At 38.5% G+C, this 69,888-nt stretch overlaps 7 protein-coding genes across 20 annotated transcripts; 4 read left to right on the plus strand and 3 right to left on the minus strand.

Moving 5' to 3' along the window:
• Window positions 1–7,459: 7,459 nt before the first annotated feature.
• LOC121973573 (transcription factor bHLH123-like) lies at window positions 7,460–9,321 on the plus strand. 4 transcript variants are annotated; one of them, XR_006109667.1, is made up of 7 exons: window positions 7,462–7,746; window positions 7,844–8,165; window positions 8,246–8,356; window positions 8,465–8,530; window positions 8,602–8,667; window positions 8,748–9,053; window positions 9,157–9,321. XR_006109667.1 is itself a non-coding variant. In XM_042524975.1 (6 exons), exons 1-6 carry the CDS (start codon window positions 7,553–7,555, stop codon window positions 8,982–8,984), a joined length of 996 nt encoding a protein of 331 aa, XP_042380909.1. In that variant the 5' UTR covers window positions 7,463–7,552; the 3' UTR covers window positions 8,985–9,321. The 4 variants fall into 4 exon arrangements, 2 of the variants coding, with proteins under 2 accessions (XP_042380908.1, XP_042380909.1); XR_006109668.1 differs by having other exon boundaries at window positions 8,748–9,044; window positions 9,159–9,321; XM_042524975.1 differs by having other exon boundaries at window positions 7,463–7,746; window positions 8,748–9,321.
• Window positions 9,322–13,052: 3,731 nt separating this feature from the next.
• LOC121970643 (WD repeat-containing protein 48-like) lies at window positions 13,053–22,094 on the plus strand. Of its 3 annotated transcripts, none has more exons than XM_042521473.1 (18): window positions 13,053–13,210; window positions 15,287–15,411; window positions 15,539–15,697; window positions 16,528–16,590; window positions 16,669–16,758; window positions 16,890–17,183; window positions 17,291–17,388; window positions 17,909–17,944; window positions 18,100–18,220; window positions 18,308–18,547; window positions 18,843–18,938; window positions 19,056–19,121; window positions 19,256–19,294; window positions 19,391–19,525; window positions 19,727–20,088; window positions 20,814–20,907; window positions 21,376–21,567; window positions 21,679–22,094. In XM_042521473.1, exons 2-18 carry the CDS (start codon window positions 15,313–15,315, stop codon window positions 21,775–21,777), a joined length of 2,283 nt encoding a protein of 760 aa, XP_042377407.1. In that variant the 5' UTR covers window positions 13,053–13,210; window positions 15,287–15,312; the 3' UTR covers window positions 21,778–22,094. The 3 variants fall into 3 exon arrangements, with proteins under 3 accessions (XP_042377407.1, XP_042377406.1, XP_042377409.1); XM_042521472.1 differs by having other exon boundaries at window positions 13,055–13,210; window positions 15,296–15,411; XM_042521475.1 differs by having other exon boundaries at window positions 13,055–13,206; window positions 15,296–15,411.
• A 594-nt stretch (window positions 22,095–22,688) lies between these two features.
• LOC121970645 (5' exonuclease Apollo-like) lies at window positions 22,689–26,013 on the plus strand. 3 transcript variants are annotated; one of them, XM_042521478.1, is made up of 5 exons: window positions 22,689–23,172; window positions 23,722–23,930; window positions 24,796–24,903; window positions 25,133–25,492; window positions 25,567–25,665. In XM_042521478.1, exons 1-5 carry the CDS (start codon window positions 22,881–22,883, stop codon window positions 25,588–25,590), a joined length of 993 nt encoding a protein of 330 aa, XP_042377412.1. In that variant the 5' UTR covers window positions 22,689–22,880; the 3' UTR covers window positions 25,591–25,665. The 3 variants fall into 3 exon arrangements, with proteins under 3 accessions (XP_042377412.1, XP_042377411.1, XP_042377413.1); XM_042521477.1 differs by having other exon boundaries at window positions 25,133–26,012; XM_042521479.1 differs by lacking the exon at window positions 22,689–23,172 and adding an exon at window positions 23,194–23,347 and having other exon boundaries at window positions 25,133–26,013.
• A 1,513-nt stretch (window positions 26,014–27,526) lies between these two features.
• Window positions 27,527–30,778, plus strand: LOC121970644 (lysine-specific demethylase JMJ25-like). Its single transcript, XM_042521476.1, has 7 exons — window positions 27,527–28,099; window positions 28,238–28,356; window positions 29,466–29,571; window positions 29,654–29,725; window positions 29,825–29,957; window positions 30,034–30,094; window positions 30,270–30,778. Exons 1-7 carry the CDS (start codon window positions 27,590–27,592, stop codon window positions 30,703–30,705), a joined length of 1,437 nt encoding a protein of 478 aa, XP_042377410.1. The 5' UTR covers window positions 27,527–27,589; the 3' UTR covers window positions 30,706–30,778.
• Window positions 30,779–31,776: 998 nt separating this feature from the next.
• LOC121970646 (transcription factor MYB41-like) lies at window positions 31,777–40,223 on the minus strand. Of its 7 annotated transcripts, none has more exons than XM_042521481.1 (10): window positions 39,653–40,220; window positions 39,323–39,534; window positions 39,051–39,244; window positions 34,741–34,782; window positions 34,182–34,659; window positions 33,936–34,108; window positions 33,229–33,847; window positions 32,994–33,156; window positions 32,782–32,911; window positions 31,777–32,709 (listed from the first exon to the last, which is right to left on the minus strand). In XM_042521481.1, the coding sequence occupies exons 8-10, from the start codon at window positions 33,124–33,126 to the stop codon at window positions 31,986–31,988; spliced, it is 987 nt and encodes a 328-aa protein (XP_042377415.1). In that variant the 5' UTR covers window positions 33,127–33,156; window positions 33,229–33,847; window positions 33,936–34,108; window positions 34,182–34,659; window positions 34,741–34,782; window positions 39,051–39,244; window positions 39,323–39,534; window positions 39,653–40,220; the 3' UTR covers window positions 31,777–31,985. The 7 variants fall into 7 exon arrangements, with proteins under 7 accessions (XP_042377415.1, XP_042377416.1, XP_042377419.1 ...); XM_042521482.1 differs by having other exon boundaries at window positions 33,936–34,123; XM_042521485.1 differs by having other exon boundaries at window positions 32,994–33,160; window positions 33,286–33,847; window positions 33,936–34,659; window positions 39,653–40,223.
• On the minus strand, window positions 37,401–40,018 carry LOC121972645 (sugar transport protein MST6-like). Its single transcript, XM_042524295.1, has 3 exons — window positions 39,653–40,018; window positions 39,108–39,534; window positions 37,401–37,756 (listed from the first exon to the last, which is right to left on the minus strand). Exons 1-3 carry the CDS (start codon window positions 40,016–40,018, stop codon window positions 37,401–37,403), a joined length of 1,149 nt encoding a protein of 382 aa, XP_042380229.1.
• Window positions 40,224–52,023: 11,800 nt separating the features above from the next.
• On the minus strand, window positions 52,024–53,676 carry LOC121972646 (zinc finger MYM-type protein 1-like). Its single transcript, XM_042524296.1, has 2 exons — window positions 53,025–53,676; window positions 52,024–52,553 (listed from the first exon to the last, which is right to left on the minus strand). Exons 1-2 carry the CDS (start codon window positions 53,674–53,676, stop codon window positions 52,024–52,026), a joined length of 1,182 nt encoding a protein of 393 aa, XP_042380230.1.
• Window positions 53,677–69,888: the final 16,212 nt, after the last annotated feature.

The following is a 69,888-nucleotide window of genomic DNA, read 5'->3' on the forward strand; positions in this document are numbered from 1 at the left end:
GGATTTCCAAGATACTGCTCCCCCACCGATCGTGAATACATATCCACTAGTGGATTTGGAGTCTTTTGTATCTGATATCCAATTAGCATCACAATATCCCTCCAACACAGCGGGATATTTTCCATAATGTAATCCATAGTTCATAGTATATTTCAAATATCTAAGAACTCGCATCAATGCCTTCCAATGGGCGTCGTTTGGATTACTGGTGAAACGACTCAGCTTGTTGACCGTACAGGCAATATCCGGACGTGTGCAGTTTGTAAGATACATCAAACTGCCTATTATCCGAGAGTATTCCAACTGCGATATGGTCTCACCATGATTTTTCGCTAAGTGTTGACTTAGATCCATAGGTGTTTTTACAGTAGAAAGATCGTACGCATTGAATCTTTTCAATACTGATTCTACATAATGGGATTGTGTTAGAACTATCCCCTCTGATGTCCTGAGAATTTTAATTCCCAATATAACATCTGCTTGACCCATATCTTTCATATCGAAATTTTTTGTCAACATTTTCTTTGTAGTCATGATTACATCATGATTACTGCCCATTATTAGCATGTCGTCTACGTACAGACAAACGATTATATAACCTTTGGGTGTGTCTTTGACATAAATGCATTTGTCACATTCATTTATTCTGAATTCGTTTGATAGCATTACTTTGTCAAATTTTTCGTGCCATTGTTTAGGCGCTTGCTTAAGTCCGTATAACGACTTAACAAGTCGACACACCTTTTTCTCATTTCTTGGAGCTATGAACCCTTCGGGTTGCTCCATATAAATTTCTTCTTCCAACTCACCATTTAAGAACGCAGTCTTAACATCCATTTGATGTATTTCAAGGTCATACAGTGCTGCAATGACTATTAGCACTCGTATGGACGTAATCCTTGTCACTGGTGAGTAGGTGTCGAAGTAATTAAGGCCTTCCTCTTGCTTGTACCCTTTGGCTACAAGTCTGGCCTTATACTTGTCAATTGATCCATCAGCTTTATACTTGCGTTTTAGTATCCACTTACAACCTAATGGTTTATTACCAGAAGGAAGGTCTACTAATTCCCAAGTATGATTATTCATGATAGACTCAATCTCACTATTGACAGCTTCTTTCCACATTGGAGCATCGGGACTAGAGAGAGCCTCACTTAATGTTCTTGGTTCCATTTCGACATGAAAGTCATGTAATCTGGCCCGAACGATTTCTCAACTCTAGCCCGTTTGCTACGACGTGGCTCTTTGTTTTGATCGTCAATAGTTCTTTTATAACAGCTAAGTTCGGTAACGACATTCTCGTTTGAACTTCCGTTGTTATCATTTTCAACATTTCCCTTCTTATTTGAGAATACGTTTTCAAAGAATATTGCATTCCGAGATTCTATAGTTGTTCCCACATGAATATCGTGAATGTCTGATTTGTGAACTAGGAAACGATATGCACTACTATTATGGGCATATCCGACAAATACCGCATCGAACGTTTTAGGTCCGATCTTTACTTGCTTTGGTTTAGGTACTTCGACCTTTGCCAAGCACCCCCACACTTTCAGGTATTTGTACGATGGCTCGCGGCCTTTCCATAGTTCATAAGGAGTTTTATCACTTTTCTTATGAGGGATTTTGTTGAGAATGTGATTTGCCGATAATATTGCTTCCCCCCACAAGTTTTGAGGTAAGCCTGAATTTATCAACAAGGCATTCTTCATCTCTTTTAGTGTCCGATTTTTACGTTCGGCAACACCGTTCGATTGAGGTGAGTAAGGTGCCGTTGTTTGATGAATAATGCCCGATTCTGAACAAAATTCATTAAACGGTGCACCATATTCTCCACCTCTATCGCTACGAATTATTTTAATTCGTTTGTCAAGTTGATTTTCAACTTCTGTTTTATAAGTTCTAAATGCCTCTAGGGTTTCGTCTTTACTTCTTAAAAGAAAGACATAACAGAACTTTGTGCAGTCATCGATAAAAGTAATAAAATACTTTTTACCTCCTCTAGTTTGCACAAATTTCAAGTCGCATAGATCACTATGTATTAACTCTAGAGGAGTCGTTGACCTTTCCACCGAATGAAAAGGTAGTTTCGTCATTTTTGCTTCCACGCACACTTCACATTTGTGTGTTCCGTCAACATTGACGTTTGGTAATAAATTTAATTTGACGAGACGCGTTTAAGAGTATTATTATGCACATGTCCGAGTCGATCATGCCACAAATTAAAACACTCAACAACATAGTTGGAAGCATTTATTTTATTACCATCAATATTTCGGAATGCATTACAACCATTTTGAATAGACCCTTTTCTAGGTACCCCTTTCCTACGAAGATATTATTCTTCGTAAGTACAAAGTTGTCTGACTGGAACACTAGCCTAAATCCGGCCTTAACTAGTGCCGCTCCAGAAACTAGGTTCTTACTGATGTCGGGAACATGGAGTACATCAATGAGTGTTAGCTCCTTTCCGGACGTCATCTTCAGAACAACTTTTCCGAGTCCGACAATTGGCGACGTCGTGGAATTACCCATATAGAGCTTCCTGCCATTTATCGGAGTATACTTAGATAACATCGCCTTATCGGAACAGATATGACGAGTTGCTCCAGTATCAATGAACCACTGCTTCGGGTTGGTATCCACCAAGTTGGCTTCAAATACAACCGCAGTGAGATCCAAGTCCTCAAGAGAGGTTGCGACGTGGTTCGCAGCATCCTTTGGCCCCTTGGTTGGCTTCTTCGAGCGTCTGCAGTCCTTGGACAGGTGTCCTGCCTTTCCACAGTTGTAGCAGGATCCCTTGAACTTCTTCGCTTGTGCCTTCTTCTTGAACTGTTTCGGCTTTTTAGCGTTCGGCTCGACCAGGTTGGACATATCGTCTATAGTCCGCTTGGTTCCTCTGCAGTCGGATAACTTTCGATTATCCTCCTCTATTCGTAGCCTCAGGATCAGGTCTTGCAGCCCTATCTCCTTTTGCTTGTGCTTTAGGTAATTCTTGAAATCCTTCCATGACGGAGGGAGCTTCTCAATTACCGCAGCAACTGCGAATGACTCGTTCAGCTTCATTCCTTCGGCGTCCAGATCATGCAGTATTAATTGCATATCTTGGACTTGAGATGAGACGCTCTTTGAGTCCACCATCTTGAAATCCAGAAACCGGCCGACGATGAATTTCTTCAGTCCGGCATTTTCGGTCTTGTATTTCTTCTCAAGCGATTCCCACAAAGATTTCGCTGTCTCCAATGAACAATATACGTTATACAACGTGTTGTCCAAGGCGTTGAGAATGTAGTTGCGACACAGAAAATCTCCGTGCATCCACGTATCGCAAGCAGCCTTGCTACCGTCCGTAGCGACTGGCGGGTCTTCACGCAAAAACCGTACAAGGTTTAGCGTTGTTAAGTAGAACAGCATCTTCTGCTGCCATTTTTGAAGTCGGCTCCGGTGAATTTCTCCGGCTTTTCTCCGTGCGGAATGGATGTCGGAACGGCCATTGGAACAGCGGTCGGAATGGCGGTTGGAACGTCGTTGGTATCCATATCAGTTTGTACGGAATATCGTTTACGACTGTTGGACTGTTGGATCCGGTAAATTCCGGAGTATGCAAACTGATCGTCGAGGCTAGTGTTCGACACTATATCCGTAAACGATATTGCTCCGCTACGGTGCTTAACGGATTGTTGCAATTCGTTCCCAAGATACAACGACGACAATCGTCTCAGAATCGTAGCACTCCGACTTCCGAGACCAGCGAACCTTCTCGTAGGCTTCTTGGACTCTTGAATGCACAAGATGAGTGAGTGAATACTTGAGGAAGAGAAGATTAAGTTGAGTGATTTGATTCCAATCTGGAGGGTTCTATTTATACAGAAGGAAGAGGCTTTAGGGAGGGGTGTGACCTTTGGGTGGATTAATCTGGGCCGTCCGGACTGAAGAGTTATAACCCTTCACATAGCCCCTTTAATCTCATCCATCAGATCTAAGAGTTGTGACCCTCAGATCTATCAGCCATCGGATCTGGATCCATTGATCCGATGCTTCAGATCATGTCTCATCCCAAGCCGTCAGATCGTGACTCATTGTGATCCAACGCTCTAGATCGCATCACAAGCGATCCACCATACTTCTTTGATCAACGTTGATCAACCCATCCGTTCGCCCAACCAACTGTCCAATCATCTCCCTTTGCCCACGAGGATGCCACATAGGCACTGCCATGTCAGGTACTAGCCTGACACGTCACCCGAGTGCCATGTAGGCACTGCAATGTCACCTGGAGCATAAATTTAAGCTCCTCAAAGTGCGCCTACAAAGCGCCCATTGCGCACGTGGCGGGTGGCGGGCTCACAGGTGCGAGCACCTGCTCGCCCCTGAGCAGAGAGTACCTGGTACTTTTCTGAGTTAACTCCAATAACTCAACATCATTAATAAGTAAGAAATGCACATCGGAAATTTCCGATGTGGGACTATTCTCCCTTGCATTTCCTTAATGAATAACCAACGTTATTTTGGGCCGACTTTGAACATTAATTTCTCATTCACCCTTAATCGGTTTTGAGCAAATTAATAGTCTAAATCTATCTACACGAAACGTAGATTTCAATTTTGAAGTCAATTACGACTTTCAACAATTGATGGCTTCTGATTTTTCCTCCTCAAAATCGTATTGGTCCATTTAGGCCCCAATATCCAACATATGCTTAGGACACTTTTGAAGGAAAACCTCAAACAAAAGATGAGACTATATATATTATGTATAGTCAGCCATGATTACATATCTTCAAATTTAATAACATCTAAAACAGTGGTATTCCAATTCTTCCCACATGTCTACATGATAGTAAAAGATGAATACGTTTGTCCCCAACACCCCCGTCTCAAGATCAATACAGAGGAGATAAATCACGGACGGCTACATGTCCTTAGTCTACCAGGAGCATCAAATTTTAATAATCCTTTTGTAACTTTAGCATAAAGATAACCCTTTTTAGAAATTTTAATTAGAAGTGTGACGAAAGTGTATTTTAGAAGTGCAAAAAAACCTCGAGAATATTATTACGGTATGGGTTCTCTCGCGTATGATATCATGCTCCAAAGAAATTGTGGCAAAAGATAAATATGCTCGCCCCTAGTGTCCCCGCCAATCCGTCCCAAGGCCAACACGAAGGAGGTAAATCACGGACGGCTACTAACCTTTGGAATAGTGACTAACACATAAGGAAGACATTTATCTCGACTTTATCGAGATTTGAACCTTAGACTTAATTATGACAACACTTCATAAGTTAGCCATTAGACTCATTTGAGAAAATTGAAATGCCTCCAAGATATCCAATTAAAAAGTGATAAAATTATTATAATAAAATAAGGGAATAATTTTCAATAGACATTTGTCTCGAGAAAAAAAATCTTTTCCACACTTTAATCGGTCAACTATAAATTGATAAAATAGGGGCATACTTTATCTTCCGCTTGTAGAAGGAAATTGAAAAGATGCAAAAGGACAAGAGCCGAGATCACGGCAACAAAATCAGAGATGACCAATGTTTACAAAAGTCAAACCTTTTCTCACAATACGGCATTTTGTCAACAAGTCCACACCACAAGTCAACCTACTTTGAATCATATTATATTATCATATCATGAATGAATTATATCATGTGTGTTGATATAAAATTATATTATATATTAAAAAAAATAAATCAATTTTTATTTCAGACTTTAAGTAATCAGGAAGTAAGGGGGTAAGTTGAAAATACTCATCAGGTAGGGAGGCAAGTGCAAAATGCTCCCGATTTTTGACTTGTCGAAGCTGAGGTGGGCCCCCGTGTTTTAGTGGGCACTTCGCACGCCTAGCCGGGCCCACGTTGACTGACGGCATCATGGTCCATGCATGACGTCGCCTTTTTTTTGGTTGCGGTGCCTTCTAGATTTTGTTCTCCATTATTGATGATAATTAAAAGATGATTTACTTAAAACACTCAGCGTTTTTTTAATATTTGACACAAAAGTGTCTGTATTTTCAATATTATCAGATCTTATTGCTGATTCTTTAGTATCCGAAATAAGTTTTTATTTAAAGTAACCTTAACCAACTTCAATAATTAAAAAAATAAATAAAGTCACTATAAAATCAATAGAATCTTAAATAAAATTTAATGAAACAAGGATTGTTAGTAGAATTAATGTTGCGCCTATTGATCAACTGAAGATTTTTTCTTGCATGCTCTATGTTAGTCATGTGATAAAAAAGATGAATATGTTCGTCCTAATACCTCTGTTAATTTATCTCAGAGTTAATACAGAGGAAGTAAATTATGATGACTGAGAAAATAAATAGTAGGTGGAGAAAGTTTACACAGAGTGGAATATTTACGCTCTATTAGTCCTGAGAATCGATCCCAAAATCTTATGTAGCAATCAACCTGTCATTTACCAACTCAAGCTAATTAGTCATGAACTATACCAAGACGACAATAATTGCTTGTTGCTCAACAAAGAATGAGAAAAAGAACATTTTTTTATAAAGATCTCTATTAAGGAGTTGCCCCTTCTATCCATAATTATTTTGACAGTCGTCTATAAGTTAATTTTATAATTTATTTTCTTTCATATAATCTGAGAACAGACTATGATAGATACTTAGGTAAGCATAATCACCTCTTATTAAGGAGTCATCCACCCTTCTAGGGTAATCAGTAGATAATTATATGGCAAATTTTAAAAATTAAGCAAAGATCAAATTCTAACGATGAAAATATCCTTCCAAATGGAGGTATGTATACTCATTACTTAATTTACTTCCTTAATAATATGAGATAGTCATGAAAAAACTACTGATAAATCTCATCTTTTACAGTAGAATTACTTAATTTACTTAATTTACTGAGTTATCAGTAGAATTACTTTAGTATCACATTGAATGCACTATTTTTCTCATGGAAAATATATCTAACATCCTTTATCTAGCTTAACTTTCTTTTCGGGATCATGGGTACGTACACTACTTGTTACTAATTATGAAAAATTAAAAAAATAAATTTAAAGGCTAAGATTTACTCTCACTCTCAAAGTATCTCATTTTTTTTTTTTTTTTTTTTGTGAGTGACTATTCTCTGGTCTACTCTACGTGGAATTCATTAAAGTAAACGAAAGGGCGTCAATATTCCTTTGTGCCCAAGTAAATAAAAATATGTAAAATTTCACTTTTCTATTTCCTTCATCCCTGTGAATATTCTAGTAGATTATATATTATCCTCAGGTTTTTGAAGCAAAAGTATTTCTAAAACTTTGAAGCGTAGACTATAATTAACTGAATCCTAGAGAGGAAAACTCAAAGAACATAAACTTAGGGAGGCAAAGTGAAATTCCCTCGAATTAAAAAGTCCATTAATGATAGTTTACAACAAGTTCCAAAGACTTATAATTATTTCATAGAAATAAAATGCTCCTCCATCTCTTCCACTTCAGCTTCCTCTTGAAGCTCCAATATATATAAATATATCAAGCCCTCAATCCATCTTCCAATCTTCTTTCCATCAAAGCAACCAAAATGATGAGCAATGGAGGCAGATGCAGCTGGTGGAGTTCTGCTGATGCAACAGAGTTGGGTGGTGAGGCTAAACCTCATCCCCAATCTTATGACGAGTCCTCAGGCTCAGCTTCCGGCAGCTCCATCACCTTCCAAGAACTCACCCCTCATTCTTTCATCGATTCCTCCTCCATCTCCTGGACTCAAGCCTTACTGTACGCGATCTTTGTCAGCTTTTCTCGCATGGTTTCTGATTGATTAATATTTCATGCGTGTATATGATGCAGTTTCATGAAATGTATGTACATGCAGGAATGGGACTGAAAGGCCTGAGACTTTTCTCTCCATGTTGCAAGATCAAGAGCTCGGTTCGAGAACCTGCACCGACAAGCAAGATCATGCATTGGTTTCTGCCATGGATCAGGATTTTTTGTTTCAGCAGTACGGTTTCAGCCACGGTGATGAATCCATCAACCGCAGCAGTGTTAATCCAAGTTCGTATTGTTCATGGCCCAAACCTCTTCTAAACCAAGAGGTGAACAACCAGTTGCAGTTCATCACCGGCACCAGTACTGATGCCAATTCAATCTTCCATCCTCCTTCTCGAGCCTCCAAAACTACTGGTGGCAGAAAGGTAGAATTTTATTTCTGATATAATGAATTAATACATTAGTATTTTGGCGCCTTTAATGATTTTGTTCTTTGTGTTCACAGATGAGTTCAGTAACTCATGACGCATGCTCTTCTTCCTCCACCAAGAAAACAGGAGGTGATCAGAAAAGGCCCCGGATGGAGATGGCTTCTTCCCCATCACCGGCCTTTAAGGTACGGCCTATCGATCGATGACATTTCCTTAGATTATGATCCATCATGTATCTTTAGATCTCTTGCTTTTGTACTATCTTGCCTTTTGTTTTTTTTTTTAACATGTAGGTCAGGAAAGAGAAGCTAGGGGACAGAGTCACTGCCCTTCAGCAACTAGTTTCACCTTTCGGAAAGGTATATATTCCCTTTAATTAACTTAAGAACGATCAACATCTGCATTAAATCATTGATTCCATTGATATTAGACTGATACCGCATCAGTTCTCCAAGAAGCCATTGATTACATCAAATTCCTTCATGACCAAATTGGTGTAAGCACTGCATACATTTTAGCTTTTCAGTATCTATAGCGATCACTAGCTTTATATGCGTTTGTCTGATTGAGCTTTAGGTTCTAAGTAGTCCCTACTTCAAAGATGGGCTTTCAAGGAATCAAAAACAGGTGCCAAACCTAATGCAGATGATCAACAATCCGTTGAGGGAGGACTACGATGCCGCGAAGCAGTTAGGACTGAGAAGGCGAGGACTATGCCTGGTCCCGATAACCGTTTTGTGCCCAGTGACCGGGGAGACGGCCGGTGATTTCTGGCACCCTACTGCAGCTTTGTTTGGAGGAAGCTTCAGATAGAGCATGCAAGAGCCAAAGTAGAAGAAACTGATTATTGAATAAGCTAGCATTAATTAACCATGTTTGAGACCTGAAAGAGCAGGAACAGATGCTAAATTGGCTGGAAAGTTGAGTGATTGCTGAATTTAGCAGAAAGGGGGATGAGGAAGAAGGAAATGGGTGGGTTTCTGTTCCTGTTCTTTGAATTGATGCAGTGTTTGGAGCGTAAGTGGAAGGCACAAGCCACTCAGCACTTCACCATCATCCTTCTTGATTGAAAATGCAATTCAATAATGTGAAGAAGTCATAATTAATCGAGTACAATTTTTTCATAAATTTACTTATTTATTTGCTTTGAGATCTTGACTTTTGAGTTGTGTATATGGAATGATGATAGTGTCTCAGTCTTCCTTTTTTGGGGGGCAGAATTCTGAGTGGAGGACCCCTTCAGCGTTCTTAGTTTCTGGATGATAATCTTTTGACTTTAAGGCTTAGTCATGACAGAGAAAACAAAAATGGAAAGAGAAACAACATTTTTATTTCCTGTTTTTAGTTTCTTGGGAATTTTTTTAATATAAAAAGAACAATTAGGAAATTTTTTAAAGATATTTCTATATCATATTTCATATAAACTTAGAATTGTGTTGCGACTCAATTGATCTCATTACTTTGGAAATCACCATCTCTCTTATTATATGAAATTATACTAAAAAAAATATCTAGCATTTTTTAGAATTAATTTATTATGATATGGGACCAATGAGAACTAACACATTTATGATTGTATTTCTTCGACTCTGCAAATATTTCAATAAAATTACTTTAAAGATAACAACAACCATTAATCTTATTATCTAGGTTGATATTGCTCAATCAGGCCAAAAACTATAATCAAATAATTAAAATAACTTAATTGTCAGATTTGATGCTAGTATATTATGGTTATTAAATGTAGATTTGTTATATTAACAGTCTTCCTAGTGCCGGTCCTATGGATATAGAAGGAGCTACATACAGGTACATAGACGTCAGATACATGGTAGGGTAAATCCCATGTCATCAGTTCATGGTTATTAAAGCTCTAATGAATTTTCAATGATATCAAATTATATGCACTCCTCGCGGATTGGATAACTGGATTGGATAACAATATGAATAATTTCTTCAATACGTTTTGACATCAATTCTCAGTAGGTGTAAAATGTTCAATTGAATATCTAATCTTTTTTATATAAAGGTCGTTGTGCTATGACAAAATATCCCTTGTGATTTACCTACGTATATTTAACTAGGGGGTCGGAGATACTGTTGGTACAGTTAGCACCAATGATCAAACTTAGATTTTGATAAATGACAAATGTATTAAAGTTAGATATTGTGTTTATCTAATTACTTGCTTACCAAGTGCACAGGACTTGACAAGTCTAAAGGACTTGACGAGTCTAAAGGACTTGACACCAGGCTAAAATCTAGATAGGTTTGTTGGACCTGATGAATGATGGGGAAGTACAAATAAGTTAAGAAGTGACATGATATCTGGTGGGAAGTCCAACTGGGTCTGTGGGGTCTGACAGCTGACCAAAGTCCATTTGGATTTGTGGATCTGACAACTGACCAGAAGACTTAGGGGGTCAGAATTAAGCGATTCTACATGGTAAGTGAGGTAAGTCACTGAATGAGAGTGATCCTGTGAGGATGAGTCCCAGTTAGAGACGTTAGGTGTTGGTCCAACTTAGATCCATTTTATAAGTCTAAGCTGAGACCATAACTAGATCTTGGCCTTTGATAGACGTGATTTAAATAATAACTACTTTATTTTAATTATGCTAACTCTGTTTTGCAAGATATATTTTATTTTATGGTTTAACTCTTTTTACAGGATTAAATGGTAAAAATCAGTCTCGGATGAACAGTATATGAGGAGCCTTAGATCGGCTCTTGGAGGTGCCCTCAAAGAGATAAAATTGGCGGATAAAACTTTGTGGCACTGAGGTACCTTGGAGCCGCCTCGGACAGCTTGGAGGCACCCTCGCGCAAATAAAGACCGAAGTTGGCGAAGGTGATTGAGTCTAAGACTTTGGGGATCATTTTTAAGCTTGGAGATGCCTCGGATGAGCTTGGAGACACCTTTAACACTCTTTAAAAGTAGTGTTCGACCAGTAGAAGATGCACAACTTCCATACTAGCTTCTACGATTAGTCTGCTATCTCGTCTTCACGCTGCGGCCATACTACTGCTCTACTACGTCGTATTTCTATCGAAAGACTGACACCGATCTTAGTGCATCCATATCTTCATCCTTTGAGTCGGTAATGAATTTCATTATTGTATATCGTTGTTCTTTCTATAAAAGGGAAGTGTAGGATTGTTACATTTTTCCATTGTTATTTCTATACTCGATTTCTTCTTTCGGCGGTCTCGGAAGAGGTTTATAATGAATTATTCATCGATAGATCTGAGAGACCTGTGTCTTGGAGTAGGAGTCACCGAAGACTTATAACTAAGTAAAAAAACTACTTGTTGTTGGATCATGAATTCGCTAGAGGGGGAGGGGGGGTGAATAGCGATTAAAATCGTTTATCGAGTTAGAGTGCACAGCGGAAGAATAAAATCAGAGCAAAGCTAACAAGAACCGATTTTACTTGGTTCGGAGCCTTCGTCGACTCTTACTCCAAGGCCCGCACTCGTTGAGTGCTTTCGATGGACAATCCACTAATAATTCGTTAAAATATTACAAGTAAAAGTACAAAATTTTTTAAAGAAAAGATACCGACAACAATAAGGAAAAAGAAAAGTAGCGCGTTGTCGGAGAAGTTTCGCAGCGTCGCAGGAGCACAACACAACAGAGCAAACGTTGGAAGATGTTGTAGTGAATTGTTCTTTGCTCCAGGGCTTACCCTCTTTATATAGGAGGCTCCGGCGCTCGGATCCCTTTCGGGCGCCTAGAGTGTGACGTAGTCCAGCCAACCGTAGAGCTCCACGTGGCGACGCAAAGAGGAGATAGAATTTGCACTCCTGGCGCCCGACCCCCATTTTTCAACAGCTTCAATTCTCTGCAAGAAATTGTTAGTCCGAAGCACAAAATATATCACCTTGCAAGACAAAGTGTTAGCATAGTTATGATAATCAAACATAGTATTAATTAGATTCCGTCTACCGAGACCGGAATCTAGTCAAGATCTCAACTTAGAGTTCCGAAATAGTTCTAAGTTGGAACGACGCCTAAGTCCCCTTCCTGGGAGCCCGTCCTCACAGCCACTCTCCTCCAGTGACTTACCTTAATTTACCTGCCAGACGTCCGGTTAGCTCTTCGACTCGTCTGGACTTTGTGCCAGACGTCCAGTCAGCCCTTCGACCCGTCTAAACTTCGTGCCAGCTATTCGGTCAGCCCGTCGACCTAGCTGGGCTTCCTACTAGACATCTGGTCAGTCCGTCGACCTGTCTGGACTTCGTGTCAGCTATCCGGTCGACCGTCGACCTAGCTGAGCTTCTCCTGCATACTTGGTCACAGTGTTAGATCACAATAAAACTAACTTAACTTATTTTTATCATTTATCAAAACTTAAATTAAATCGTTAATATTAACTGCGCTAACACTTATGTTCCTTTTCTTTTATTCGTTATTCTGAGTCTATTTTTCTATAGTACTTTCTTAAGTTTTAAAATAACAAAAAGTTTTTTTTTTTAAATGCACGCAATTCACTACTAATCCTTTATATACTAGGCCACCTGGAATGAGCTTGCACACCTGGGATATAATGAAATGATAAAACCTAAGACGTGCACTCTAAATAATAAGGGTTCAAATATCACCCATAACACATTAAGTTTGAAAAAAACTCATGACACTGGACCATTTATTAGATTCATCTGTGCTTTTGATTTACGCCGTGATAGAAATTTTTGTAAAATCAAACTAGTGTAAGAGTTGATATCTAAATTAAAAAAATGATATCAAATTGTGTTGATAATTCTCGCTGGATCTGGGCTTATATGGGACAGGATTTTGATTCGAATTGGGCCTGAACCGGCTCGATTGGAGAAGGACTGGCGAACCAGGTGAACCCGGTTCATCTCGTGTCAGTCTCAGAATCTCTTTCGCTCCGACGGATCGTCTCTCCCGGCGCTCTTTCTTTCTTCGTTCGGTAGTAGACGAGGAGGGCTTTCTGCGGCAGAGCGGCAGCGAGCCCATCGCGCGAGCTCGGAGACGAGCAGAAAATCATCAATATCAATCCTTTTCGGTGTAGGTAAGAGCTTCCCCTCTTCGTGCTGTTTGGACTTCATGTGCCCGTCATGTTTTTCGACGTGAGTGTGCGTTTGGGTTTAGATGATCCGTGGGATCCTTTTCTACTAAAACATGATTTTTTTTATAAGAAGATGAGATTTTGACCTATTGGTGTTATCGTGGTCTGTAAATCAGAATTGAGAGTCAATTTATAGATAGGATCATCCTTCCCTAGATCCTAGAATATTGTCAGGGAGTTCTGAAGAAGATTAAGGAAGCAGTGGAGCTCCATTGGATTCTATTTCTGCAGATCGTGGCGTTGATTCTATTCCTAGTTTTGTTTAAGCTTATTTTCAAGGATAAATCCGTGTTGGATATTTCTCCTCCTCGACTAATGTCAAAACCAACATTTTATAACTATCGGTTGAGATGTGATGCTAAATGTACACTAGGAGAAAAGAGGGAGGTTCTTTACAATAGTTCAATCATCCTTTTGAAACCAGAAAATTGTAAACGATATATTCCTAAAATCCTTACGTTGAATGCAACCTCTGACTTTCCATGCCTAAGAAGTGTGAGTCAGAGTTAGTATCATTTTTAAAGACGTGCCAACTAGTAATACATTCAGACTGTATACGCCTGTTTTCTTTCATTTTATCATCTATAGGAGTTATACCTAATTTCACTTGAATAATAGTATTTTCATTTTTTAAAGTAATACACACATTATTTTTTTTTGTAAATTTTTTTTATCAATCCCTCATGTTGAGGAGATTTTTATACTGTGGCATTGGTAGTGGAGTATTGTATAACTAGATGTGAAATGAGTGTATTTAAGGAGTATGCATGGCATTTATGACTACTGTGATAGAGTTAACATCATCTGTAATTAGCCAATATAATTTATGGTCTGTGGTATGCCATTCATGAACACAGGTAAGTTGTCTGGTATTGGTAGATGAAAATTACAGAAGCTGAGCTAGGTTGTAGGATCATGTTCAAAGAAGACAAATCTGTTGACAAAACGAATCAATTTAATACTAGTGGTGCAAGGAGAAGTAGACTGAGGACAAAGGACTTGCAGCTACATACGAGAGCTTGATGTATACAAAAGGTTCACGCAGCTAATGCCAAGTATTTAGGATTGTTGGAATGTTGTATTGTTCATGTCACACTTTTATGTTTTAATTTAATTTATAGTTCTTTAGGGCACTAAAAAAAAACATAAACTTTCATTTGAATATATGAGAGCATTTATGTGTAGTTCTAATAGATGACAAAATTAGAAAAAAATAGTTTGAGATAGTATGGACATACTTAAATGTTACTGATACATAGTAGAGTTTAATGTATTAGAATAAAAGGTAAAGGGAGGTTGATGCAAACATTAGCCATGTAATAAAAAAATGTGATTTGAATATTACTAGTGATATAACTGTGAATAGAGTTCAATGGATGGATAAGCTTTATATAATTGACCCCCAAACAGTTGGGGCACAACTTGATGAAGATCATTATATATATATAGTCTTGATGCCCTATTTACCTTATGGTGATCACAAAAATAAATAAAAAAAATATACTTGGCACCATAAGATAAGGAGAGTAGCATTCTTGTTATATATATATAGAGAGAGAGAGAGGGAGGGAGGGAGGTTATGCCACATACCTTGTGAGCATCTAATGTATTTTTTTTTTGAAATTTTTTTAGACTTAATATTATATCCTAAGCCTTAAACCCTAAAGACAAAACCCTAAATGGCTAAACCCCAAGCTTAAAAGAAAAAAATACTGCACACTGTACAGTGCACAGCATAACAATAGCATATATATATATATATATATACTTGCAGAAAATTGCAGTATATATTTTCTCTGGAATAATGACCCAAAATTTCCATTTTTTATTTTAAAAATTAATATCATGGTTGATGTAAGATATTAGTGTGACATGCCATATCTTAACCAAAGACAATATATGGTTTCACAATTTAATATTATCAGCATTCCTGAACATTTTCTAGTTGATGCAAGCATGTTCATGCTATATTTTTTTGCAATTCTGTTAAGTGTGATAATCTGATCGTACTTTCAAAAGATATTACAGGAAAGCCTGAAGCTGCAATGCACCGTGTGGCCAGTGCAGGTAACACCTCCAATTCAACACGCCCTCGGAAGGAGAAACGCTTGACATATGTTCTGAATGATGCAGATAACACAAAGGTCTCCTTTAGATTCTTATTGTCCTTCCAGCTAGAGTATATTATGTTCCTGATCTGCTGTTCCAAGATATATTCTGTATCTTGACATCAAAAATATTGTTTCATTCAAATTATTGCCTTTTTTGCAGCATTGTGCAGGTGTTAATTGTTTGGCTGTCCTAAATTCTAGTACTCCTGGTAGTTGTGATTATCTTTTCACGGGGAGCAGAGATGGGACATTGAAAAGATGGTCATTAAGTAAAAATGATGCTACCTATTCAGCTACATTTGAGTCCCATGTAGATTGGGTATTTCTCCATTAAACTTGAGTATATTTCCATTTAACTTAGTTGGTCTTTCTTCAGTTTCTTTTTCCTTGTAATGTATGTATCCCATCTTCATTTCATGTGGAAAACCGGCTAGCTTAGTAACAATAAAAACAGTACTGATTTTGTTGGTTTTTAAGATTGCTTTTACTGGCATTGAACAATGAACCGACTAAACAGTCCAAGATAATCTCATAAAAATGCAAATACCAATGATTTGACTACATCTCCGGGGTATTTGTTCCCTTAGGAAACCGAGTAGATAATCTTGTATTTTGAAGGGAAGCCTTGGCGTAACAGTAAATTTGCTTCCATGTGACCTTGTAATCACTAGTTCAAGTAGTGGAAAATAACCTCTTGCAATGCAGGGGTCCAACTCTTACCCGGGACCACACATTGGCGAGAGCTTCATGCACGGGCTGCCTTATGTTCTGAACATTTTTCATGTGTTAGTTTATCTTATAACTTGCATAATTTTTCTAATACATCAAATGTATTTGGGGTTGATTATGTTGTAGTAATTAATGTACTAGTAAGGGCATTAGTTTGCTTTTGGGGGTATATAAGGTCAATTCATTTAGAGTGGTATATCATTGAAATATTTTGTCACCATTGAAATCTGCAATGAGGCGGTTGGAGGAATAGCCTAGTAGATCTGTAATTTAAAACCTGTTTAGAAGTGTCCACTTTCCATTTGCATTAGAAGTATTATGCAATTATCAACTTAATCACAATACAATATTCACTATCTAATTAAAATCTCTCAATGTTATTTTTTAGTTTACTTTATTTAATCTGCAACTGTAATACAGGTCAATGATGCAGTTATGGCTGGTAGCAACCTTGTTTCCTGTTCTTCAGACACCAACCTGAAGGTTCTTCATTTAAATTTGGTTATTGTTGATGTAAAGAAATTAATCTAAGTTAAATCGTCCTTATTCTTTTTTCCACAGATATGGAATCCCTTGTCTGATGGTGTTTGCACAAGAACTCTTCGTCAACATTCTGACTATATCATTTGTCTTGCTGCGGCTGAGAAAAATGTATTCAATTTAACTTTTTAACTGCAAAAGTAGCTTTGTTCATATGCTGTGGTTGGATACTATGTGTGTAGTTTTTTTTTTTTCTTTGGTATTGAAATTTCTGATTCCTTTTCTACTGTTAACTGTGTTAGAGCAATATAGTTGCCTCTGCGGGGCTTGGTGGTGAGGTTTTCATATGGGACATTGATGCAGCTCTCCATCCAATTGCAAAGTTTGTTGATCCGAAAGAAGACGAACATTCTAATGGGACAGTGGGACCTCCTATTTCAAGCCTACGGGGTATTAGTGCGGGAAACAACATATCTTTTCATAACAATCAATCTGGTGGATATTGTCCAATTGCTGCCAAAGGCCATAAGGAGTCAGTTTATGCCTTGGCAATGAATACCAGTGGAACCTTGCTTGTTTCTGGTGGAACTGAGAAGGTGGTCAAATTCTGAATAAACATGTTCTACATTTGAATTATGGAAAAGAAACTCTTCTGAATGTGGATATTTTGATATTTATTAGCATAACTATTGACTTTCTATAGGTTATACGGGTTTGGGATCCAAGAACTGGTTCAAAAGTTCTAAAGCTTAGAGGGCATACCGACAATATCAGGGCTTTGCTTCTTGATTCCACAGGAAGGTGTGTACTTTTTTTGTATCCTAAGACCAATGCGATTATGTTTCTTAGCTTTCTACTTTTTGGTGTTATTGATCTATTTATTCATTTCAATTGGATTCATGTGAATGTATCATGCAATACAGGATATCATTGGCACTGTCTACTTCAAGACTAATAATAGTAACTACTAAACTGTGTATTAATATGTCTCTGCAGGTTTTTTTTTCTTGATTTTTTGGAACTTTACAAATGCAAGTTATCTCTATGATTTTTGGCTTCTACTCAAGGATCCAATGATTAGTGCTATTGCAAAGCAAAAACTCTCCTTTTATGGGATTTCAAAAAGTTCTGAATTTATATTAATTAATCTTACACTTTTTTTTTTTTGCTGATTGGACTCATTTGATGTTACTTTCTTATTTTGGAATTATTGTTTGACATAAAAGGGCAACCCGGTGCACGAAGCTCCCGCCATGTGGGGTCCCGGGGAATTATTGTTTGACATCATGATGAAAATTTTGTTTGTTAATCTATGTTGCAGATTCTGCCTATCAGGTTCATCTGATTCAATGATCCGGTAAGACATACCCTTATTACTAAATTCTCTTCAATTTGGTTTGGATTTCAGGCATCAATTTTTTTCCCCTCCATTTCATGGATTATCTATCAATAAGCTTTTGCTTTATCCTTAAATTGGTAGTTATTTTTTTTGGTCGTCATTGTTTTCTGTAGTCTATGGGATCTTGGTCAGCAACGCTGTGTGCATTCTTATGCTGTCCATACTGATTCTGTATGGGCTCTTGCCAGCAACCCAGCATTCACACATGTTTACAGTGGTGGGAGAGACCAATCTGTAAGTATAAGAATTCTCACACCTGCCCTTTCTAAAAAATGTTATTTGTTCCCTAATCTGCACACTGTATGATTCTGTTTTTGTTAGTTGTACCTGACAGACTTGTCTACAAGAGAAAGCCTTTTGCTCTACACAAAAGAAGAACACCCTATTTTACAGATGGCCTTACAGGATGACAGTATATGGATTGCGACTACAGCTTCGTCTGTACATAGGTTGCCAGCTGAAGGACAAAATCCACAAAAAGTTTTAGAAAGAGGCGGTTGCTTTTTAGCGGGAAATTTGTCTTTCACAAGGGCAAGAGCTTCTTTGGAAGGATCAGCCCCCGTAAGTCATAGTTTCCACTGAACTCTATGAATATTGCTCCTACAAAGTGCTTTTGGCTATTAATTTAAGTAATCTCTTAAATTTGTCTCATTGGAACAACAACCCATATGATAGCCTATATATGGGTAAGAGGTGCATGGCAGTCTAATAGTTTCTAGTAGTGATTGTGTTACAATATTTTGACCCTGCTTCTATTTTTTGGAACTAGTCCCTAGGAATCGTTATTTACTTTCAGTCCTATTCATTTGAGTTTAATTATCTTATGAAGGATCTGAATAAACCCTTCCTTTTGTAGGTTCCTTTATACAAAGAACCATCTTTCACCATTTCTGGAATACAAGGAATTGTAAAATATGAAATCTTGAACAACAAAAGACATGTGCTGACCAAGGTGAATATGATGTTCTGTCTTATAAATTTTCAATGCACTTTTAGTTTTAATCATTTTGATAGTTGGTTAACTTCTATGCCTCTATTTTGACCTTGCAAACTAGTGACATTTTTACAGGATACAGCAGGTTCAGTTAAACTGTGGGAGATTACCAAGGGTGTTGTGATTGAGGACTATGGCAAGGTTCTTGCATACTTAGGATTACTTTACCATATGTCATAATTAAACATGGTTCGAGAATATATTGGGTGTTTGTGCATTAATACACTGACAGGAAATCCATCTAACTATTCTGCATTTCTTTTCGCACTTGGCAGGTTTCTTTTGATGAAAAGAAAGAAGAGCTATTTGAAATGGTACATTTTCATGCATGAATCATGTTTGATGTCAATGCTCATTTTCTCATGTTATCTTCAACATCTAAGAAACCTTTTGATGTTTATTATTTGTAGGTGAGTGTACCTGTATGGTTTACAATGGACACACGACTTGGAAGTTTGTCTGTCCATTTGGATACTCCTCAAAGCTTTTCTGCTGAGATGTATGCCATGGACTTGAATATGTCAGGAGCACCAGAAGATCTCAAGGTAAAACATTTAACCATTTTTTGTACTATTTGAAACTGACTTTAGTTTCGTAAAGCAACCATCTCTTGGCGATTGAGAATTACTGCTTAATGAAAATAGGGTCACTAAACTAGATGTGTATATGCTATATGACGGACCCAAGTTTTTTTCTTTTTTTTTTTTCGAACATTATTGAGGTGATCTCACATTTGAATTCTCCAGATAAACCTAGCTCAGGAGACACTCCGTGGTTTGTTGGTTTATTGGATGGCTAAAAGAAGGCATAAAGCTGGGTCACATGCTTCATCTAATGGAGATGTTACATCTACAAATGATGTTGTCAAAAATCACCCACACTCAAAAATTGTAGTGGATGATGGTTCAGACAACTACAATTTTGGTATTCTCCCTTCTTTTGAATTTTCTACAGTTTCACCTCCATCAATAGTTACAGAGGGTTCACATGGAGGTCCATGGAGAAAGAAGATCACAGATTTAGATGGAACAGAAGATGAGAAGGATCTTCCTTGGTGGTGTATGGAATGTGTTTTAAATGGCCGATTGCCTCCAAGAGAAAATACAAAGTAACACATCAACTTTTATTGTGTTTTCTGCTCACAAAATTTTCTTTCTTTTCACTTTTCTGCCCCCATTATATTTGTTATATTTGCTTAAACACATAAACGTATGTCTTGCATAGTGAGTTTGACTCTCTTCTTTCCTTCATTTGTAGTTAAATATATTCCTCCAAAGTTAATTATTATTATGTTCATTTTTTTTTTCTTAGTTGACGAACTAAAGGAGGCTTGGCTTTGTTCTCTAAACCACTTTGTTATAGAAGTTTCAACTGCATGTCTGAAGAACACAGGTTAAAGTGACTATCAAAGTTGCTGGTTCTCCTATATGACTGACTACTTACAATTAGCAAACTATAGTCGAAGTTCTCATTATAGATGAATAAACTATTTTTCTCAATAAAAGAGGCTACATTTTAACTACTACCTTTGCCTCATCTTTTTCCATACATTTCTTTTACTTCACTTGTTAGCTGGATCCCTGTGGATTCATGCTTAAATTTCATTATGGAATAAGTTTCTATTTGTTTTACCTCCAAACTTCCATAAGACTATACTTATTCTTTTTCAGATCAGTTTCGTTACTCAGCTATTATTTGTAGAGATGATTTATATGTCATGTTGTTAAGAATGAGAAATCAGATTATTTACATGTGTGCATGAGATAATTTGTAGGTTGTTTTACTTTTCTCAATAACCTTTTTGCCTATATGTCTTTTATTCTTCATTATTAGGTGTAGTTTTCATTTGCAAGCTTGCGAAGGTTCCAATATGCAAATAATAACACAAGGCAAATTGAGTGCTCCACGGATACTGAGGATTAACAAAGTAAGTAATAATGTTTAGTAGTTAATCTTTGTCATACTTCAAAAATACATGATTGTTGTACGAGTTATGTAGGAATCTTTTCTGCACCAAGTTTTTGTAATCCAATCTTGTAGATTCTGAACTGGTTCTTGCGTGCATGGCAGTCCTCATTCCTGTATTCACCGATATCATAAACATCCACTTGGATCCATTTTTGCCTGAAACTTTCTTTCAAGTTAAAATGCAGCGAATCATTATATTACATATTAAAAAAAGTAATTTGTTGCAAAAATTAGGTTAACTATTTGATCGGTGCTATGTTAATTGCAATTTTGAAACACTAAAGCTAGCCATTAAGTTTTAACTACTTAATTGTGTATCCTTTCCTCTAATAAAGTGATCCTAAATTTGTCATACAAAACATCCATGAGATACATGGATGCATGTTGATATTCCTTAATAACTTCTCTTCAATATTACATTTTACAGGTGATAAATTATGTACTGGAAAAGATGGTTCTCGACAAACCATTGGAAGGTGGAAGCTCTGATGGCTCATCTGGTTTGGGATTGAGTACAAGACAGTCTCAGGTTTCTTCAATCGGAGATGTCTCCCTCCGATCAGGGATGAAACCTTGGCAAAAGACAAAGCCAAGCATGGAAATCTTGTGCAATAACCAGGTAATCTCCACGAAGGCCACATTTTTTTTATTTTTAAATTCATATATCAACATACAAATATCATCGGGTTCACTCTTCTTCAATAACTTTCTACTCTTTCGGTGCGGGCAGGTGCTGTCACCCGAAATGAGTTTGGCCACAGTTCGAGCATATATATGGAAGAAGCCAGAAGACTTGATCTTGAACTACAGAGTGGCGCAGAACAAATAGGAAACTTGTAAATTAGATTTAAAAATACACAGCCGATGCCACTCAGTTGTTGTTTGTCTGTCCATTAACATGAATAAACAAACTATTTTGAAACTATAAATGTTGTATTAATAGGTGAATGCCCGGGTCTTATAAATTGTCATATATTTTTGGAACAATTGTGTAATTAAAGGAGTGCTGAATCAACTGACAAGATAGCTAACATTGTATCAAGGAATAAGATTTTTTCCTGCCTCCCGGGGCATGGTGTGGTGGTGAGAGATGTAGTGTTCTTCCATGTAATAAGGGTTTAATTTTTACACTCAACATTCTACGTCTGCATTGTTCGAATTATTTGTGATATTGGAATGTTATGTTAGGAGCTACTTGCACTTTCTGGATTTAACTTAGTGGTTGATGGGGGTTTTCGTGGAATAAGATCTATCGTCTTTAGGATTAATTGGATCACAAGAATTGAATACTAGATTATTAAAAGATAAAAATAAGGTTGTTCCCAATCATCATCACAACTAAAATATGATAAGATAAACACATACTCTTTTAATTTGAATATAACAATTTATGTCTCCATAAAATGTCTATCTAGAGGGTAGCAGACTTATTATAATAGAACAAAATAATAGAACAAAATCAATTCTTGACGGACATGTCTTCAAGGAAAAAATTTTCCCACCTCTTAATTAACTTGATGGTCGAGTTTAAGTTGACCCATAATTTATTTTCTTTCACAATTGTGACTAACATGAACACCTTCTACTACGATTCATATAATGATTTATAAGTAATTATTTTAAGGATACGACTAACAGCCATAAATATCACCTGATGGTTTTATTTTTAATTTTCATTTTTTTAAAAAGAAATGTATATATGCTTCGGCCATCACGTATTTGTGGGCTGGCCCTCGGCTGCCAAATCACCCTTCACGGAGAGGAGCGAAGGCGAAGCGATTTAACGGGCCAAATCCCTCCAAGTCACCCTCCACTGAGAGTGAATTGATTTCACGGAACAGGAGAGAGGTCGCCCTCGCTCTCCGGCCAAAATTTGAAACCGGGCACCTCCATGGGAGGGACGGGAGCTCCTCACTGATTAGGGCGAGCGAGATGGAGAAGGGTATCGTCTCAATCGACCGGTGGAACGAGGGGAGCCAGGCGTACTTCCTCACGCACCTCCACGATGACCACACCGCGGGCCTCTCCGCCTCCTGGCGCCGCGGCCCGCTCTTCTGCTCCCCCATCACGGCCAGCCTCCTCCCCTTCAGGTTTCGCGGGTTCGACGTTTCCTTGCTTAGGGTTATCGAAGTCGGCGCCACCCGAGCCCTCGACCTCGTCTCCCCCACCTCTGGAGCACCGGTGCGGGTTCTCGTCACTCCCATCGATGCCCACCACTGCCCCGGTACTCTATCTCTCGTTCCTCAACTTATCACCTCCCAGTTACAGTTTACGATGGAGCTTGGTGGAAAAGATGGTAGAATTTCTTAATGGTGTTTACGCTTTATCAACTCAGTTTTGGATGAATCAGTTAGTCAGAATTGTGGCGTGAAAGATAAGATTGGGTCTCTTATTATCTGGTGCGAATTAGCTATATAAAGATTCTCATTGCAGTAAAATCAATGACATATTTAATATATGTAGTGTTATCCTAGTGGTGCTTCGACAGCATTTCAAACTTTTGATTTTTTTTTTTTTTTACCATCCCATCTTTTATAGTAGTTATATTGATGGTTACTCAAAACTTCTTCACTCTAGATTCAGTTATGAATGAGTAATTGGATGGTTACTCAAAATTTTGATGCTAAAAATTGGATGGTTAGACTATATAGTACTATGATGGTCGTGATCTTCAATATCATTCCAAACTTTGGATTTTGGTACTGTTCGATCATTGTTGGACATTGATTTCTAGGAAGGACGGCTTGTGTTAACAATGTATGTGATTTATTAGGTGCTCTGATGTACTTGTTTCATGGAACATTTGGATGGGTGCTGTATACTGGAGATTTTAGGTGGGAACTTTCATCTGAAAGGTCACAATTGGCAAAGAGGATGCTTCTTGATGTTCTCCAAGGCAATGCAATTGATGTCCTTTATATGGATAACACCTACTGCAATCCATCTTTTTCTTTTCCTCCTCGAGAAGTAGCTACTAAGCAAGTATGTTTTCTGTTCTATGTTTTATAGAATGTCAACAAGTGTGTAGAACCTGAACTACTGTATTGCCTGGTACATGAGCGCAGAGAACTAGTAGAATTCTGCACTATTAAGCTGGTCAGATAATATATATTCATAAAAATTGACATATTGTGCACATTTACTTTATCTATTAACATGTATCATTGTAGGTTCATTGAACCATCAAGAAACTCCGAGTAAAAGCTTGCCGAATTGTTCTGTGTCTTAGCGTCTGTAGCTACAAGTATAGTTTGTAATGGTTATTTTGTCAGATAAGTTACTAGATTTGTTACAACTCTAGCCAGATATGACTTTATTAATTTTTAGAAAGAAGCTCTAATTTTCCTTTTTTTTCTTTCCAGTTTCAAGATAAGGATTGACTTAATAGATCAGCCCTTTATTTTCTGTATTAGGAGTGTGTGTGCGCGCTTCATGACAGTGGAAGTCTTCAGCTAACCAAGTGTCTGCTTCTCTGGTTGCCTATTAAGTTTTTATTTAATATTATTGTGTAACAGTTATAGATTATGGAAGTAATTGAATATAAAAATGTTAGTATTACAGAACAGATTAAGCAGGTAAAAAAACTGAAAGATCAAGTACTGGATTCTTTTACTCGTCCAGGGAAATGATTCTCTTACTCTATCAAAGAAATGATTGTTCACTCTTTGCATATTGGAATATTACTTGTTAGAAGAGTCAATGAAACTCAAAACATGAAAAAGACAATTTCTTTGAGAGCATCTTTTATTCTGATTTCACTTAAATCAATTCCTTCTTTTTTTTTACTTGCTTACTGCTCAGGTGTGGCTATTAAGTTCCTAGTTAATTTGGGGTGTGATATTGGCAGGTAATTGATATAATTGTTACGCATCCTGACCATGACATCGTCATTGGTATCGATAATCTTGGAAAAGAAGAGCTACTGGTCAATATATCCAAAGCTCTGAATATAAAGGTTTGCTAATTTATTTTCTGCAATCAAGACCATTTTTATGTTATTGTCTAAGGTTCATGTGAAGTTTCTGTATTCTTGCATTCCCGTCTTGCTCTTGAACGTTTGTATACAAGTTTGATTCATGTGAAGTTGCTGCATTTCCTCTGTGATTATACATATAGATGCACACAAACATATATATTAGATAAGTTGCAACTGATTGCTATTAGCTTTGGTGTTTCCTCTTCAGATTCGTGTCTGGCCTGAACGTTTGCGAACCATGCACCTTCTTGGATACAAGGACGTATTCACAACAAACACTTCTCTCACAAGAGTACGAGCTATTCCTAGATATAGTTTTACCTTTGAAACAATTGATGGATTGAATCAGTTGCATCCCACCATTGGAATTATGCCTTCTGGTTTACCATGGTTGTTAGACGCCTCAAAAAACACCACTCTTTACGCATCTCCTCTAAAGAGTCATCAGTCCGAAGCTTCCCCAGACCTGCTACAAGACATGCCACATGCTAGAAAGTTGAAGCATAATGCCTACTGTGTTCCATATTCTGAGCACTCATGCTTCTCTGAGATTGCAGAATTCATCAAGGTATTGCAGCCATCCAATATTTCTGGGATTGTCTCTTCAACCTATATTTATATCAACCCTCGTTACTACTTCAGTCATGTAGACCGATATCTCTCTGACAAATCATGTGAGAGCTCTAAATCTGAAGTCAACCAAATGGGATCATCCAGTGGATGCCAACCTTCTTTGAAAGTGAGAAAAGAATGGAAGATCAAATATGTTAGTCCGAGGCCAAGTGTGCTTGTAAGACGAGTCTCTAGATTGCCAAGGGCAAGGCGTGGTGCAAAGATTCAGGAAAGTGACTCGCGTTCGGGTTCTTAAGAATCTATGATTGTTCATGCTTTCGATAGAGCTGCCTACAAACAATTTATCGACACTTTTTTTTTTTTTTTTTTGCTTCTTGTTGGTAAACAATGTGCAAGACAGTATGAAATGCGGATGAAGGATTGGAATGCTTGTTGTAGTTGAATTCAAAAAAGGAATTGAATGTTATGTGGTCCGGTCGAGCATGACTAGAATTGTGTGGGGGCTGTTTGTGAGGTTGAGTCAGCCTTGTCTGTGCCGGGATTGGGTATGGTTTGGTTTGATTTGTATTTTTTTTTGTTGTTGTGCTTAGTCTGGTGCGACTTAAAATGTGCTGTGCCAGGATAAGTTAGGATATGATAATTTAGATTTTAAAATAAAAAAAATTATTTTAAAAATTAAAATCTTATACTAAATTTTATGTTATTTGATGCAGCGATATAGGGAGGTTTACTTGGTACAGGGTCAACCATCAAGGTGGAGGTCAAAGTCAGGATGTCAAAGGACCGAACGGAGGACGATTGCAACGGCCGGTCGCGCAATGCTCGACTGGCGGGAGACATATCCGAGCGGGCCAAGCGTCTAGCTCGGATATTATAGTAAGACAGTCAGACGCTCAATGTGGAGTCGCAGACTAAGGAGATCGGAGAGCTTGTCCAAACGGGAGGACACGCTATTACACTTAGTCACCGTATGGAAGAGCAGTTAAGGTCAGCAGAGCGGAAGAGTCCCGGCAAAGTGACTACCTCGCTCGACCAAGCAGTAGGACCATTGTCGTATCTTTTGATATTCTTTAGGGAGATAGTACCACTGACACGAGGCATGGTTGACAGACGAATCGTATGATGGAAGTTTCTACTGTCTTGTCAGATATATGCATGCTCTGTTAAGATATAGTGTCAGAGGTACTTTTCTACTAGGCCCCTTCATAGGATATATTGGAAAACATATCACACCTCGAGGAGCGTGCACATCGCCCACCAGGGTTCTATATAAAGGGGTCCATCATAGGAGGAGGTACGCGTGATTCACTGTTTGCGCTAAGGTTACTGTCGCTCCACTTTCTTCCACTATTTCGATGATTGCCCCTTTCCCTGTCTCGACACTGACGTTATTTATTTTGCAGAGCGGAGCGAGATTTATAGTCGATAACCGTCACATCCTCAACTTGTCACCTTCTCACTTTCCAACAAGATTATTATTTATTAAAATTATAAAAAATGTATATTATTATTTAAATTATCATTTTGATCACAACCCATGTAGTGTCATGTGGAGCGGGCTTATAGTTATTTCTCTCATTATTTCTTATGTTTTATTTTTTTCTTAAAAGATTATTTCTTAAAATTTTATTTAAAATTAAATCAAAGAGAGCCCAAATTAATCTTAATAATTTAGAATCTGTTCTAATTTTATTTATTAATTAAAGTTGGAAGCTAATTTCCAAATCAACTAGTGGAATGACTTGTAGATTAAATTTAAAATTAAGATAATTTGGAGGAAAAATAGATTACTATTAAAAAGTAATGAGTTAGTTTTGATTTAAAAAAACTACAAAACACATGTATTTTAGTAAAATACACAACACATGAATATATATATATTACATTCGATTCTGCGAACTCTGGATACGAAGAGGATCTTTGGCGTATTCGTGTACCTTTTAGTTATCGTATCTCCATGGGCAATCACGTAATTTCATTTGGTAGAATCTAATATACAAATACGTAAATCGGTCGAATCCTTCCCCTCTGTTGTGTTGAAGCAGCAGGCTCTCCTTTTCTGCCGCCGAAAAGGGCTTCCGATCCTACTGCAATGCCGCAGCCGCGCCGCCTCTACGACGACTCCGACGCCGTTCCCGGAGAAGGAGATGCATTCCGATGCCGTCGGAGCGACGGCAAAAAATGGCGCTGCCGCAAGCGCGTCATGGACGGCCTTAGCTTCTGCGAGTACCACTACGTCCAGATCCGGGCCAACCTCGAGAGGCACAAGGCCTCCGCCGCAAATCCGCGAAATCGCGCGAGGAAGGCGGAAGCACCGGCGGAGGAGGATCCGATCGCGGCCGCGCCGAAGCGGCGGCGGGTGAAACGGGCGGCGGAGAAAGAGAGGCAGAAGGGGGAGGAGGAGGACAAGGAGGCCGGGACGACGAGGGTTCTTCCTAATGGATTGATGACCATCGTCGCCACCACGTCTCCTTCTGGTGGTCACGGGGGCTACGAGAGCGGCTCCGTAGGCCCCAAGGTAGGGGTTGAGGAAGGCCGCTTGCTCACCAGGCGGCGCATTCGTTCCAAGAACGCGGAGCCGATTCCGGTGGCGACGATCAAGGTTTGACCTTTTCGATTTAGCTCCATTTCCTTTTTTTTTTTTCTGCTGATTCTTTAATCCTTTCTTCTCTTGTTGGTTCTCAAATCGTTCTTGTCTATGGTTCTTTGATTGATGGATAGTGTTTGAACTCTGTTTCAGAAAATTCCTTGTGGAAAGAAGAGGATCTGCCACAGTTGTAGAGAGAAGAACGTATTGGGCATGGTCCGGTGTTTAAGCTGCAGGAAGAGGTCATTTTGCTCTCGTTGCTTAAAGAAGAGGTATCACACTCCTCCTGCGCTTCGCTTTGTCGATTGTTGAATGCAACATTAGTTTAAATGTTCATCGAACACCATTTCACTTGTCAATTTCCCTTTGTTGACTTGTGCCTAATGGAACAAGGTTCTTCTCATTTGTTATAGTAGTTCATTGTGATTAAGATGTGGGGAAGTTCAATAGGGAAAACAGTCTCTTTGATTGTTACTTGTTATCGAAATGTATCTAGGGCTTTGTTGTAGTTAGGAACACAGGAGACATTTCATTGGCAATGACTTCAGCCATCACTCTTTATTAATAATGACTTGGATCATCCCCTATAGCAACCAATAACTGCACCAAGTCGGCAGCCACATCGTCTTCCTTGGACACAATACTACACGCAACAACATAACACATCGCTTCACTTCTTCAATTTCTCTCGTAAATGCATTTTTGATAAAAAAAAAGATTAGTAGCATCACGATTCGACATACTTTATGGATTAAGAATGCTGATCTTGTAGGAAGCAGCACATACAAGGAAAAAAAACATTGACTTGAGTATGTTAAGATGGGTGTGTGGAATCACTAGGAAGTGAGAAATTAAATTTGGATTTGTGTGTCAATTTTGATGTGCTTTAATTTTGGGCCGTAAACGGTATGATTATATGTGTACAAATTGGTAATTCGAAGAACCTTCTTCTTTGTTGACCTGTCTTGAGATCCATTTACTTCAAATGCTTATGTATAGCTAGAAATGCAGATAACTTTAGTAACATGTAAATTTGAAGAAACTAAACTATTGTGTCACAAACTAAATCTATTATCATACTGTCACCTCCACCTAAGGCACTGTTTACTGATCAAATGTTTTTTAAATATTGTTAACTTGATAGATTTCTATACGAAAAGAGAGTATTACCTGAGAATCATTAGATCGATACACTTCAGGAACACTTGGTCAACAGAATGCTTGGTCAGTTCAACTGACTTTGTAATTTGCAAAACACCTAAATACATAGTAGATTGCATATTGTGTCAATAAGGCTCAACACCCTGCACAAAATATTGATCAATGATCTATGTGTCCAGTCACATGCTGGAACTTTAGTTTGATACTTGATTTCATCAAGGTACTCTGGTATGCTCGAAAAGGAAGCGAAGACTGCCTGCCCGGTTTGCCGGGGTTGCTGTGATTGCAAAGCATGTTCAAGTATTCGACCTAATGATGACCGTAAGGTTGGCTTGCCTTTAACATGCCAATTTTCGTGAAAAGTACTTTCCCTCTGAGAATAGTTTGTTATTGACATGTGATCTTCAGGAACTTGTGAACGGTCAGATGAAATTTAAGAAGAGGGAGCACACCAACTGCCATGAGATTTCTCAAATACAAGTAAAGAAGATTGCTAACTATTACATTTATATTATAGATGATTTTATAACTCAGCTTCCCGAACAGCTTTTTTTTATTCACGAACGCAATCTGCTTCAGGAACCTACAAACGATCGGAACAAATATAAGAACACTGAGCACGCATATAACCTGATCTCTCAACTGCTTCCCTTGCTGAAGAACATATATCTAAACCAGTTAAATGAGCTGGAGATGATAGAACCACATCGAGGTAAGCTTAAAAACAATGTCTTATTTTCTTGCTTTTTGAGTTAGAGTATCCTCTCGAGATGTCATCTATTTTACAGAGGTTGGTTTTTCTGGCATAAGTCTTCAAGTTGATGAGCCTCACAATGAAATTGCCAAGTGGTATGTTTACTTTAGCAAGATTTATGTTTTTTGTTCTTTCTTTCATTTTCTTTACACATGCTGATAGTTTTATGTTTGAGCCTAGGCATTGGCTTAATGTTGATAGACGATCGATTCAACCGCCATTCAATTAAGTTGGAAAGGCCTATGCACTCATTGTGTTCTTTGGAATCAGTAATTGTTGCAGGATTTCACTTGTGGATTTTCACAGAAGCTGCTCAAGATGCTCTTACAAGCTTTGCTTAAGTTGTTACCAGAAGATGCCTAATGAAACTGCTTCCCCGGCACACGCAAGTGACTCTCCTGATGAGATGAAGCAGATTCTATCCACAGGTGTGCCGTCGGATAACTCATCTCTATCGACCATCAAATCCGGAAGCAAGGAGGGTGAGCAAAGCCTCTCCTGCCCTCACACACAGCTCGGAGGCTGCAGTAATGGTCTTCTCAAATTAAACTTCACCATGCCATTTTGTTCTAAATATCTCCGGAAAACTGTCGAAGATGCGGCGGCGTTCAGCAGCGATCGCCCTCGTGGCTTGCACCCTCCTTGTTGTTCAGATCAAAAGATTGGGCAATTTACTATTAGCCTGCAAGAAGCTTCTCACCTATGAGAGTTCCTTTGTTAAATTGTAGTTAGCATGTAGATCCTCTTCTCCCAAAAGACACTTTGAGATTCTGCTGATAGATCCTTCTTCTCTCTCCTCTTTTAGTATTTTAGTTTGCAGATTAAAATACATCTACAAGGGTTAGTTTCGGTAAACTCATCGTCTCATTCGCATTAAAAACATGCCGAGATTTCCAAGCCAGAGTACACTAACCCAGCAAACTCGCTCACGAAAGACAACTCAGTTTCTTCCGCTTCGATTGATAAACCCGAGAACAGACGAAAAATAATTTTTAAAAAAAGGCACATCAAGCCAATCCAATTCCCAATCCCAACACATCTAATGAAGGAGCTGAGCCCACTCGTGCTTTCTGCAATCAATCAATCAATTACCGGCAGCAGCCAAGTTAGACCACTCCAGCGCCAAGCATTTGCAGTAACAGCGACGTCGATGTACAACAAAGCTGGCCTTTTCTGCTGCTCAGGTGTAAACAGAGCATAGCAGAGTCTGAACTGAAACCCCACGCAAAATTAAAAGTGGGGCGCTCTGTTTCCGGCCGGCCCGCAAGGGAAAAAGGCAGCTCGAAGGAGACGTTGACGACCGACCATGAGGCAAAAGGTGCATCTCGTTCCTTTCTCTCTCGATCACGTCTCGATGATGTCTTGGTGATGCCAAAATTGTGGAAAATTTAGGGGAAATTTCTCGTCCAGAAATGCTCGATCGCTTTTGTTTCTACAGTCTGACGAGAAAACTGCTGCTCTCTCTTGTGATAGAAGCCCCTGCAATTTACTGAAAATTTGCTCGTATTCTTACGTAAAGCACTCAAGAAAGTGAGAAAGATAACAATTAAAGTCCCATCGTTATTCGATACTTTTGCCGCAGCTATTAATCAGTCACGTGAAAGAAATCGCAGCCGTACACATTGTCGCCCACGCGTCGTCGATGGGGACGACGGGCGGCCGAGATCGGGCGAAGTCGCATCGGACATTGTTGTCGCTCCCGTGGGGACCATTGACTTGGCAGTACGTGGAAAATACGTTTGTACGGTCATCCCTCATCAACACCAATCTCGAACCATTATGAAGATTTTTCTTTTTTTATATATCAAACATATGAAATACCATTTGATGGAACACACTTTCAGTACACTACTACTGATAATGGCTCTGTTTTTCCGTTAGGAAAAATTAAAGAAAATAAAAAGTAAAAACTTTCCAAGAGAAATAAAAAAGATGATTATTAATTGCGCTTCACGAACAAAAACAATTTCATCCACATGATCTAGTTCACAAGATAGGATTGCTGACGCCATCCGGGATTTGGAAGTGGAACAGGTTGCTGCAGTAGCTCTCCATCTCGTCCTCCGCGCTGCTGTTGACGTACGTCGTCGTCGACTGCGAGTTCAGCGGCGTCAGGCTCGACGACGCCGGCGTCGACCAGTAGCTCTGCGGGTTTCCGTCGTTGGCGCCGTAGATGTTCGAGGCGTTGACCAAGTGCGTCAATGACGATGAGTGATCGGGCATCATCAGATTATTCCCGATGCTCTGCGGGATCACATCGCCGGCTTGCCATGGGCTCGAGTTAGACCCCGCCTGGAGCTGGTGCGCATTGCTGCACTGCGTCCATTGAGCCTCATCGAAGCTCTGTTGCGGCGGGATTAATTGATCGAGCAGTTGCTGCTGGTCCGGGGGTGTAATTCCTTGATCGCTGAGCATTGGGTTGGGATTCTGATACTGTGACAATATGAGATTTGTGGTCATCAGGAGTAAGTCGCCGTCGAGGCCAGCCAACAGCCTCGAGAAGTCGAGCTGCAATGGCGACATCGCCTCCGGGGTCGGGTTGCAGAAAGGGGGTGCGAGGAGCGAGGAGAGGTCGAGGAGATCGAGCCGAGGAGAATGAGTCACCGGGTCGATGCCCATCCTCAGCAGCCTCTTCCTGATGTGCGTGTTCCAGTAATTCTTGATCTCGTTGTCTGTTCTTCCCGGTAAACGGGCAGCGATTGCAGACCATCTGAAGAAAAGAGAAGTCAGAATCAATTACGAGAACCATTTCCTTCCTTTAAATTTCAGAGTCGACTCTTACTTGTTGCCTAGCATGCTGTGCAGCTGGATGATGGTCTCTTCCTCTTCAAACGAGAACCTTCCTCGCTTGATGTCCGGCCGGAGGTAGTTCGTCCACCGGAGCCGGCAACTCTTGCCACACCTCGCGAGCCCTGTAAATCAATCAACAGCCCATAAATCAATAATTTATCAATCACTATACGATTCTCATGCTTCGAGCAGTAACTAATATACCAGCTTTCTTAGGAAGAGTCCTCCAGTTTCCTTGGCCGTGCTTCTGTATGCAGACAACGAGCTTTTGGTCCTCTTCCGGAGTCCACGGGCCTTTCTTCAGGTCATCTCTGTCGCAGCAAGGTGTTCTCCCCATCTCAAAATCTCAACTCGATATCAATTAAACCTGTCTTCAGAGTGCAAATTAAAGAGATATAGCAGCAGTATATGATAGGAAACAATCACCGAGTGCTCTTACGGTTTATATAGAGTGAAAACAGAGGCAAATCGACGAGAGGGAGTAAAAAAAGTCAACCGGATTCGGTGCCGTCCTTTGTTTATCAAACTCGCGACGTGTCTCCTCTACCTCTCTCATTGGCGGAGCAGCACATGAAAAGGCTTACGACTTGAAGTTTAACTCGGGAAGGCGACAGGGAAGCCCCAAAGCAGGAGGGGCTCCTTGTCTCTATCGTCCCCATGGGAGCTGTCACGAACCAAGAGCAGACACGTATGTGGCATACTAACATGCATTTGCATTGCAGGCTCCTTTTCGCCTCCTTCACGGCCTTCTCGCTGCTTGCTGCACGCTCAGACTTGCTCCTCCTCCATGACAGATGTGCAGATATCTGCCTTTCGATTTGTTTAATTAATCCAGACAATTGATGTCTTAATTATATATTGAAGGAGCTGACGCAGGAGAAATCTGTGTGGAAAATCTCAGTGATGTTGGGCTGTCGGGAGTCAATCTGATCACACGACTATTAAATTACTGTATATCTTCTCAGCAATCATCTCTGGCAAAGCATGATTCGCACTTCAGCTCAGTTTCTTCACCCATCTGGTGCTTTAATTAAGCAACGCGTGCAGAGCTCATGGGCCTGGCAAGAATATATCAATCAGTAAGAAGTCGAGAGTATTCTATCTACCGCCTCCAGAAATACAGTAGCTTTCAGGGTTCAGGGAAACCTCTCATGTTCACCACAGATTTGTAATATCCATTGACTAATATTTTGTCACAATCTATACACAAATGTTCGGCAATATTTTTCAGTCGTTTGACGTTAACTGATTTTGATTTGTGGACACAGATGCTAACTTGCAGTCAAAAGCTTGCTTTGCTCCATCTCCAGTTTGATTCCCTGTTGCCGTAATTACTGTATTCATAGAATTAACATTAAAAAAAAAAACTTAAACATGAATAGTTTCACCAACCTGGACATCGAGTGATCAATAGTGAGAGAATTTTAGATGACTAGTTATTGGCCTTCATCCATAAGAATAAATGATGAAAGATCTACACCAACTAAAAGCACTTTGGGCAATTTGTTAATGATTAATTTCTTTCGCTCTAAGTAAACAGGTAACAGAATCCTAATTAGAGGAATTACTGTAATGTTAAACATGATTGATTCTATTTAAACAGAAACCATAGAACTAGATATACCTTAAAGCAGTTTATATCTTATAATTTTTCACAAATACTCTTTACCAAATTCAATGAAGGTTTTGAGTTAAACAGCCAAGTATTTGGTCAAACTGAAGACTTTGGCACGGTTGGCTCCAATCATTTGTTGCCCAAACATCACCTCAGAGTCAAATCCACTTATCCTCTTCCCTGTTGGTCATCTAAATTGCACCATCCTCTCTTGATTGAAGAAAGCCAACTAGGTGACGATCTAAATGATATGATCTGCTTGACAAAATAAATTCATGAACATATATATAAATGAACACGTGTTCACAGCTGAGCCATTTGCTGCTGAATGCTGACCTGTGCATGCATGCATGCCATCTTCCCAACCACACCATCGTCCTATTGCATGGGGGCAACCCCAATAATTATTTCAACTCAAGAATCCCAATAAAATTATAAGAAACGAATGGCCAACACTTTGAGTTTCATCAATCAGTGCAGAAATAGTTTATAATAGGTAGTGAAGCAACTAATACAAATTCTATCTGCTATGCATGCTATCTAATATTATAATCTCAACTCAGATACGGTAGAAAAGTTTCCTGAATGAGGTGGCACTATTTGTGTAGCAAACAAATAATTGTGATTTGGTACGAAAGAGAATACATACTACATTTAGTAAATCTAGATTATAAAACACATCGTAATCTAACAGCTGATGGCATTTGATGCAGTATTTAGTTGCCCAAATGAACAATTGTATAATACATCCATACGTCCTCAAGTTGACTCCAACAGTTGAAGTCCATACGTGGTCATGTGAGGCGTCGGCGTCCCCACTCCACAGTGGAATGATAAGCTTTAGGTTTGACTGAAAATTAAATTAAAAGCCTAGCAATGCAACTTTGATTCCTGGATTCCCAGCTTCTTGTTGAAGGCACAATTCAATCAAAAAGAACATGTGCAGTAAACCTTGATAAAGTTAGAATCATATTGAAGCTAGTGATATATACGTGTGTCAGATACAAAAGGCAAATTCATGAAACTAAGAGTAGGTCCCTTGATTTTCATATGCTGAATAATCTAAAGTTTTTTGCTTTATTGACTGACATTTACTGGCATTGATTTAAAAGGTGGCAATGGTTGATATGTGAACACCACGCATTGGAGGATTACTTGCAGGAGCATCAAAACTGATAAATGACACTTGCTTTTATAAAACTTAACAGTCCACAGAAATTTTGAGAGGAGTTCAATGGGTTTAGTTTAATATTGGTGGCCGACTATGATGTCAAAAACCTATATGAAACCTATATGTGAATGCAACGTGTGGTTATGTAGTTCTAGATATAAAGGGCTTTAGAGCATCAGATTGACCGACGAGTCAAAGAAGCTATTGGATTAACTTGTGATCAGGAATAGGAAGCAACAAAGAATCATTAGCTGAACACGTACAAGAAAAAAGATTGACCTGAAAAAAAAGGTTAAAGAAGATCATAGGTGATGAAGTTAGATTTAGAATGCTCCATAATAAGTGATATGATCAGCAGCTTTGATATTATAGATGAAATTGATACTGGTGGTTATTTAGAACTCGCTCTCTCAAACAACATTCTCATAGATCTAACTGTGGAGCCTCTAAAATGCAGAATAATTTTCTAGGTGATGAAACTTCATTGATAGAATCACAGAAAGAACTAGAGAAATTAGTTGAATGCAAGCCTATATGTATTAAAAGAGGAAATTCTAGTATACATAATGTGAGATAAAACAAACAAAAATAAAAATCAAATAAATCAGTTATCATACTTTTTACAGGTGATATTTCATATTTCCAACCTTATAGACTCTTATCTAGCTTTAATAGAGAAATTTTAAAATCTCATTTTTAGCATTCCTCTATATATAAAAGAAATCTCCCAGAAAAAGCCTCTCTTCTCTAAAACTTTTGCTCTTTCACAACCTCCAAATATGGCCCATGAATCATTAAAAATTCACAGCAATCATGAATTTCCAATTAAAAACCACAAGAAACTCCCACTAAAACCCTAACAGAGGGTTAATTAAGTTGAGCTTGGCCCAGTATTGACTAGTTGTTCCACTACCTTGGTAAGACATTGCACCATTGCTTCATTTGAACCATTGGAGAGATGATACTCCACAGTGGCCTTACTCTTTCCAGCCATCTTCGCCACACCAAATGTATTTAATTTACATCTTTGACTAACTTTGCTCTCTCACCGCCCTGGCTCTATGGCCTCAACCTTGCCCTCACAATTCTTTTCATTTATCTCTAGTGACCCTATTTATATGCAGCTTCAAACTCGTCGTTCACACTCACAATCCAACCCATATTGCAACCTTACCCTTGATAACTGTTGCATGTTGTTTGTGGACTCTACCTGCACTTAATTTCCAACCAAGCAAGACCAAGAAAAAAAAACTCTTCCCGTCTTTATCAAAGAAAGTTCTACATCTATCTCATTTTGGATAATCATAACTAAGCTTAAACTCTTCTTTACAAAATCATGATTGACATGGATGATATCAATTTCTTGGATCATAGTTCTAATATAATTCTTGCACACAATTCTCACAAATTATAGATTTTACAAGTATAATTCTTGTATATTTAGATTTATTAGATAATAAAATTGGCCCCACTAGATCCATGCCATCCCATAACTCTAGTGCTGCAAGTTTAACATGGTGGCAAAAGGCGAATACGTTAGCCCCCATCGCCCCCGCTAACTCGTCCCAGGGTCAACACAGAGGAGGTAAATCACGGGCGGCTACTAGCCTTTGAAATAGTGATTAGCATATAAGGGAGGCATTTACCTCGACTTTGCTGAGATTCGAACCCCAGACCTCATGGTGGCAACACCTCATACGCTAGCCACTAGACCCATCCGAGGGGACGTGCTGCAAGTTTAACATGGTTCAAAGACTGATTGCTTAATTAATGATGATGTTCAGGTACAAGTAATTAATTACCATCCACAAAAATAAGGAAAAGTCTAATGAGGTTTAGAGAAGGAGGTGTCGATGATGGTTGTGTGAAGTGGGTCGCTGAGATGCGTGGCCCTGTTATTCAGCGACCCCTTTCTAGTGGTCGTCGCCTGCATGAAGCCCAAGAACGACACCATGGTGAGGTGGCGATGCTTGATCTCTGCCAGCTGCACTGTTGCCTCGTTCTCCAGGTCCACCGCCAGCCCCAGCGGATCGAAGTATGCCCCGCCCGAGTACAGCCTCTTCTCCACGTCGAGCTCCGCGTTACTCTGGAACTCGGTGTACCCGATCACCAGCACCTCGATCCATATCAGTGTCGTGATGTTGAAGGACAAGGGAAGCCCCAAGTACGACGATCCATCCACTAATTATTCCACCTAAAAATCGAATTTTGGGCAGGAATTCTCTCCAAAGATCGATTTCGATTGGTAATTCTCTAGTCAGGTCAATCTATTTAATATAGTTGATCTGATATGTCCAATTAATCCATATTACTAATTTGTGTGCGCGACTAAACTATTTAGCCTGATTGATTCGCTTCACCTGCTTGCCTCTCTGATCCACACATTTAATTTTTTTTTAATTTTAGTGTTGAGATGATAATTTAGTAGGTAGTATAATATTTAATACAGATGGATAAAGTTGTCATCTTTGCATGGAATAAGTCTTTTGAAGTGAGTGACTCCACCTCTTATCCATTCAAATTCCGGAATAGAATTATAGCTGGAATGGATCTTCCTATTCTCATTAAATATACAAGCATTTCTATAACTCTTCGCTCAAACAAACTAAGTCTGAGCTGATATCATAAACCTTCACCATAAGTAAGATTGAGCAGGAGCTGCAGGTGTTGAACTTTAAACCATTTGACTCAGGATTAAAACTCTACAACTCACACACTTGAAAGAATTTTTCCACAATTTATCCAAACCATGTCCACAGCAATCGTATTAACTACAATCATATACTTGGGAGCACAAGCCAAACAAACTAATTAATTGAACAATCAACTGCAATGCAATTTCCCCTTCCTTTTTTCTCATTGGGGATGCGTGAAGGACAACTCATCCAATCTAAACTTTTAATGACTATATAGGAAACAGGGGAGTTATAGTCGAGTTGCAATACTATAAATGAGTATTTGTCAATTAAAACAATTAAATTATGGTGGTTGATCAATTTAACTACATTATCTTGGTTTGTAAAGCACAGCAAAAGTGCTAACGTGAGAAAAATTGGTGAAGCCATTGACTCAGTATTGGCCAATATTATCAACTTCGGCCATTTCAATATGATAAGGTTGTTAAGCATGTTGATTGCCAGAATTTTTGAGAAGGATATCTTGAGAATTCTGGAAAATAAAGTGAAGATAGGTGACATAGCAAGCCTGAAATTTTTGGTTTTTTTCTGAATTGAAGATTACAACAGGAATCGTTGATAAGAAACTCAAGCATGATCAACAATGTATGAATATCATTGGAGAAGAGAATCGTTGTATTGAATCTCCAAAAAACTACAACATCATTGATATATGCATATCATTCATAAGAAGATGAAGGACAACACTACCCATCTTTGACTAAAAGTAGCTACCTATCACAGACAAGTTTGTTTTAGTTCAGAGAGAAATTTCCACCAGTACAAGAAGAGTCAAGTACCTTAATGGACGATTGATCCTTCGAATGGTAGATATCACGGATTTCCCTCTGCATTGCCTACACGAATGTCATTGTCTGAAATGAATCTGCTCCAAAACCAGTGGCTCTTCCAGACGAGGATCATCTCTTCAATGGGCACATTTTTGGTCTCGGGAAGGAAAAGGGCAATGAAGGTGGTCATGATCACAAGCCATCTGCAGAAGTAGAAGAGAGCGAATTTGAAATGGCAGAGCAAAGCGAGGAAGGCTTGAGCAATGATAAAGGTGAACAACATGTTGACAGAAACACTGATACTCTGCCCGGGAGATCTGATCTCAAGTGGAAATATCTCACTAGGAACCAACCATCCAAGAGGACCCCAAGACCAAGCGAACCCCAAAAACGTAGATGCAAATAAAGATGACCAGTAAAGTTGAGTAGGTCTTTGAAAAGTGCCCCTCTCCAGTAGTTCCAGCTTGATTGCCATTAAAATTCCTATAACAATCTGCAACCAAAATGAGCAATGTAAATTATGCAGTACTGGGCTGAAGCTTGATAGATTAGGAATGAGGCACATTTAGGCTGATTAGAGAAAAAAAAAAGCCACAACTTTATAGTTATACCTGACTAATGAACATTTGAAGTCCACCCTCCAAGAGGAGCTTCCTTCGGCCGAGCTTATCGACGGTGAAGAAGGAAACGAAGGTGGCAAACAAGTTTACAATCCCAGTAATCACGGCGGACATGAGAGAAGAATCGTCGCCGAAAGCCATCGTCTTGAAAAGTACTGCGGCGTAGAACATTATCACATTGATACCGGTCAGCTGTTGGAAGAAGGGGATGAGAATGGCCATAATGAGCTGCGGGCGATATTTCCTCTGGATGATGTTAGCCCAAGGATGCTTGACTAGCTTCGACTCCTCGCTGGCCGCCACGAGGTCGCCGTACTCCTCGAAGATGTCGTCTGTGCCGCGGATGCGCCGGAGCATCTGCTTTGCTTGCTCGGAAAAGCCTCACTCGATGAGGGAGTTGAGCGTGTCGCCGTGTCGGGCAGGAAGAGAGAGCCAATGGAGATGACGGCGGCGGGATCGGCTGCGTCGACGGCGGCACGAGGCTTATACGCCACCCCGACCGGCCCTTTATCTTCGAGGTGCCGTAGTGATGAGGTTGGCGCAGAGGATCCCATCATGAGCTGAAACCCTACGTTGAGCATGCCACGCAAGCGCGCGGGGCCATTTCCGACAGGTAGATTGGTACCAGACTGCGAAAGGAACAAAAAAAGACATCTTTTTATTCAGCATATGGGAGGCCATTTATCAAAAGGTACACATAGATATTTAAATTTATCAAAATACATACGTTATTTTATTTTAATATTTATCAAAGAATATATTTTTTTAAATATATTTTTTATTTTATCCTACTGATAATTTGACTTTTTCTATCGTTTTTTTTTTCTTCACTATATTTCTCTCTCTTTTTTTTTTATGGGCAGAACATATAATAACATTAGTCAATTTTTTAACAACATTTTAATACATTTGAAGAAGCAAAAATAAACAATGAATAACATATTTGAACTCCTTTCAATTTCAAAAATCCACTGAAACTAAAATGAGTGTAATCGGAGCTCTCTAGGTCGATCAGTGAGTTTCGGTCAAAACCTACTAATGGACCTAGAGAGCTCCGATTGAACCCATTTCAGTTCCTATGGATTTCTGATGTTGCAAGGAATTCAAATATGGTGTTCATTATTTTTTTGACTTTTCATAGATGTTAATATGTAAAATCAAAGAATCGGCAAAAACACCCACGTGGGGTCTGATATGGAATGATATCAGGGCCAACATGTGCCTGATATCATTTCATATCAGACCCAACGTAGGCTTGATATCATTCCATATTAGGCCCACATTGGGCCTGATATGAATCCATATCAGGTCCAACGTAAGATTTTTTTGTCGATTCTTTGATTTTGCATGTTAACATCTATGAAAAGCCGAAATAAATAATGAACATCATATTTGAACTCCTTGCAACATCAGAAATTCATAGGAATTGAAATGGGTTCAATCGGATCTCTCTAGGTCCATCAGTGGGTTTTGACCGAAACCCACTGATGGACCTAGGGAGCTCCAATTGCATCCATTTAAGTTCCTATGGATTTTTGATGTTGCAAGGAGTTCAAATATGATGTTCATTATTTATTTCAGCTTTCATAGATGTTAACATGTAAAAATAAAAAATCAACAAAAAACTCCACGTTGGGCCTGATATAGAATCATATCAGGCCCAACGTGAGCTTGATATAGAATCATATCAAGCCCAACGTGAACCTGATATGATTCCATATCAGGCCCAATTTTCATCAACGCCACTAACCTAGTCATTAACCATTGGCCTCTTTGCTAGCATCTCATGGGTTGGCACTGCAAAAATGCTTCATGTACTAAATACTTACTCCTAATGTGTGTGGCTTATAAAATTCTTTGGTGTTTATTTGACCTTCAGTTCAAGACACTTGTTTCTATAGCCAAGCCTTGATGTGAAAAATGTTTGTTCTACACTGATTATTGTCTATGGCTCTGACATTTCATCATATTGATGTCATCTACTTGTTTAATGAAAATATCAGGATTCTTGATATTTTATTTTTATATTTTTTTCCTCCAACTCTTGCAAATATATATATATATGCAAATTCATATTTTAAGACATTATTTGCCTTAGGGACCAAGGATGGTGTGGGATGTTTTTCGTCTTGCTAAAGAAAATGCACCGGCAATCATATTTATTGATGAGGTTGATGCTATTGTTACTGCACACTTTGATGCACAAACTGGAGCTGATAGGGAAGTTCAGCGTATCCTCATGGAATTATTGAAGTAGGTAAAGAAATTTAGAGAAATATGTGATGGAAGAATATTGGTTTTGTATCAGGCCCACGTTGGGCCTAATATGAGTTTATATCAGGGCCAACGTGAGGTTTTTTTTACCGATTTTTGATTTTACATATTAACATCTATGAAAAGTTGAAATAAAGAATGGACACCATATTTGAACTCCTTGAAACATCAGAAATCCATAGGAACTGAAATGGGTTCAATCGGAGCTCTCTAGGTCCATCAGTGGGTTTTGACCGAAACCTACTCATGGACCTAGGGAGCTCCGATTGCACTCATTTCAGTTCCTATGAATTTCTGATATTGCAAGGAGTTCAAATATCGTATTCATTATTTATTTCGACTTTTCATAGATGTTAACATGCAAAAATAAAGAATCAACAAAAAGCTCCACGTTGGGCCTGATATGGACTCATATCAGGCCGAACGTGGGCTTGATATGGAATCATATCAGGCCCAACGTGGGCCTGATATGATTCCATATCAGGCCCAACGTGTGCCTGATATGATTCCATATCAAGCCCAATTTTCATCAACACCACTAACCTAGTCATTAGGCATTGGCCTCTTTGCCAGCATCTCATGGGTTAGCACAGCAAAAATGCTTCATGTACTGAATACTTACTCCTAATGTGTGGCTTATGAAATTCTTTGGTGTTTATTTAACCTTCAGTTCAAGACACTTGTCTCTATAGCCAAGTGTTGATGTGAAAAATGTTTATTTTACATAATGATGATTGTCTATGGCTCTGACATTTTTGCAGTGCATGAAGCATTTTTGCAGTGCCAACCCATGAGATGCTGACAAATAGGCCAATGCCTAATGACTAGGTTAGTGGTGTTGATGAAAATTGGGCCTGATATGGAATCATATCAGGCCCACGTTGGGCCTGATATGAGTCCATATCAGGCCCAACATGAAGTTTTTTGTTGATTTTTTATTTTTGCATGTTAACATTTATGAAAAACTGAAATAAATAATGAACACCATATTTGAACTCCTTGCAACATCAAAAATCTATAGGAATTGAAATTGATGCAATCGGAGCTCCCTAGGTCCATCAGTGGGTTTCGGTCAAAACCCACTGATGGACCTAGAGAACTTCGATTGAACCCATTTAAGTTCCTATAGATTTCTGATGTTGCAAGGAGTTCAAATATGATGTCCATTATTTATTTCGGCTTTTCATAGATGTTAACATGTAAAATCAAAGAATCGACAAAAAAACCCACGTTAGCCCTGATATGGAATGATATCAGGCCCACGTTGGGCCAGATATTAGGCCTGATATCATTTCATATCAGACCCAACGTGGGTGTTTTTGCCGATTCTTTGATTTTGCATGTTAACATCTATGAAAAGTCAAAATAAATAATGAACACCATATTTGAACTCATTGCAACATCAGAAATCCATAGGAACTGAAATGAGTTCAATCGGAGCTCTCTAGGTCCATCAGTGGGTTTTGACCGAAACCTACTAATCGACCTAGAGAGCTCCGATTACACTCATTTTAGTCCCAGTGGATTTCTGAAATTGCAAGGAGTTCAAATATGCTATTCATTGTTTATTTTTGCTTCTTCAAATGTATTAAAATATTGTTAAAAAATTGACTAATGTTATTCATATGTTCTGCCCATAAAAAAAAGAGAAGAGAGAGAGAAATATAGTGAAGAAAAGAAAACGATAGAAAAACTCAAATTGTCAGGAGGGTAAAATAGGAAATGCATTTAAAAAAGTGCGTTCTTTGGTAAATACCAAAGTAGCGTACGCCTTTTTGGTAAATTTAAATTTCTATGTGTGCCCTTTGGTAAATTGTCGGAGCATTTTCTTTAGAGGTGTCAGAAGAGCCAATTTATGGCGGGATGGGTCGATCTGCGATGGACCGATTATTTAGTGGGGCGGAGCGAACGGATTAGGAAATTTTCAACCCAACTTAATTTAAGGCGGGTTATGAATTTAGCGGGTAAATTCGTGGATCCATCAAAAATAAAAAAAATTATTTCATATTTTAAATGTTTTATTTTGGAAACATTTTATCAATCAAATGTATACATAAACATGTATTTTAAATATAAATGGACATAAACTAGTACTTAGTACTTATGTTGAATGAACAGTAATATTTGTATTTCAAAATTATAATAAAGAAAGATAATAAATTGACATAAAACTTAGGTTACATATGTTTCTCAACCCACGGACCAACCCAAGCCCATCGCGGGCCGACCCTCGTGGGTCGCGGGCCTAGGCGGGTCAGCCCACGACGTGTTGGGAACGAAAAGTAGCTAGAGGGGGGGGGGGGGGGGGGGAATAGCTCGTCGCGTGCTCTTGTGCTTGGCGTTGTTTGTTTCTTCAAAGATGCAGCGGAAATATACAAGAAAACAACACTCAACGCTAACACTAAGGATTTACTTGGTATCTACCTCACAAGAGGTGACTAATCCAATGATCCACACACTCACGCACCCTCCACTATGAAACACACTCTTCTACGGTAACTACCGAAGGCGGAGAAGCCTTTACAAACTCTCAATACAAGAAGAAAAGAAAGGATATGAAATACAAGCAAAAGCTTACAATAAACCGTAACCCTAACTTCTCTTCTTGCTTTTGATCCGCCTCTTGACTTGGAAGAACCTCCAAGAATCTTCAAGAACTGGCGATCTGAACTTGAGAGAGAGCTGTGGAGTCGCTGGTGATGAGCGGAGATGAATAGTAGAAGCGATGCCGAAGGAAATGAACGTCTGCGGCTTAAATCGACGCTAACGGTCGAATCCCGATCGATTGGATTTCTCCCAATCGATCGGGGAGGCTTTGGATCGATCCACGGATCGATCCAGAGCGCCTCTATGCTCTAGGAATTTGCCTGGATCGATCAGCTGATCGATCCAGGGCTTATCGCGACAAAACGCGCCACCCCGATCGATCCACTGATCGATCGGGGTCTCTGGATTGATCACCTGATCGATCCAGAGGCATTCTGTTCTCGCGACATTTCTTCCCAATCGATCGGCTAATCGATTGGGAGGAGCTCTGTCGTAGGGACTCACCCGATCGATTAACTGATCGATTTGGAAACATCCAATCGATCAGCTGATCGATCCAGATGCTGGTTTTTGCCCAAAACCAAGTCCCAAAGCCCCCAAACCAACATCCGGTCAATCCTTGACCTGTTGGAACATCATGCCTAGCATCCGGTCACCCTTGACCTGCTAGGACTCCCTCACCAAGTGTCCGGTCAATCCCTTTGACCCACTTGGACTTTTCTTTATCTTGCCAAGTATCTGGTCACTCCCTTGACCTACTTGGACTTTTCTTCATCTTGCCAAGTATCCGGTCACTCCCTTGACCTACTTGGACTTTCACCAGATGTCTGGTCAACCTTGACCCATCTGGATTTCTCCCGTGCCTGGCTTCACTCACCAGGACTTCCATTCTGCCTAGCTTCACTCACTAGGACTCCTCTTCTGCCTGGCTTCATTCACCAGGACTTTCACCTAGCTTCACTCACTAGGATTTTCTCCTGCCTAGCTTCACTCACTAGGTCTTTCACCTGGCTTCACTCACCAGGATTTTCTCCTGCCTAGCTTCACTCACTAGGTCTTTCACCTGGCTTCACTCACTAGGATTTTCTCCTGCCTAGCTTCACTCACTAGGTCTTTCACCTGGCTTCACTCACCAGGATTTCCCTTCTGCCTAACATCCCAGTTAGGACTTCCCAGTTAAGTATCCGGTCAACCTTGACCTACTTGACTCTTCTTCAACCAACCTGATCAGACCCTGATCAGAGGGGAATTGCACCAGACAATCTCCCCAAATGCACAACTGCATTGTCAAACATCGAAACCCAAACCAAGACTCAAGCTTGGTCAACCAGGTCAACCTTGACCTGAGGGATATTGCACCAATAATCTCCCCCTTTTTGATGTTTGACAATATCACCTTTAAGTTAGGCTAATCCCTTAGCCTCAACCTCCTTCATGCCACTAGGTAATGAAAGCATAAGTTAAACCTTTCATTCTCCTCCTAAGAGGGCAAACTCCCTCTAGGTAATGAAGTCCTAACTTAAACCCTTCATTCTCCCCCTATTAGCACACATCAACCCCACCTTTGAGCACACATCAACAAATTCACTTGTTGAAAACTCTCCCCCTAAAGAGTTGCTCATCGTTGTTCACAACTTCACTCGTTGTGATCAACACGATAATGAAAGTCCCATACCCTTCATTATCCTTAACCCTACATTCTCCCATCAATGTAGTCAAATGCCCATCCTTGAGTATTTTTAACTTAAACCACTTGAACAATGAGGATATCCACTCCCCATTAAAGTTCAACCGCTCAACCTTGAGCATGGTCTGAAAAGAAGGTTAACCACCTTCCAAGGTTCATGAAAAAATAGTTTTCATGTCTTTAAAGAGTCCCTCCCCCTAAAGACATGGTGGTAACTTCTGTCATTGCACCAACAATGACTTGGAATCCCTAAACCTTTAGGAAACCCAAATTTAGGAGTTTTGAGGTTCAAATATTCAATATATGAAGCAAACCTCAACCTAAACTTCTACTTAGTGTCCCTTAACCAATCCATCCTTGTTTTCAACATGAAAATACCCTTTTTATGTATACAAATGTATTTTGAGGGGTTTGGAATGGTTACCTAGACTAACCATGGTTCAAAAATGCTGAAATCATGCTTTACCAGCCAAAATCAGCATCTTGGATCGATTGGAGTTGGGTTCCAATTGATCGGACCATTTTGAATCGATCCACTGATCGATTCAGGAGAGCTGGATCGATCGGTGGATCGATCTAGACGGCTTCTGTTCGCTAGAAGCCTGTTCTCAATCGATCGTCCGATCGATTGAGACCCTTCAATCGATCGGGTGATCGATTGAGGTCTGATAGTTGCTGAAATTTCATTTCAGTCAACTTCAGAAATTCCTAGAAAATTCTACAAAATTCTAAAAATCGTGAAAATTTGTGTAGACATTATTTATGGTATACTTTATCATGGAAAAATAATTTTCTATGAAAATACATCATATTTTCAAAGATTAACACAAACTTGAAAACTTGTAAAAACTTTAGTGTTTTCTTCAAGTTTTGTGTCTAACTATTCAATGATGATTACTATCAAAAGATAGCCTTCACCAAGGTTTTCCAAAAACATTTCAAAAACATTTTCAAAACCAATATCCCACCATGTTCCTTGGGCTTAATGCACATGACTTGTACATTAGCTTTCCCAATGATGGGAAAACACATAACTATGTGTTTTGATGAATTTAAAACTCAAAAGAATGCACTAAATCAGCATGTTGAGTTTTGTTCATCATCCTAACATCTCACTTGTCTCTAATGTGCACAAAACACATACAAGTCATCTTATAGGTCTTTGTGAGATGTAAAAGTTAGTTTTACCCTAATCTAGGGATCATGCATATCTATCTAGGCATTTTCGTGAATATTGAACATCCACCTAGGATGTCACTTGTTGATACACTTGTACCACTTGTTACAAATACCACTTGTTGATACAAGTTGATAAATGCTATTTGTCCTTAATTTTAAGGAAATATAATGCATGATAATGTTATGGCATACATCAAAATGAAATAGCTTTCAAAAGAAAGATTCCTATAACTACATGATGTATGTATGTCATGACATGATATTTTTGTATTTTTCATAATAAAGGATGAATGCAAAATACAAAATTTAAACATGATGTCATGGCATATCATAGGCAAACAATCATGGCAAGGTTTAATATAAATAAAATACCTAGATTATCTGCCTAAGTATCCTTAATTCTTAGCTAATATTAAAATTTTAAACCTAGATTGCCCAAAAGTGCTTCAAGAGATTGCCAAAGCCTAAATTGACATTTCCAATTCTCTTGATTAATTTATGCCAATTGAAATTTAGCTTATTCCTCAAATGTTGGCATATTTCGTTCTTCCATCAAGAGTAGCACTAAGAAAATACCAAAATCCCAACTTGGTATTTCCTTGTCTTTTCCCCATATGTGTCATTTTAAAATAAGATCAATACTTCTCAATTTTGGCACATATTACTCTTCCAAAGAGTAAATCACAAATCCATTTCATTTTCAAAGATTGATAATAACCTTGAAAATGCTCCTCGAGTGTCAATTTCTTCAAAGTTGGGTTAACTACCCTTCTTCTTAGAGTTGACACTCTCTAACCCATCTTTGGGGTAGAGAAAATGCTCCTAGGAACCCAAAACCTATTGATGCTCCTTGGATGCTCTAGGTATTCACTAGGGATAACTTCCCTAGATACCTTCCTAGTGACTTTGTTTGGCTTTTTAGAAGCCTTGGTCACATTTTCTAGGTCAACCCTAGGGATTACTTCCCTTGTGACCTTTTTAATGACTTTGTTAGACTTCTTAGAAGTCTTAGTCACTTTAGTTGCAAAAATACTCCTAGGGATAACTTCCCTTGTACTTTTGACTTGACCCTTAGACCTAGGGTTGGTTCCATAGCTATATGGAACCCTATGGTAAGAGATTTCATCTTTCTTAGCCTTAGGTTTGTATCCCAAACCTTTATGGCCATTGGATGACCCTTGTTGTACTCTTAGACCTAGGTTTTGCTCATTTTGCCCTTTAAGGATATTTTCCATCCTTTTTAGGGTCTTTTCTAGTTTGTCAAGTCTTGACCTCAAGACTTGATTCTCTATCACTAAGTCCTTAGTTTTTGGTTTTCCATTAAATCCATGAGCATTTTTGTTTCTAGGCTTGTAGCTAAAATTCTTTGAGTTCTTGCCTAGACTTTTACCTACATTCCTAGCCTTAGGTGTAGTAGTTTTAGCATGAAAAGCTATATGTTTTCCTTAACGCTATCATGCTTCCTATTTTCATGGTAAATAGCATTAAAATGATATAAGTTAGAACTATCATGCTTTTTACCAGAATTTAAAGGGGTAGGCTCAATGAAAGTTACCTTTCTTTTTACCTTGGAGGCTCCCCCTTGACTTGAGCTTCCTCCATGAGCCTTGACCACCTTCTTCCCCTTAGGGCATTGACTTCGGTAATGCCCCTTTTGGTTGCAAGAAAAGCACACAATGTGCTCCTTGCTCTTCTTTGTTCCGGGGATGGTCTCCTTGGGCTTCTCCTTGCCCTTTTGTGCCACTTGGCTCTTCTTCTTGGCCAAGTTGGGACACTTGCTCTTGTAGTGCCCATTCTTCCTACACTCAAAACATATAATATGATTCTTATTTTTAGTTGAAATGTTTATACCTTCTTGTGTAGGGGTGACACTTGCTCCTCCATGTGATGTGGATGTAGAGGCTTCCTCTTGATCCGATAGTGATGCTCCTCCATTAGATCTTTCTTGACTTGTGGAGGTGGAAGCTTCTTCATCCTCTTCTTTTCTTGACCCGGATGTAGAAGATTCTTCTTGCTCTTGATCCGGTGTCAATGAAGATTACTCCCCCTCAATCCTAGAGGTGGAGGCTTCTTCATCTTCACCTTGTACATGGAACAAGGAGTATGCTCCTTCCTTGTTCCCTTCATTGCATTCCCTCGAAGATGAAGCTTCTTCTTGGACTTCTTCTTCGGAAGTTGAACATCTCTCAACTTCGGAGTCCTCTTCCTCTTCCTCTTGATTTTGCTCCAATGAGTCACCCTCTTTGAATTCTTCTTGGATTGGTGCAGTGGAGGGGATCTCATGTATTGATGCCAATTTGCTCCATAGCTCCTTGACATCCTTGAACTCTCCAACTTGAGCCAAAACATTTCTTGGCAATAAATTGACCAAAAACTTGGTCACTTTATCATTTGCCTTGCTCCTTTGAACTTGCTCTTAACTCCATTTGCTTTTCTTGAGAGGCTTGCCCTTGGAGTTTGTTGGAGCTTCGAAACCTTCCATAAGAGCAAACCATTGCTCTATCTCCACCATTAAGAAGTTTTCGATCCTTGATTTCCAAAGATCGAAGCATGTAGATGTGTACGGTGGAGCCACCCTTGTGTCAAATCCAAGTCCATCTTGGAATTGCATCTTGAAGTTGAGCTTCTTGTGATGAAGTCTTCGACTTGTAGAATTGCTCCAACTTCTTCACCCTCTAGCTTTGCTTGTTTTGTTTGCCCCTTCCGGCGATGATTCTGGTGAAGAGCGACCTCGCTCTGATACCACTTGTTGGGACCGAAAAGTAGCTAGAGGGGGGGGGTGAATAGCTCGTGGCGTGCTCGTGTGCTTGGCGTTGTTTGTTTCTTCAAAGATGCAGCGGAAATATACAAGAAAAAACACTCAACGCTAACACTAAGGATTTACTTGGTATCCACCTCACAAGAGGTGACTAATCCAAGGATCCAAACACTCACACACCCTCCACTATGAAACACACTCCTCTACGGTAACTACCGAAGGCGGAGAGGCCTTTACAAACTCTCAATACAAGAAGAAAAGAATGGATATGAAATACAAGCAAAAGCTTACAATAAACCGTAACCCTAACTTCTCTTCTTGCTTTTGATCCGCCTCTTGACTTGAAAGAACCTCCAAGAATCTTCAAGAACTGGCGATCTGAACTTGAGAGAGAGCTGTGGAGTCGCTGGTGATGAGTGGAGATGAATCGTAGAAGCGATGCGAAGGAAATGAACGCCTGCGGCTTAAATCGACGCTAACGGTCGAATCTCGATCGATTGGATTTCTCCAAATCGATCAGGGAGGCTTTGGATCGATCCACGGATCGATCCAGAGTGCCTCTGTGCTCTAGGAATTTGCCTGGATCGATCAGCTGATCGATCCAGGGCTTATCGCGACAAAACGCGCCACCCCGATCGATCCACTGATCGATCGGGGTCTCTGGATCGATCACCTGATTGATCCAGAGGCATTCTGTTCTCGCGACATTTCTTCCCAATCGATCGGCTGATCGATTGGGAGGAGCTCTGTCGCAGGGACTCACCCGATCGATCGGCTGATCGATTGGGAAACATCCAATCGATCAGCTGATCGATCTAGATGCTGGTTTTTGCCCAAACCAAGTCTCAAAGCCCCCAAACCAACATCCGGTCAATCCTTGACCTGTTGGAACATCATGTCTAGCATCCGGTCACCCTTGACCTGCTAGGACTCCCTCACCAAGTGTCCGGTCAATCCCTTTGACCCACTTGGACTTTTCTTCATCTTGCCAAGTATCCGGTCACTCCCTTGACCTACTTGGACTTTCACCAGATGTCTAGTCAACCTTGACCCATCTGGATTTCTCCCGTGCCTGGCTTCACTCACCAGGACTTTCATTCTGCCTAGCTTCACTCACCAGGACTCCTCTTCTGCCTAGCTTCACTCACCAGGACTTTCACCTAGTTCACTCATCAGGATTTTCTCCTGCCTAGCTTCACTCACTAGGTCTTTCACCTGGCTTCACTCACCAGGATTTTCTCCTGCCTAGCTTCACTCACTAGGTCTTTCACCTAGCTTCACTCACCAGGATTTTCTCCTGCCTAGCTTCACTCACTAGGTCTTTCACCTGGCTTCACTCACCAGGATTTCCCTTCTGCCTAACATCCCAGTTAGGACTTCCCAGTCAAGTATCCGGTCAACCTTGACCTACTTGACTCTTCTTCAACCAACCTGATCAGACCCTGATCAGAGGGGAATTGCACCAGACAATCTCCCCAAATGCACAACTGCATTGTCAAACATCGAAACCCAAACCAAGACTCAAGCTTGGTCAACCAGGTCAACCTTGACCTGAGGGATATTGCACCAAGACGACGGACTGGGGTTGATAAAATTCCAACCAAACCCGTTTAAATTACTTGGCGGGGCGAACCAATTCGACGGACCCAACTCAAATTGACGGCTATAGTTTCCTCCGTTAAAAAGAAAAAAATGACACGGGTCACTGCACACCATCATTCGATAGACTTAGGACAAAGAAGATTATTGCAAAAGATGTGAAACTGGAGAAATTAATACAAGTGGCGGCGCCGGGACAGATCCAGGAATTAGAGTTGGGAGGAGCTTGAACTTAATGTAACAAATTATATATTATTATTAAAAATATATAATAAATTATATAGATATATAACAAAAAAAATTATTATATTATATTGTTCAACAAAGTTGTGCCCTACGAGATTTTGAAACATAAAAGTCATTTACAATAGAATCTACATCTATATTTTTAGCTAAATCTCGTTCAATATAGAGTGTCAAATAATCTTCAAGAAAATCATCCTCCATTTTATTACGAAGTGTCGTCTGCACATGCTTCATTACTGAAAAGGCTTGCTCAGTACTGGCGGTAGAAACAGGTAATGTCAAAACGAGATGAATCAATCTAGTTAACATAATGTAAACATTTGACCGCTCACTCTCAGTCAATTGCTGACACAACTCAACAAGTGTAGAAACCTTCAAATTTTGCATCACGTCAAGTTTATAATGTACCAATTCATGTTCCAAAGCAACAATGTCTTGATTTGTGAAATCTTCATGATAAAACTTCTTTGCAAGTTTGCAAATATCATCACTGCTAATTAAATCAAACGAATTTTTCGGATCTAAAGCTGTACTAAGAGAAAGAAGTTCCACTGATGACTCATTGAATTGAGTATTTAACTCCATCAAGATACAATCTATTGCTACATTAAAAATATCAAAGTGATAAAGATGCTCAATTGTAGTTTGCTGACGAGAATGACTAATCTTATATATGCAATCAAGGTCAGGCACATCAATATCATTTCTCGAAAAAAAAACTTTCACTTCATGAAGAAATTCTTCCCACCCGCATTCTCTAAGTTCTTGAAGGATGGTGTTGGTAATAGAGACAAATGTAAAAGTAGTCAAAATGTCTTGAGATTTTCTTTGAAGAATTTGACAAAGAGTATCTGTTGTTCTTATAATTTTATGCATTAAGTGCAAAATGAACACAAATTCAAAGCTTGCCATATTTATGTAAATTCCCCGAACTTCAGCCTTAACTCTTCCATTTGGAGAATAGTCACTAAGAATTTAAAAAACTTTGCAAGTTGCAGCGTATATACCCATCAAGTTTTTTACTGAGTCATAGTGAGAACTCCAATGAGTAGCTCATGTCCGCTGCAAATTACCAATCTGATTGGCCCCACTTCCAAAATCACGTTCTCCAATTGCCAACATATATTCAATTTCATTTCTTTGTGCAGTATGTAACTCAACAATGCGCTTAGTAGAAGAAGTAACAATATTGACAATATTGTCCAAATGAGAAAATAATTTACAAATAACACTAACATCCTTAGCTGCATAAACCAATGTTAATTGTAGTTGATGAGCAAAACAGTGGACATAGTATGCATAAGGACAATCTCTGAGAAATAATGCCTGGAGTCCATTCCATGCACCACGCATATTGCTAGCACCATCATATCCTTGGCCTCTGATTTTCTTAACTTGTAGATCATGATGAACAAGAACACTTGATATTTCTTTTTCCAAATTCAATGAGATAGTGTCACTAACACTTTTGATGGCAAAAAGTCTTTCTATCAAAATCCCATTATTGTTCACAAACCTCAAGATAATGGTCATTTGCTCCTGTTTAGATATATCTCGTGCTTCATCAACAATAATACAGAAGAATTTATCTTCAACTTCTTCACGAACCATCTGTTGTACTATATTGGCCATAATATGTAAAATATCTTTTTGAATTTCTGGAGCAATATATTGGGCATTTTTTGGAGCATTCTCAAGTACAACTTCATCAATTTTCGTACTCATTTTTGCAAAAGCTTTCACCAATTCAAGAAATTCCCATGATTAGATGAAGATAGAGATTCATCGTTACCTCTAAAGGCGCAACCTTGAAGCGCTAAGCATTGAACACTGACAATTGAGGTCCTCAAATGCAAATGATTTTTCTCCTTTTCTTATTTAGCTTGAACATACATCACATTATCAATATGTTGAGAGGGTCTCATCAAATTTTTAGCCCATCTCTCAGACATAGTATGAGGCGAAGAAGCTGCAGAACCAATATGGGCAAGAAATGCATACGTTTTCCCTTGGTTTATCCTTTTCCAATTGTTAAATCCTTCATTGACTAGTGCCGAGATATTAGATGAATTAATATCATTCAGAAAAAGAAAACAATAAAAATAATATGCCTTATATGTTGAAGGTGAATACTCTAACCAATGAAATTTCTGAACCCATTTTTTCTGAAACCGGCAATTTTGACTTTCAAATTTTGTAGCCGGATACTCCAACATATTTGGTTGATAAGGCCCCATCCTTAGATATGTACGTCTTATCTCATCTTGTATATTAACATGATATTCACATTTTTTTTCTTTTTCCCGAATCTCGTTCAATACAAGCAGACAATCATCGATGGTCTTTGCTAGGAGAAGAAATTGAAAGAATTTGGACACTAGGAATGAGAAAACCTTCACTAGATTGATTTTCCATTGTAGTAGGAATTGAAGTGCTTTCACTAGTTTCACGATCTCTCTTTTTAAAGGAAGATGATATTAATGTCTTTCTTTTCTTTGTAGTAGATTGATGTTCCATCTTGGAATAATTAAAATTAAATCCCTAAATAAATAAGTAATAGTTCACTAATGGCTTAAAGTTCAATGAATTAGGTATGGAAATAGTTATAACTTGAGATAAAATGTAAATTATTATCTTATTCTAAAATAAAATTCTGAAAGCTAAAGCCAACTGAAAAATATTGATAAAATCAATTCTAAGTTCAAAAAGATGTTCAAATCTCAACACCATATGACAAATCATAATAGAACTATAGAAGTCCATGCTGATGAAAGATTTTCAAATTTCAAGCTTTGATGCCCTTGCAGTCCGAGATGTTTTTTTTTAAATAATAAGTGATGACAATCCATAAGAAAAAAAAATTATAAATTAACACGGCAACCAATACTGTGATTTGTGAAGACTGAAGCCGGCTTTGGCAAAATGCCAAAACCAACATGGCAAGTCAGCAACGCGACCAACGCTATTAGAATGTGCATGCTTTGGCAGCGAAGTCGATAGCAAGCCACGACATGCTCTGCTGCTCAATGGTGGCCACGACAATGAACTCGGGAGGCGATTGAAAAAACAGTAGAAAGGAGAAGAAGAAAATATTAGAGATTTTGCCATTTAGGGTTATCTGTCCTGTGTCCAGAGTCTGGATAAGCATATGTTGCGTGCGAGGGCTGGTGCGGCGGTACCGAAGCAGTGGAGTCGTTCCGATGTTGGACGGTGTCGGTGCAGCGATGCGCCTTCACGGTGTCGTCAGTTGTCGGATGGGGTGCGCCGCGCGCGTGTTGGAGATGGGAGCGAGTTAAAATCAGATGTCATATTATACCTATTTTTTTTGGGCTGGTAGGGTTGGGCTATAGCCCAATATAGCCTTTGAATAGATCTGTCTCTGGTGACGGCAGAATTGCAACTGAAGAATAAAAAGTGGCGTTTCCTTGAACAAGTGGAACCACAAAATCGAAACGACGAAGTACAAACCTAAAAATGAAAACATGGAACAACATGTCTCATAGAACAGAGCCAACATAGGGATTGAATGGTTGGTGTATTCGAATAAATATGCTAAAAGGTGAGTTGTTTGTCTCTAGTGTCTTTGTTAATCTATCTCTAGGTTAATATAGAGGAGGTAAATTATGGATAACTACTAGTCATTAGTGCAGATGACCAAGGCATGGAAAAGGTATAGTCGGACGTGTCGAGTTTCGAGTCACTTGACAAATTAAACATTCGATGAAGAAATCATTAATTTTCTCCTAATTTATTCAAAAGTAGATAAAAATGAAAATGATGAATCGTTGGATTCAAATGACTTGAAAGTGAATGTAGGATCGATGGCGTCGATAGAGGGGGTGAATATCGACTTGTCGCTTTTCATTTCAATTTCGTTCGTTCTTTCTATTAAAGTGTTAGTTCCAGCAGAATATAATAAAAATTTAAAGAAAAGAATATTCATGGGTTTTACTTGGTTTTCAACCCCCAGGGTCAGTACATCGAATGTCTAATCACAGAGTGTCCGTCCACTAGTAGTCTCCTTTCTGAAACTTTTTGGAGGCGAAGAAACCCGTTTTACAGTTTATGATACAACTACAAATAATAATAAATATGTACAACATATAATAAACAAACCAAACAAAAGATGATGGTCGATCCGGGAGTCCTGAGCGCAACGTACTCCCCTAGAGCTTCCCCGATCGCAGAGCTTCGCAGTAGCTTTCTGAGCATAGAGATGGAGAGTAAAATTAAAAAAGTTATATTGAATGTAGAGTCTTCATCTCCTTTTATAGAGTCTGGATCAACTCTTATCTGGATGAACTTTTATTTAGATTAAGCCTTATCTCTATCTACATCATCTGACTTATCTTTATCCTCATCCAAATCATAAAGAGAACCAGATCTTTTGCCACATCATCTTTCACTTCAATATTTCTGACAACTAAGCAATCTAGATCGAACCCAGTCGGTCTACCAAATCGCTAGTTCGGTCTACTGAATTGGTTTAGATTTGGTTCGACCTGAGTGAAGTCTAGTTCACCCATTTATGTTTGTCTACTCTCTATTTTGCTTCCAACTCTGGGTTCCTATAAAATAACCACACAAACAAGCAACCTAACATATATATATAAGTCTACTTAATCTACTAGGCTTACCTTTTGCTTAGAGATCCCTCCTCCAAGTCTACCACCTAAGGGTCAATCCCTTAGGATCAAGCCACACTCCTGTAAGTCTACTCAACCTACTAAGCTTCATGCTTAGACTGCATCCAGGACTTTACTACCTAAGGCTTACTCCTTAGGATCTCTACTGCCTAACTTTACTCACTAGGACTTTTACCGTCTGACTTCACTCACCAGGACTTTTACCACCTAGCTTCACTCACTTGGACTTTACCCTTCTGGCTTCACTCACTAGGGCCTCGTTTCACTCACTAGTACTTCCATTTCCTCGTTTCACTCACCAAGACTTCCCCTAAACCTTAGTTAGGACTAGTCACTTAGTAGACTTTTTACCTGCCTAACCTCTAGTTAGTACTTACCCTTATCCAACATTCAGTTAGGACTTTTCCTACTAGTCATCTGGTCTTGACTAGACCTAAGTCCTATTTGGATCAACACTTTGGTCAAACTGACCAGACTTAGGTACATTGTCAAACATTAAAAATTCTAGAAGCTGATTGCATCAACAATCTCCCTTTTGATGGTTGACAATTTTTTTAAGGTTAGGTATTTGGCCTTTAGTATTTTATACCAGAGTTGGGAATCAAAATATTTTTAACATAAGGTCACTCTCTCTGTTTGACACACATAAAAAAGATTACTTAAGGTTCCTTAATTTTGCACTAATAATTTTGAAAACACTTGAGAAATCTTTGTTAAAGTATTTATTTTCAAACATTATTTTTAAAATAGGGCCATTTTTGAAATTGTAGTTAAAAAATATAATAATTTTAAAAAAGTTTTCAAACACAACTTCAAAGAATTTTAAAAGTTAACTTTGAAAGAATTTTGAAAATGATGTTTGATCTTTCAATCATGACTCCCCCTCAATCTTTCAAGAATTTCATCCAAATAATGCCTCCAAATTTCCAGCGAGAACATGATGGCTGCTAACTCCAAATCATGCACTGGATAATTCTTCTTATAATCTTTCAACTAACGAGAAGAATACGATACTACTCGCTCGTGTTGCATGAGTATTGCACCTAATCCCCTAGTATGATGTATCTGTGTAGAGTACAAATCTATCCTCACCAAAAGGTAACATTAAACAGGTGCAGTAAAACTCGCCTCACAAGACTCTATCCAGCTAAATTTCACTCCTTTTCTGGTTAGTCGAGTCAATGACATAGTTATGTTGGAGAAACCCTCAATAAATCTCCACTAATATCTAGCTAATCCAAAAAACTATGAACTTATACTGTCTTCGACTGCTCCCGACTTATAACGGTCTCTATTTTTTGTGGGTCCACTCATATACCTCTATTAGAGACATTGTGCCCCCAAATATCCCACAGAAGATAGCCCAAAGTTTGTATTTACTAAACTTCACATAAAGATGTTCTCGTCAAAGAATTTCTAGAACTATACAAAGATATTGTTTGTGATCCACCTCAGATCGAAAACATATCACAATATTGTCAATGAAGTCAATGTCAACTGATCCAAATACCCTAGGAATACCAGGTTCATCAAGTCCATGAAAATATCTAGAGCATTGGTAAGCCCAAATGACATTACCAAGGACTCGTAATGTCTGTACAACAACTTACTCAACCGTAAGATCACCGACAATAGGTTTATAATCTGATCATCCATTACAAATCATCAAATCTATAAATATTATAAATGTGCTACTCGTCATATCACTATCAATAATAAATACCAAATAATAGACCATCATTCAAATATCCTCTAATAGATCATCAGAAAATAACACATCACAATATCTGATCTATATACAAACTTCAAGACCCTTAGTAAATGATCGTATGGTCAAGGTCTTGAGCTACTTGATGGAGACAATGCTAGTTGAGTCGACTAGCCATTGTCTTATAACCTATCATACTACGATTGCTCTACTTGAGGTTCAAGAACCCCTAGTGATGAGTCATGCACATACAGGTAGAGGAGCACTGATCCTGTCGGGAATTTGAGAAGACGAAACTGCCGAAACGATGTGTCTGGAATGTTGACCGCATCTCCATGACCTAGATGGTGAGTTGTCTTCTGTGTTGATCGAGTCGTCAGAAGTCATCCGGTCAACAATACCTGCAGCCAGCGATCGGGTTGCCCCGATCTCTGGTACCCCAGTGCTCGAGGTGGATTCCACAAATATATGAGCAACCAAATAATAGTGGAACAGTGAAATAAATACAAGGTGAGTACAGTGACGTACCCTGGCCCCAGGGGGCACCCTCGGAGGGATTGGTGAGCTGATCACGATGCTGATCGAGTTGTTGTGGCCCTGACAAGTGGATGGATGTGAGTCAGCTGAGGAGCCGGATCTGAGGGCGACGACGTGGAATCTAGTGCAGCAGAGATCCAAAAAAAATGACACGTAGGTCGGATATGATAGCGGCTCGCAGGCCGACACACGACGTGCAGGTCGGATATGATAGCGGCTCGTAGGTCGACACATGGCACGCATGCCGGATGATACCAATAACTCACAAGCATAATAACAGTATGAATAGAGAAACACAATGGCTCGATGGCCGGAACCCCATCTCGACTCGAAGGTCGACATAGCCAAATAGTAAGAGCGGCACCGTCCGCTGGAGGCAGCGCCCGCTGCTGGAGGCGGCGGCGATGGCCGCAGGAGGCTAAGACGGAGCCCGCTAGAGGAGGTAGCGGCGCCCGCTGGGGGCGGTGGCAGCACACGTTGGCTATGGCGCGTGGAGGCGGCTGCAGCGCGTGGAGGCAGCTAGCCAAGGGGTTGCGGCGTGCTCCCAGCGGTAGCGATGGCGCAAAGAAGCTATGACATACGAGGAGGAGCGACGGGAGCGTGTTAGTGTTGGTTACTACTCGAAAAACCTAATGGTTCCTCTGTACAAAAATTTTGTACAAGATCTGAACCTTTCCTAGCTACCATGTGTTCTTTTAAATTAGACTTGGATCGCCTGCGGAACTTAACACATTTGATCCCAAGTTTAACTTATATATTCTTTTAGGTTTAGATTTGGATCTCTTGCGGAACTTAACACGTTCAATCCAAATCACCTAGGTCACAAAGTTGATTAAATATTAATTTCCAAATTAGGCTTCCAGGTCTGCATGGCGAGGCACATGACCTTCTTGGATATGGGAGCAACCACCACCGCCTAGACAAAGCCTTTTAAGGAAAGTTAATATTTAATTTCCTTAAATGACTCTAGGTTAACCAAAAAGAATAATCGAAACACAAGTTCGAAAAGAAAATAAAAGAACACAACATCGAAAACTAATTCGAAATCTAGAATCACATGCCTCTTGTATTTGGTATTTTTACAAAGAAATAAAACTAGTATGATGCGGAAAATAATTACTAGTTATACCTTTCTTTGTGAACTTTCAATGACCTCTTGATCTTCTACCGTATTCCTCTTCTAACCTCGGACATTGTGTGGGCAATGATCTTCCGAGATGAGAACCACCAAGGCACCTTCTTCTTCCTTCCATCAAGTTTCGGCTAAGCAAAAACTTCCAAAGGATGAAGAACTTTTTCCACCAACCAAGCTCCAAGGGATGCAAGAAACAAGCCTCCTTTCTCTTCTTTTCTCCAAGCTAGATCCGGACACTTCTATGTCTCCAAGAGGTGATGAAGTCTCGGCCACAAGAAGGAGAAGAGAGAAAGGGAAGGGGAAACTCTAGGGGCCGGCCACACCTAGGAAGAAAAGAGAAGAAGAAAAAGAATAGAGTCGTTAGCCATGAAGGCACCTCTACCCCCTCTTTTATAATCCTTGGTCTTGGCAAATAAGGAAATTTTAATAAAACTTCCTTAATTTCTTTGCCATGAAAAAGAAAAAATTATTTAATTAAAAATAATTTTCTTTTCTTAATATCAATGGTCGGCCACCTACAATCCCCAAATCAAGGAAAGTTTTAATTAAAACAAGGATTAAAACTTCCTAATTTGTTTCCGGAAATTTATAAAAATTTCTCCAATAATTTTTATCCCTTCATGATTGGTTAATAAAAAGGAAATTTTATAAATTAAAATATTTCTTTTAAACATGTGGATAATTTCCAAAAAGGAAAGTTATCTCTAAAAATTAAAATCTCCTTTCAATCCGCAAATAAGGAAAGATATTAAATCTTTTCTTAATCTTTTGTAGAAACTAATAAAAGAGAATTTTTAATTTTTTAAACTTTCTTTTAAATCATGAACATGATTAAAAGGAAAGTTTTTACCAAAATTAAAATCAACCTTTTAATCTATAAATAAGGAAAGAGATTTACCTCTTCTCTTAATATTTTGTAGAATCTTATAAAAGGAAAGATTTAAATTTTTAAACTCTCTTTTAAATCATGTTATCCACATAAGAAAAAATTTTAAAATTAAAATTCCTTTTTATTTTAATAGGGCCGGCCACCTAAGCTTGAGTTCAATCTAGGGCCGGCCACATGAATTCACCCATGAACCAAGCCATGGCCGGCCCTAGCTTGGTCTCCAAGCTAGCTTGGCCGGCCCTTATAGGATGGGTAAGAAGGTGGGTATAGTACTCTATAATTAAGAGACTACGATAGAGACCGAGAGGAGGAATTGGTTTTGGTTTCCCGATAAAATTAAGCATCCCGTGTTCGCCCCGAACACACAACTTAATTTTATCAATAATAATTCATTCTACTAGAGAACTATTATTGAACTACCGCACCAATCCCAAATTACATTTTTAGGCTCCTTCTTATTATGAGTGTGTTAGTCTCCCTGTATTTAAGATAATGAATGTCCACTAATTAAATGAGTTATTGACAACTCACTTAATTAATATCTTAGTCCAAGAGTAGTACCACTCAACCTTATCATCATGTCGGACTAAGTCCACCTGCAGGGTTTAACATGATAATCCTTAAGAGCTCCTCTTGGGGACATTCTCAACCTAGATTTCTAGGACACAGTTTTCTTTTATAATCAACAACACACACTATAAGTGATATCATTTCCCAACTTATCAGGCTTATTGATTTATCAAACTAAATCTCACCCATTGATAAATTAAAGAAATAAATATCAAATATATGTGCTTGTTTTTATATTAGGATTAAGAGCACACACTTCCATAATAACTGAGGTCTTTGTTCCTTTATAAAGTCAGTATAAAAAGAAATGACCTCTAATGGTCCTACTCAATACACTCTAAGTGTACTAGTGTAATTATATAGTTAAGATAAACTAATACCTAATTACACTACGACCTTCCAATGGTTTGTTCCTTTCCATCTTGGTCGTGAGCTACTGTTTATAATTTATAAGGTACTGATAACATGATCCTCTGTGTGTGACACCACACACCATGTTATCTACAATATAAATTAATTGAACAACTACATTTATCATAAATGTATACATTTGACCAATGTGATTCTTATTTCTAGATAAATGTTTATACCAAAAGCTAGACTTTTAGTATACATCCTAACAATCTCCCACTTATACTAAAAGACTAAGCTGCCATATCTGCTGCAATAGATCTGATTCCCAACCCTTCAACATGCCCATCAAAAGCTCTTGCCTTAAGGGCCTTAGTGAAAAGATCTTTCAGGTTATCACTTGATGCAAACTAAGAACCAACAACTTCTCCTTGTTATACGATTTCTCGTATTGGGTAGTACTTGTGCTCTATTGTGTTTACTTGCCTTATAGACTTATGGTTTCTTCGAGTTTGCTACTGCACCACTATTATTACAATAAATTGTAATAATCTTTTGGACAAATCAGAAATCATATCTAAGTCCATCTTGAGGTCACTTTAGCCATTCAGCTTCTATGCCTGCCTCAGAGGCTGCCATATTCTCAGCTTCTATGGTGGAGTCTGAAAAACACCACTCCTTCATAATTATGACTTTACCTCCTAAAGTAAACACAAAACCCCGAGGTTGACTTACTATTATCCCTATCTGATTGGATGTCTAAATCCATGCAACCCACAGGGAACAAATTATCTGTCTTTTAAGCTAGCATATAATCTCTAGTGCCTCTAAGGTACTTCAATATATGCTTTATCGCAGACCAATGTCCTTGTCCAGGGTTACTTTGATATCTGCTAACTATGCCCTTGGCAAAATAGATTCCTGATCTCGTGCATAGCATACATTAGGCTTCCGACAGCCGAAGCATAAGGAACTGCCTTCATTTACTTTATCTCCTTTGATGTCTACGGAGACATCTCTTTAGATAAAGTTACTCCATGCTAAAAAGGTAAGAAGCCTTTCTTGGAGTTTTGCATGCTTAAAACGAGCAAGGATTTTTTCGATATATGAAGCTTGGGATAAGTAAAATATTCTTTTCTTGCGATCCCTTATTACTTTTATCCCAAGAATATATACATTCTCCCAAGTCCTTCATATCGAATTGTTTGGACAACCATACCCTTACTTCTGATAACACTTTGATATTATTTCCAACTACAAAAAATGATATCTACGTATAGTACAAGAAGTACCACCACGTTTCTATCACACTTTTTGTATACATGAGACTTATCTGGTTACTAAATAAATCCATAGGTCTGGATTACTTTGATGAACCGGATGTTCCAAGACCTTGAAGCTTTGCCTCAGTCCATAGACTGATTGAGCTTGCACACAAGATGCTCTTTGCCCTTTGCAATGAACCCTTCTGGTTGCTTTATATGGATGCTTTCTTCAAGACTTCCATTAAGGAATGTTGTCTTGACATCCACTTGCCAAATAGATAAAAGAATCCGGATAGACTTAAGCATGGCTACCGGTGAAAAGATTTCGTTTTTCAACAAGCCTTGCTTTGAAAGTTTCTACCTTCCTATCTATCCCTCTTTTCCTATTATAGACCTTTTTACACCCAATGACTTTTACACCATCTGGTGGTTCTACAAGCTTTCAGATTTTATTAGAATACATATATTCTAATTCTGTTATTCATTACTCTTTGCCAAGATGCTGCATCTTTATCTTGGAGTGTTTCATCATATGTCCGGGATCAGACTCATGTTCATTTGGGATCAAGTCCAAAAGACTCTCCCAAAACATGAATCTTTTAGGTTGTTTGACAACCCTCCTACTACGATTAGGCACTGTCTATAATTGTGTATCAATTGTGATACGTGTTGCAGTTTCTTGTGATATTTCATCTTGTACAGTTGGTACTAGATTAGACGTGTCCTTTATTAAGAATAAATTTACTTACGGGCTTGTGGTTCATTATATAGTTCTCTTCTAAAAATCAGTCATTGATGCTAACAATGACCTTCTGATTTTTAAGACTATAAACCCATTTTCGTTTCTCTAGGATAACTCATAAACTAGTGAATTTCTATCCAACTTATCATTGTCTCTCTTCAGCATATGTGCTGGACTACCCGAATCCGAATATGCTTCAAAATAGGCTTACGCCTAGCAATTCTATATGAGTAGAGAGTTCTAACTTTGGAAGGTACTATGTTCACTTCCATTTTCAGAGTATATCCTTAAACGAATTTGATAATTTTCCTATACCTTCTTTCCACTACACAATTCTGTTGGGGTGTACCAGGTGCAGTTAGTTGGGATTGAATCCCTACTTTTGATAAGTGACTCATAAATTGTCCCAAGAGGTACTTGCCACTACAATCTTACCATAGTGACTTGATACTTTTACTTTAACGTTTCTCCACATCATCCTTGTACTCTTTGAACTAATCAAAACACTTAGTCTTGCGGCACATCAAGTAAATGTATTTGTATCTTGAATAGTTGTCTATAAAATAGACGAAATATTCGATACTACCTCTTGTATGGATAGTCATAGGATCACACAAATCAGAATGAACCAATTCCAACATATCTTTGGCTCCATACCCCTTAGACTTAAAAGCTTCTTGGTTATTTTTCCTTCCAAGTAAGACTCGTAGGTTGGAAAGATTTCCACTACTAATGAACCCAAAAGTTCATCAACTACCAATGAATCCTACTCAAGTTAATATAACCTAGCCTTAGATGCCAAAGATATAATTGGTTTATTTCCGAAGGTTGCTTTCTCTTAAAGTTAGAAGATGTGTTACTAATTTCCATTTGTTGCATCGTGGGAGTTATTGGATTTATAAATTGCCAACCAACGTACCAGAATAGATAACTTCCCTCTTTTTCTTAATAACAACTTTGTTATTAAAAGAGGCAGAATATCAAGTTTTTTGAATAGTTTAGAAACTAAAAACTAGTTCTTTCTAAACTTGGTACGTAAAGACAATTACTTAAAATCCATATTTTATTCTTATCAAAGGATAAACATCTCCCACTGCAACAGCTGTCACTTTTACAGCAGTGCCCATGTGGACGGTGTTTTTATTTTCATTTAGTTGTCGGGTTTCCTGGAACCCTGCAATGAATTGCGGACATGATTAATGACATCTGTATCTACACTCCAGGTTCTGGTAGATAACACCACTAAACATGTTTCAACTAATGAATTAAATACACCTATATTGTTCTTAGTTCTAAGAAGACAGTCTACCTTAATGTCCAAGTCCTATTTCCAATCATTACAATTGGGACTACTAAGTCTTTTCTATAGTATAACAACTAGGGAATTGACAAACATTTTAAATCCTAAGAATCACAAAAATATTTGGTCAAGATCAATTCCTTAAAATCCCATGAATTTTGTATACCACGATAGTGTGGACGTATACAAAATCAAAGAGGAGATTTTATCCATTAATTTTATTATCTCGTCAACTTTACTTTATGACGAATAAAATTAATAGTTGATCTATCTTTGATCAAATATTTGGTCAAAACTTTTGAATTTAAAATAACATTGATTCCTCAAACAATATTATTTAAATTCACCAACACCTTAAACATCGTGAATTTTGCATGCCACGATAGTGTGGACGTATACAAAATTTAAACATTTATAAGAGGAGGGTTTTACCCATTAATTATCTTATCAATAAATCTTTATGACAAAATAAAATTACCTCAAACACCATGAATTTTGTATGCCACGATAGTGTGGACGTATACAAAATCAAACATTTGTAAGAGGAGTTTTTAATTTTATTATCTTGTCAACCTATTTATTTGACAAATTAATAGTTGGTTTTCTTTGGTTACACAAATAATAGCAGTGACTCCGATGGGGAGGATACTATTAGACGTGCATAAGTGTATACCATTACTTGACACTAAGTCCATTAATAAGATTGTGCCCCTTCCGATGGGGAAGATCACACGCTCTTAATTAACTTCCTATAGTCATCCAAAATGGAAGTTTAATCTAGTGATCTGCAAACAAGCTCATCCGATATAGAGGAAGGTACTCAGAGCCAACGCGCAAGCTTGTTGCATCACTTATAAATCAATAATGGAGACCGTGGAATTTATTTAAAAAATAAATCCCTCTCCCACTTGGTTATTTAAAGTGAGGAATTTTGACTATGCTAGCTTACTTAACATGCATACTAACAAGCACACACATCACAACATAAAAAGCAATAAATAGAAAAACTAATTTTCAACTATTATGGCTTTTATCTATTGCTGTCTTCCATGTGTCGCCAACCCTAGCTGCTGCCATCTTTGGCCACCGCCACCGGGTCTAGTTGTCGCATCCATCTTGCTACTTGTTCCGCTGTGCCTCTGGTCCTCAAAAGGTTCCACGCCTTGCAAGATTCAATCCGCGACATAAATAGAATTTTACATTTTTCGATCCTATATTTCTCGAAGGAATGTATATGTAAACTAGATCGAACATAAAATAAAATTTACATCCATCGATCCTATATTCCATAAAAGGAATGTATATGTAACTAGTACAAAAAATAAAATCCTAATAAAATTAAATACAGCTCTTGCTGTATTTTATAATATAATCATGCACACACAATAAAATGCCTTTGACATGTCCAAGGGTCCAATCACACACACAATATCTATAAGCCATAATAGTTGGATCCTGCATCCACAAAGTTAGCACATCCTACTATTATCCTGCCTAAATTATGTATGACATGTGCATAATTAAACTAATACCAAATACACAGAGGCAAAACCCTAGCTCTGATACCAATTGTTGGTTGCTACTCGAAAAACCTAATGGTTCCTCTGTACAAAAATTTTGTACAAGATCTGAACCTTTCCTAGCTACCATGTGTTCTTTTAAATTAAACTTGGATCGCCTGCGGAACTTAACACGTTTGATCCCAAGTTTAACTTATATATTCTTTTAGGTTTAGATTTGGATCTCCTGCGGAACTTAACACGTTCAATCCAAATCACTTAGGTCACAAAGTTGATTAAATATTAATTTCGAAATTAAACTTCCAGGACTGCATGGCGAGGCACATGACCTTCTTGGATATGGGAGCAACCACCACCGCCTAGACAAAGCCTTTTAAGGAAAGTTAATATTTAATTTCCTTAAATGACTCTAGGTTAACCAAAAAGAATAATCGAAGCACAAGTTCGAAAAGAAAACAAAAGAACACAACACGAAAACTAATTCGAAATCTAGAATCACATGCCTCTTGTATTTGATATTTTTACAAAGAAATAAAACTAATATGATGCGGAAAATAATTACTAGTTATACCTTTCTTTGTGAACTTTCAATGACCTCTTGATCTTCTACCATATTCCTCTTCTAACCTCGGACATTGTGTGGGCAATGATCTTTCGAGATGAGAACCACCAAGGCACCTTCTTCTTCCTTCCATCAAGTTTCGGCCAAGCAAAAACTTCCAAAGGATGAAGAACTTTTTCCACCAACCAAGCTCCAAGGGATGTAAGAAACAAGCCTCCTTTCTCTCCTTTTCTCCAAGCTAGATCCGGCCACTTCTATGTCTCCAAGAGGTGATGAAGTCTTGGCCACAAGAAGGAGAAGAGAGAAAGGGAAGGGGAAACTCTAGGGGCCGGCCACACCTAGGAAGAAAAGAGAGGAAGAAAAAGAATAGAGTCGTTAGCCATGAAGGCACCTCTACCCCCTCTTTTATAATCCTTGGTCTTGGCAAATAAGGAAATTTTAATAAAAACTTCCTTAATTCCTTTGCCATGAAAAAGAAAAAATTATTTAATTAAAAATAATTTTCTTTTCTTAATATCAATGGCCGGCCACCTACAATCCCCAAATCAAGGAAAGTTTTAATTAAAACAATAATTAAAACTTTCTAATTTGTTTCCGGAAATTTATAAAAATTTCTCCAATAATTTTTATCCCTTCATGATTGGTTAATAAAAAGGAAATTTTATAAATTAAAATATTTCTTTTAAACATGTGGATAATTTCCAAAAAGGAAAGTTATCTCTAAAAATTAAAATCTCCTTTCAATCTACAAATAAGGAAAGATATTAAATCTTTTCATAATCTTTTGTAGAAACTAATAAAAGAAATTTTTTAATTTTTTAAACTTTATTTTAAATCATGAACATGATTAAAAGGAAAGTTTTTACCAAAATTAAAATCAACCTTTTAATCTACAAATAAGGAAAGAGATTTAGCTCTTCTCTTAATCTTTTGTAGAATCTTATAAAAGGACAGATTTAAATTTTTAAACTCTCTTTTAAATCATGTTATCCACATAAGAAAAAATTTTAAAATTAAAATTCCTTTTTATTTTAATAGGGCCGGCCACCTAAGCTTGAGTTCAATCTAGGGCCGGCCACATGAATTCACCCATGAACCAAGCCATGGCCGGCCCTAGCTTGGTCTCCAAGCTAGCTTGGCCGACCCCTATAGGATGGGTAAGAAGGTGGGTATAGTACTCTATAATTAAGAGGCTACGATAGGGACCGAGAGGAGGAATTAGTTTTGGTCTCCCGATAAAATTAAGCATCTCGTGTTCACCCTGAACACACAACTTAATTTTATCAATAATAATTCATTCCACTAGAGAACTATTATTGAACTACCGCACCAATCCCAAATTACATTTTTGGGCTCCTTCTTATTATGAGTGTGTTAGTCTCCCTGTGTTTAAGATAATGAATGCCCACTAATTAAATGGGTTACTGACAACTCACTTAATTAATATCTTAGTCCAAGAGTAATACCACTCAACCTTATCATCATGTCGGACTAAGTCCACCTGTAGGGTTTAACATGATAATCCTTATGAGCTCCTCTTGGGGACATTCTCAACCTAGATTTCTAGGATACATTTTCCTTTTATAATCAACAACACACACTATAAGTGATATCATTTCTCAACTTATCAGGCTTATTGATTTATCAAACTAAATCTCACCCATTGATAAATTAAAGAAATAAATATCAAATATATGTGCTTGTTATTATATTATGATTAAGAGCACACACTTCCATAATAACTGAGGTCTTTGTTCTTTATAAAGTCAGTATAAAAAGAAACGACCTTTAATGGTCCTACTCAATACACTCTAAGTGTACTAGTGCAATTATATAGTTAAGATAAACTAATACCTAATTACACTACGACCTTCCAATGGTTTGTTCATTTCCATCTTGGTCGTGAGCTACTGTTTATAATTTATAAGGTACTGATAACATGATCCTCTGTGTGTGACACCACACACCATGTTATTTACAATATAAATTAATTGAACAACTACATTTATCATAAATGTAGACATTTGACCAATGTGATTCTTATTTCTAGATAAATGTTTATACCAAAAGCTAGACTTTTAGTATACATCCTAACAGTTAGGATGTATACTAAAAGTCTAGCTTTTTGTATGAACATTTATTATGAAATGAGAATCACATTGATCAAATGTCTGCATTTAGTAAAATGCAGTTGTCCATTTAATTTATATTGTAGATAACATGGTGTGTGGTGTCACACAGAAGATCATGTTATCAGTTCCTTATAAATTATAAATAGTAGCTTACAACCAAGATGGATTGGGACAAACCATTGAAATGGTTGTAGTGTAATTTGGTACTAGTTTATCTTGACTATAAAATTACACTAGTACACTATGTGTGTATTGAGCATGCCCATTTGAGGTTGTTTCTTTTATACTGACTACATAAAAGAACATAACCTCTGTTATTATGGATGTGCGTACTCTTAATCCCGATATAATAACAAGCAGATATACTTAGTATTTATTTCTTTAATTTATCAACGGGTGACATTTATTCATTAAATCAATAGGCCCGATAAGTTAGGAAATAATATTATTTATATGGTGTGTTGTTGATTATAGAAGGAAGTTGTGTCCTATTTATCTAGGTTGATAACGTCCCCTTGAGGAGCTCATAAGGATTGTCATGTAAACTCTGCAGGTGGACTTAGTCCGACATGACAATGAA

Source organism: Zingiber officinale, chromosome 4A (genome assembly GCF_018446385.1).
Source record: "Zingiber officinale cultivar Zhangliang chromosome 4A, Zo_v1.1, whole genome shotgun sequence".
In the NCBI taxonomy this organism is placed as follows: Eukaryota; Viridiplantae; Streptophyta; class Magnoliopsida; order Zingiberales; family Zingiberaceae; genus Zingiber; species Zingiber officinale.

Bases quoted from the DNA above. Each gene is read 5' to 3' on its own strand.
- LOC121972645 (XM_042524295.1), bottom strand. From the start codon at position 40,018: ATGCTCCGGCGCATCCGCGGCACAGACGACATCTTCGAGGAGTACGGC. The intron at 39,535-39,652 runs GTATAACTATAA...TTTTGGTTGCAG, and splicing joins TTCAAATGTTCATTAGTCAG to ATTGTTATAGGAATTTTAAT. The intron at 37,757-39,107 runs GCAATGCAGAGG...TGGAATAATTAG, and splicing joins AGACAATGACATTCGTGTAG to TGGATGGATCGTCGTACTTG.
- LOC121970645 (XM_042521477.1), top strand. From the start codon at position 22,881: ATGGAGAAGGGTATCGTCTCAATCGACCGGTGGAACGAGGGGAGCCAG. The intron at 23,173-23,721 runs GTACTCTATCTC...GTGATTTATTAG, and splicing joins CGATGCCCACCACTGCCCCG to GTGCTCTGATGTACTTGTTT. The intron at 23,931-24,795 runs GTATGTTTTCTG...TGATATTGGCAG, and splicing joins GAGAAGTAGCTACTAAGCAA to GTAATTGATATAATTGTTAC.
- LOC121972646 (XM_042524296.1), bottom strand. From the start codon at position 53,676: ATGAGTACGAAAATTGATGAAGTTGTACTTGAGAATGCTCCAAAAAAT. The intron at 52,554-53,024 runs GTAATTTGCAGC...TTTTTAATGTAG, and splicing joins AAGTGGGGCCAATCAGATTG to CAATAGATTGTATCTTGATG.
- LOC121970646 (XM_042521485.1), bottom strand. From the start codon at position 33,126: ATGGGGAGAACACCTTGCTGCGACAGAGATGACCTGAAGAAAGGCCCG. The intron at 32,912-32,993 runs GTATATTAGTTA...ATTGATTTACAG, and splicing joins GACTCTTCCTAAGAAAGCTG to GGCTCGCGAGGTGTGGCAAG. The intron at 32,710-32,781 runs GTAAGAGTCGAC...TCTTTTCTTCAG, and splicing joins CACAGCATGCTAGGCAACAA to ATGGTCTGCAATCGCTGCCC.
- LOC121970643 (XM_042521473.1), top strand. From the start codon at position 15,313: ATGCACCGTGTGGCCAGTGCAGGTAACACCTCCAATTCAACACGCCCT. The intron at 20,908-21,375 runs GTAAGTAATAAT...TACATTTTACAG, and splicing joins GGATACTGAGGATTAACAAA to GTGATAAATTATGTACTGGA. The intron at 21,568-21,678 runs GTAATCTCCACG...CGGTGCGGGCAG, and splicing joins AAATCTTGTGCAATAACCAG to GTGCTGTCACCCGAAATGAG.
- LOC121970644 (XM_042521476.1), top strand. From the start codon at position 27,590: ATGCCGCAGCCGCGCCGCCTCTACGACGACTCCGACGCCGTTCCCGGA. The intron at 28,357-29,465 runs GTATCACACTCC...GATTTCATCAAG, and splicing joins TCTCGTTGCTTAAAGAAGAG to GTACTCTGGTATGCTCGAAA. The intron at 30,095-30,269 runs GTATGTTTACTT...CTTTGGAATCAG, and splicing joins CACAATGAAATTGCCAAGTG to TAATTGTTGCAGGATTTCAC.
- LOC121973573 (XM_042524975.1), top strand. From the start codon at position 7,553: ATGATGAGCAATGGAGGCAGATGCAGCTGGTGGAGTTCTGCTGATGCA. The intron at 7,747-7,843 runs GTACGCGATCTT...ATGTACATGCAG, and splicing joins TCCTGGACTCAAGCCTTACT to GAATGGGACTGAAAGGCCTG. The intron at 8,357-8,464 runs GTACGGCCTATC...TTTAACATGTAG, and splicing joins CCCCATCACCGGCCTTTAAG to GTCAGGAAAGAGAAGCTAGG.